This window comes from Triticum aestivum, chromosome 4B (assembly GCF_018294505.1).
Source record: "Triticum aestivum cultivar Chinese Spring chromosome 4B, IWGSC CS RefSeq v2.1, whole genome shotgun sequence".
Classification (NCBI taxonomy): domain Eukaryota; kingdom Viridiplantae; phylum Streptophyta; class Magnoliopsida; order Poales; family Poaceae; genus Triticum; species Triticum aestivum.
This window is the reverse complement of record NC_057804.1, coordinates 672,725,353-672,797,441: the sequence shown is the minus strand read 5'-3', so window position 1 is coordinate 672,797,441 and position 72,089 is coordinate 672,725,353. Positions and strand designations below refer to the sequence as shown.

Here is a 72,089-nt window from a genome sequence, read left to right as displayed (position 1 = left end):
ATCGTGCATTGACCTTTCTCACCTTGAGAGTTGGTGCAAACTTCGCCGCTGCATCCAAACCCCGTGATACGATATGCTCTATCACACATAAACCTCCTTATATCTTCCTCAAAACAGCCACCATAACTACCTATCATGGCATTTCCATAGCCATTCCGAGATATATTGCCATGCAACTTCCATCATCATCATCATGACATACATTACTTTTGTCATATTGCCATTGCATGATCATGTAGTTGACATCGTATTTGTGGCAAAGCCACCATGCATTATTTTTCATACATGTCACTCTTGATTCATTGCACTATCCCGGTACACCGCCGGAGGCATTCATATAGAGTCATATCTCGTTCTAAATTTTGAGTTGTAATCCTTATGTTGTAATCAATAGAAGTGTGATGATCATCATTGTTAGAGCATTGCCCAAAAAGAAAAAAAAGAGAAAGAAAAAAAAGCCAAAAAGGCCCAAAAAAAAGAAAAAAAGAGAAAAAAAGGGGGCAATGCTACTATCTCTTTTTCCACACTTGTGCTTCAAAGTAGCACCTTGTTCCTCATGTAGTGAGTCTCATATATTGTGCTTCAAAGTAGCACCTTGTTCTTCATGTAGTGAGTCTTATAAAGTTGTCCTTTTTATACTAGTGGGAACTTTTCATTATAGAACTTGGCTTGTATATTCCTACGATGGGCTTCCTCAAATGCCCTAGGTCTTCATGAGCAAGCGAGTTGGATGCACACCCACTAGTTTTCTTTTGTTGAGCATTCATAGCTCTAGTGCATCCGTTGCATGGCAATCCCTACTCCTCATATTGACATCAATTGATGGGCATCTCCATAGCCCATTGATTATCCTCGTCAATGTGAGACTTTCTCCTTTTTTGTCTTCTCCACATAATCCCCATCATTATAGTCTATTCCATCCATAGTGCTATATCCATGGCTCGCGCTCATGTATTGCGTGAAGGTTGAAAAAGTTTGAGATTATTTGAGTATGAAACAATTGCTTGGCTTGTCATCGGGGGTATAGAAGTTGAGAACATCTTTGTGTGACGAAAATGAAGCATAGCCTAACTATATGATTTTGTAGGGATGAACTTTCTTTTGCCATGCTATTTTGAAAAGACATGATTGCTTTGATTAGTATGCTTGAAGTATTATTATTTTTGTGTCAATATGAACTTTTGTCTTCAATCTTTCGGATCTGAATATTCATATCACAATTAAGAAGATTTATATTGAAATTATGTCAAAGTATCACTCCGCATCAAAAATTCTTTTTTATCATTTACCTACTCGAGAATGAGCAGGAATTAAGCTTGGGGATGCCTGATACGTCTCCAACGTATCTATAATTTTTGATTGATCCATGCTACTTTATCTACTGTTTTGGACTATATTGGGCTTTATTTTCCACTTTTATATTATTTTTGGGACTAACCTATTAACCGGAGGCCCAGCCCAGAATTGCTATTCTTTTTGCCTATTTCAGTATTTCGAAGAAACGGAGTCCAAACGGAATGAAACCTTCGGGAACGTGATTTTCTCACCGAACGTGATCCAGGAGACTTGGACCCTGCTCCAAGGAACAAAATATGCAGTCACGAGGGTGGAGGGCGCCCCCTACCTCGTGGGCCCCCTACTGCTCCACCGACGTACTCCTTCCTCCTATATATACCTACGTATCCCCAAACGATCAGAACAGGAGCCAAAAACCTAATTCCACCGCCGCAACCTTCTGTATCCACGAGATCCCATCTTGGGGCCTATTCCGGAGCTCCGCCGAAGGGGGCATCCACCATGGAGGGCTTCTACATCAACACCATAGCCCTCCGATGAAGTGTGAGTAGTTTACTTCAGACCTTCGGGTCCATAGCTAGTAGCTAGATGGCTTCTTCTCTCTTTTTGGATCTCAATACAATGTTTTCCCCCTCTCTCGTGGAGAACTATTCGATGTAATCTTCTTTTTGCGGTGTGTTTGTTGAGACCGATGCATTGTGGGTTTATGATCCAGTATTATCTATGGAAAATATTTGAATCTTCTCTGAATTCTTTTATGTATGATTGAGTTATCTTTGCAAGTCTCTTCGAATTATCCTTTTTGGTTTGGCCAACTATATTGGTAGTTCTTACAATGGGAGAAGTGCTTACCTTTGGGTTCAATCTTGCGGTGTCTTTTCCCAGTGACAGCAGGGGCAGCAAGGCATGTACTGTATTGTTGCCATCGAGGATAACAAGATGGTTTTTTTATCATATTGCATGAATTTATCCCTCTACATCATGTCATCTTGCTTAAGGCGTTACTCTGTTTTTAACTTAATACTCTAGATGCATGCTGAATAGCGCTCGATGAGTGGAGTAATAGTAGTAGATGCAGAATCGTTTCGATCTACTTGTCTCGGACGTGATGCCTATATACATGATCATTACCTAGATATGCTCATAACTATGCTCAATTCTGTCAATTGCTCAACAGTAATTTGTTCACCCACCGTAGAATATCTATGCTCTTGAGAGAAGCCACTAGTGAAACCTATGGCCTCGGGTCTATTCTCATCATATCAGTCTCTATCGCTTTATTTAATTGCTTTGTTTTTACTTTGCCTTTTACTTTTCACTTTGCATCTATATATCAAAAATACCAAAAATATTATTTATCATCTCTATCAGATCTCACTCTCGTAAGTGACCGTGAAGGGATTGACAACCCCTAATCGCGTTGGTTGAGAGTAGCTATCATTTTGTGTAGGTACGAGGGACTTGTGCGTGGTCTCCTACTGGATTGATACCTTGGTTCTCAAAAACTGAGGGAAATACTTACGCTACTTTGCTGCATCATCCACTCCTCTTTGGGGAAATCCAACGCAGTGCTCAAGAGGTAGCAGCCACCCATAGAAATCCGCAAAAGCGCGCACGACCTCGAACGCAAGAGGGCGCTCAAATAGCTTGTAGTAGCGATCCAGGATGGCATCGGACACCGGCTCGCCATCTTTTAGTAGTCCCAAGCGTAGGAGAAGAACACGCTTTGCCTTAGCCTCGGAATCAAGCCCACGATCCGCCTTGGCAATGCGCATGCTCCGGTGAGGAGTGAAGTTTGGCGGAACTGTGCAACGGCCGCGACGGGGACCGGGGGTGGGCAGAACGGGGGTAACCGCAGCTGAGATGGAAGCGAGAAAGTTTTGTAGCTGCGGTACTTGAACAGGAGAGTGCTGCATGGCCATGCATGGGGAGGGGTGACGTGGCTCACTCTGAGCCACGAGCGCGGGCAGGCTAGCATGCGGGGCGGGGTCCACCACACCAACCCGAGGCGCGGTAGGGAGGTGGAAGGATCCGAGGCAGGGAGCAGATCAGTCTCGCGATCCGCGCGGATCCGAGGCTCAACGTAATTGCTGGGTTCAATCCGTGGATACGTTACTAGTAGCATACAAAAAAAAACAACTCACGACAATTCAGAAAAAAATGATGCACAAGACCTTTTCTTTTCTTTTCTAGAACCGCCATCAAGGCATTTTATACATCTTGGCGAAACAAGTCTGATTTTACAACGTCAACCAGAAACTTAGAAATTTCTACTACCTAAAAGAAACATAAGGTTCCCTCTCCCCTCCTACGTCGCCACGCTTCGTCCAACTCTTCCCATCGCTCGCCCTTCGTCCGCCCAATAAAAGCCTAAAAGGAAACACGATCAATTATCTCTACTACCTAAAAGAAACGTAAGGTTCCCTCTCCCCTCTTACGTCGCCACGCTTCGTCCAACTCTTCCTATCGCTCGCCCTTCGTCTGCCCCTAATAAATCCTAAAAGGAAACATGATCAATTACTAAGAAAAAATCAGGGGCATGAAATAAGGACGTAATCTCCAGATGGGGATGCAATCCCCGGCGTTTCACTTCATACCATGTATGCTTTATACAAACCAGGGAGTCCCTCGGCGCTCCACCTCGCCCGGCTGCCATATCTCATGACGGTGCGTCACCCGACGAAAAGCGCAGGCCGCGTGGCTCGTCCTCGGTCGCCAACGCCACGCCCTCCAGCAGAACCCCCCGCCAACAGGACATGGGACCCTAGCCAGTTCCAGCGGAACCGCCGACTCATTCGCCTTGCGAGTCATGGCAAGGTACCTCTGGGCCGCCCATGGTGAGGGCGTGCTGCACATTGTTTGGAGAGCCCGTCAAGACGTAGAAGAAGAGGGCAAGGAAGAGGAAGGCAAACTGACCCGGTTCATCGACAAGCTATCTCTACTACCTAAAAGAAACGTAAGGTTCCCTCTCCCCTCTTACGTTGCCACGCTTCGTCCAACTCTTCCTATCGCTCGCCCTTCGTCCGCCCCTAATAAATCCTAAAAGGAAACACGATCAATTACTAAGAAAAAATCAGGGGCATGAAATAAGGACGTAATCTCCAGATGGGGATGCAATCCCCGGCGTTTCGCTTCATACCATGTATGCTTTATACAAACCAGGGAGTCCCTCGGCGCTCCACCTCGCCCGGCTGCCATATCTCATGACGGTGCGTCACCCGACGAAAAGCGCAGGCCGCGTGGCTCGTCCTCGGTCGCCAACGCCATGCCCTCCAGCAGAACCCCCCGCCAACAGGACATGGGACCCTAGCCAGTTCCAGCGGAACCGCCGACTCATTCGCCTTGCGAGTCATGGCAAGGTACCTCTGGGCCGCCCATGGTGAGGGCGTGCTGCACATTGTTTGGAGAGCCCGTCAAGACGTAGAAGAAGAGGGCAAGGAAGAGGAAGGCAAACTAACCCGGTTCATTGACAAGCTATCTCTACTACCTAAAAGAAACGTAAGGTTTCCTCTCCCCTCTTACGTCGCCACGCTTCGTCCAACTCTTCCTATCGCTCGCCCTTCGTCCGCCCCTAATAAATCCTAAAAGGAAACACGATCAATTACTAAGAAAAAATCAGGGGCATGAAATAAGGACGTAATCTCCAGATGGGGATGCAATCCCTGGCGTTTCGCTTCATACCATGTATGCTTTATACAAACCAGGGAGTCCCTCGGCGCTCCACCTCGCCCGGCTGCCATATCTCATGACGGTGCGTCACCCGACGAAAAGCGCAGGCCGCGTGGCTCGTCCTCGGTCGCCAACGCCACGCCCTCTAGCAGAACCCCCCGCCAACAGGACATGGGACCCTAGCCAGTTCCAGCGGAACCGCCGACTCATTCGCCTTGCGAGTCATGGCAAGGTACCTCTGGGCCGCCCATGGTGAGGGCGTGCTGCACATTGTTTGGAGAGCCCGTCAAGACGTAGAAGAAGAGGGCAAGGAAGAGGAAGGCAAACTGACCCGGTTCATCGACAAGCTATTGGAAAAAGATGCGGGACTAAAGAGGCAGGGCACGGACGTGCCTGGTGTGCGAGGGGATCGGGCTTCAACTGCATTTTTTCGGATACCAAGAACCCCTATGGGATACCAAGAACCCGAGGAGCTTACCGTAAGGCATCCCGAACACGCATTTTTTCGGATTGAGCTTCAACTGCATCTTATTGAGGTTGTCAAAAGTTTCCCGCAAATCTTCGATGAGCGTGTGGCAGATCCTGGTCTTCACAACTATATCATCCATATACGCTTCAAAGTTGCAGTGCAATTGGGAGTCAAAGCCAATCTGAACAGCCCTCTGAAAGGTGGACATGATATTCTTCAACCCAAAAGGCATGCAGGTATAACAATACGTACTGCAAGGGGTGATGAATGCGGTCTTCTCTTCATCTTCTACATCCATCTTAATCTGATGATACCCAGTATACGCATCCATGAATGATAACCGGTCACACTCGGCAGTCGAATCAACAATTTTATCAATATGAGGAAGGGGGAATGGATCTTTTGGACAAATATCAATGACATCGCCATAGTCAACACATAATATCTTTTCCCCATTAGCCTTAGGCACCACTATAGGGTTGGCAAGCCAAGTCGGATGCCATACTTCTCGGATAAAACCAACCTTTATCAACTTTGCAATTTACCCGGCGATGAACTCCTGCCGGTCATGTGCTTGTCATCGAACCTTTTGCTTGACGGGCTTGGCGCCCGATTTTTCCACAAGTTTGTGCTCAATCACCTCTCTGGGGACCCCGGGGAGATCAGACGGCTCCGACGCGAAGAGGCCGATATTCTCCCGGAGAAAGGCGATGAGCGCTCTTTCCTATTTGTCAGAGAGGCCAACACCGATGGAGACGGTGTGGCTGCCATCCTCCGAGATAGGCACTTGTTTGGTCTCAGCTGCCGGGGAGAGCTGGCTAGCTTTTACTTCTTTAGTTGTAGGTGGGGCGACCTCCCCATCGCGCTTGCTGCACAATTTGGAGTGCTTCTTGCGAGATAGGAGAAGCGACCCCCCCGACAACAGTCGGCATTCTTCTTTGTTCTCTCATATGGTGGACACACTCCCTCATTGATTTTTTGACCGTCGGTGATGGTCGTTACTCCTCCTTCCCCTAGTGCCAAACAAAGGTCTAGCACAAGGATAAGAAGGAAAAACGACCCCCACGACAACAGTCGAGTTTCTTCCTCTCTCATATATGGTGCAGACTTTCTCCCTCACTCATTTTTTGATTGTCATGTATGGAGCCTTGATAGACTTAAAGTCAACCTGAAATGTCGTTTAATTATCTTTCTAGAAAATCCAGGCCACTCGATATTTCCTACATATTCTAGCACAAGTCATGCCAAAATTTACGGAAAAATCCGGCATGACCTTTGCTAAAAAAGGACATATCGAGCACCTGAAATTTGCCGGAACGGAAATTAATCAACACTCCGGCAAAACATAGGCCACTCGGAGGACATATCCTATTTGCATTCAAACTTGATGGTCATTGCATTTCAATGGTTGAAAATATGAACAAAAATATTTCAAAATATCTTATAGGACTCATATTGACATGGAGATTTGGCAAGTCTCACCTCGAGGTTGGAAGGGGCCTATGACGGGGACGACGGCGGCGACGACACGAGCTCCTTTATTTCTGCAAAAATAAAATATAAACAAAAACATTATTATCATCATCCTAGGACTTAGTGAGACCCTATGTCTAAAACTTTCTCCTAAACTTATAAAACCTAGTTCTAACCCTAATAATTTGTACTGCCCATCTATCCATCGATTTGTCTAAACCTAGTTCCAACTCTAAAAATTGGTAAAACCTTGTTCTAACCCTAAAAAATGAAAAGACCTATACATTTACTAAAAATCCCCTAGTTCTAACCCTAACATCTATCCATCCATCCACAATATGCATGGTGCTTCAATTCATTGAGGAGTGGTAAAGGATGCGACAATATTTTTATGTGTCTGTTTTTTCAATCTCTCATAAAATTGATTGCACTTGGATACTACATGAAATGCAAATTCTATTTCCTCTTGCCAATTCTTGTGAATCGGCTTGAGGAAAGAGTAAGCAACTAATTTGGCTTGTGTTGACCATAAAAATTCAGCAATAAAACAATCTTTAGTTTCATGGTCCGGGCTATATATCAGATTACTCACTAGCATACATGTTAGCATGATGTGACTTATGAGGACTGTTAGCCTAAATAGTTGTTTAGTCCATTTACACACTATTTAAATTACACCATATATAGTATGTTGTTTCCATTCAATTAGTTGTTTATCCCATTTAAATTGGCCATTATTTTGCCCGTTTAAGTGGCTGTTTAGCTCAAACAATGGCTAAATAACAACTGACCGATTGTTTACCGTTTACAGTTTAATTAGGATAATATTTCTTATGAGATTCTCCAATATTACTTGGGCTTTCATTGACCAAAGTTTTTTGCAACAATTGAGTAATACTGAGAAACTCAAAGTGCTCTAGCTTTTCTTTTTATAACAAAAGCCAAATCAACAAGATCTTTACTTTCTCAATAAAAAAAACAAGATCTTTTCTAAAAATTGTCAAATTAAAATATATATCTCTCTTTTGATGTAATCAAGGAGGAACTCACCATGCTCTTGCTACCGAGCAGTTGACTGGATGAGTGGTAAACCGAGGAGAAGTTTACAACATGTAGACATGTGCAAGTAAGAGGAGAAATTTAGCTGCTCCAAAACCTCACCAAGAAATTAATAATTTGAAGCGAGACAAATGGATCAATCAAGCTAATAATTACAAGAATGTTGGGGTAATTAATTCATAGCATGCCTAAAGATTACAGTACAGGAGATTATATATAAGCGAGACCTACAATCCTCCGTCGGCCCGGGGACAGGGCATCTATGACTACTCCTAGTGTTTGGGAATTAATTAATTAAAAGCACGGATTATTATTGTCCTAGTGTTTGCCGCCGCAGAAGCATAACTGGCTGAAGCACGCCCTCGAGAAAAGCTCCGCAGAGGTTGGACTATACTATTAGTCTGAACTAGCTGCCTAAAATGCGAGGAAGATGGAGCAAATGGCAGGTGAACTAGCTGAAGCACGCCCAAATAGTACTTATATCACCTGTGACCTGCTGCCCATAAGTTTTAGAGTTGCTTTCTCCCAACAGCAAATCCGATGGATCTGCCCGTTGGGTAGTGATAGTTTTTTTTTTTGTTAAGAGTATATATATATGCTCACTCTTAGTCAAGTGATTGGCAGACTTCTCCAAACTCGATATATTGCAACAAATTTGGTCGCTCAGTCTTGTTCAACGTACTAACTTCCACCATATAAGAAGCAATGGTGCCTTCACAAATGAATCTCTCTGCCGTCCTCCTAGTCGTCCTCCTCCTCCTCCTACCCATCGTCATGGAAGCTGGTGGTATGTGTATGTGTGCACATGCATGAACTACTAATCTTCTCTTTGCTAAAAGTTGTTTGATGCGCCTTCGACATTTGTTGCATAAAAATTAATGTCCATGCCTGGATCTGAACCATGCATGCAGTTGCAGAGTCAGCGTTCGTTGGGAAAGATGTTTGCGGCGACGAACATAAGAGCGGCAATTATAAAGGGATATGCATTGGAATGATACATGACGCCAAATGCAATCGTGTATGCGCACACGAAAGCAGCGACAACTCTGGTGGCGAATGTGACCTTTTTCAATGCTGGTGCATAACCAGATGCACCTCTGAGTCTGAGGCTGTTGCTAGTGCTCCCATTCCCGCCTGAACAAGAACAAATGATCTGATCCTTCCCAGCCATCGCCTAATAATAATACAAGTATATAACATTGTATACTCGGTGTACCTACTCCTACCGGCTGTTTACTTATGTTGTGCGGTGGACTTGTGGGTCAAAATAAATTTGTATTTTCTTGGGCAAATATTGTTGATGATCAAAATTGGCATGTCACACCAGTGCAGAAATAATTTAACCTAATTTTTTAATATTTATGATACATAATTAATATCATTGGGTAGATTGTTGAATCTATTTTATTTTAATGATAAATTTATTTGGAGATAAAAATACTGCTAGTAATATTTTTCTACAAATCTAGTCAAACTAATGACAAATATTGAGACCTGCCTTTTGCTGGGTCATCATGATCGATTCTCTCGCTCCGTCCTTCATCTTCTTGGGAGGTCCGGAGGACACGGACGATCGTTTAGGCAAGCAATAAATGTATGACATCCAATCTCTTGTTTCAGTCAGAGTAAGGCTAATAGTATAGCCGGCTGCTAGCTGTATGAATCTTTACAACCTAGGAGTATCTCTCAGCCAATCCATATACTCTCTCGATAATAATATAGCCGGCTGCTAGCTGTATGAATCTTTACAACCTAGGAGTATCTCTCAGCCAATCCATATACTCTCTCGATAATAATATAGCCGGCTGCTAGCTGTATGAATCTTTACAACCTAGGAGTATCTCTCAGCCAATCCATATACTCTCTCGATAATAATATAGCCGGCTGCTAGCTGTATGAATCTTTACAACCTAGGAGTATCTCTCAGCCAATCCATATACTCTCTCGATATGTACTGTTTTACAAGGCGCGAGAGATGTCATACGATACGATACAATACAGGATGATGTATTAACTCAGCCTTACTAACCGGCGCACAGCATGTACCCACGTCGCGCATGCAGGGACGTATTAACTCTCTGTTGCCTACCTTGTTAAGCTACATGTATAAGTGTGTGTGAGTATTGTACATATATAGTCTCCAGAACAGGCTAGTATAGCGTGCGTGTGTGCCGTTTTCCCTTGCGCACACACGCCCCTCCACCTCTCAAACATGGCCACCCACGATCTTCATCGTGGCTCAAGTGCCCTCTGTTCCTCCTGTATATGTAACCCCTTAGATGAATGGATTGGTGTGTTCGATCTTCTTCCCTAAACATACCTGTTGCACGTATTTTTTTTCGATAATCAGGGGATTCCCCCCGGTTCCATTTCATATAGAAAGAAACCATCAGCATACAAGTTCGAACAGGTCCAAAGTAAAACCCAAACCAGGTTCAAGAAGAGAAACACCTATCCAGCTACTACTACTCCAAGTTATTACAACCCAGCTAAAAAGAGACTCAGGCCCGCTGATCAGGACAGCTCGAAAGGACTCATGACAAGCGAGAAGCACAGGGGCACATCTGCACACCAGCATGACTGCTCTAGCATGAAAGAGGTTGCCACCCGACGTTGACCACGTGAATGCTGTCAGCTTCCTCCGGGTGTTGCAGTTGGTATTCGAGGGTAGTCTTCCCTCATGAGCAGCCTGTCCCACCGCCTTCCTCCATAGCCCTTCCTCTCCATTTGAGTCTTCAAACCATTTGTGACAGATCAGCCCGGCTCCAGCATCAAGGGTTTCCTCAGTCGTCCCCAAACCAGGTCTTGAAACTCTTGCATTTTTCCTCCCTGGAGATCTTGAAACGGCTTGGTCCAGTCCCTGAGATAACGGTACACCAGCCCCAACACCTGTTTCAGAGAAATCCAAGAACGTCTATTAAAGACAATGGAATTTCTAAAGTTCCATAGCCCCCACAAGACTGCAGAGCTCACAACATTTAACTGCTTGTGTTTTTTAGCACACAACCAGAACTTAGCTACAGACTCAAAACCAGTAACCAAAATATCGAAAACAGTCTTCACCTCATTCCAAATAAGCCTAGCTACCAAACAGTCAAAAAACAAATGATGTACAGTTTCAATCTCCTTACAGAGGACACATTCTAGGGGCTTTGCAATGCCTCTTCCCCTAAGATTATCACAAGTCATAATCTTGTTTTGAGAGAGAAGCCAAAGAAAGCCTTGCACCCTAGGTGGTATTTTCACACTCCAGACAGCAGGCAAATAAATTGGTTGAACACCTCTAAAGTTAACAATAGCATAAAGAGATTTGGAAGAGTAAATCCCATTAGACTCATACTTCCAGATCAAGGAGTCTTTCTCCTGGCTAAACTTAGTCAGAGAGAGAATATCCACTAACTCAAACCATTGTGACATCAGTTCATCTGAGAAGGTCCTTCTAAAGGTGCATTTGAGCTCCTGGCCATCCCAGATTTCTGCAATGGTTTTGTTCCTCTCGTTCACTAGAACGTACAGATCCCAATATTGCGTGGCTAAAGGAGCATTCCCATACCAGGTATCTTCCCAAAATCTAACTAGACTGCCATCACCTATCTGCCATTTAAATCCCACCTTCACAGCTTGCAAAGTCCACATAAAGCTTTTCCAAAACTGGGAAGGATGTGGATCATGACAGCAAAGGATATTTGGGCTTTTGGTATTATATTTGTTATCAACAATCTTCCTCCACATGGACCCCTCTCCAGCTATGTACCTTTTAACCCAAGACCCGATGAGGCAAAGGTTCATATCCTGGAGATTTGGCACCCCCATGCCCCCAAACTCCTTCTTCATACAGATAGAAGGCCAGTTAGCTAGGTGGATTTTGTGGGCACCACCAGTGTCACTCCACAAGCAATTAGCCATATGAGAATTAATCAAATTCAATGCCCATTTAGGGAATTTTAAAAAGGAAAGTAAATAAACAGGAATACTAGCTAAGCAAGTTTTGATGAGGATAATCTTCCCTAGATATGAAAGCAACTTCCCCCTCCAACCTGCTATCCTAGCTAGAATTTTATCAATAAGGAATTGCAGGTCCTCTCTACTCAGCTTATCAAAATGAAGAGGTACACCCAAATATTTGATAGGGAAGGATCCTTCTACACATTGAAAGATATCAATGAATCCCTCCAAATCCCTAGAATCAACATTAATAGGAACCAGTGCACTTTTATGGTAATTGATTCTCATGCCTGAAACCTGCTCAAAACAAGTGAGAATCCATTTAAGATTTAAAGCTACCCTACTATCATTCTCTAGAAATAACAGGGTGTCATCAGCATACTGTAAACACATGATTCCACCAGGGACCAGCTCAGGGCAAAGCCCTCTAATTAACCCAGACTGGGAACCTTTAATCAACATTTTAGAAAAAAACCTCTACAACCAGATTGAAGAGCAAAGGGGCCACAGGATCCCCTTGTCTCAACCCCTTACCAGTCAGGAAGAAGTTACTTTCCTCCCCATTTAGTTTGACTCCAACAGAGCCACCCTGGGAAATACTTTTAATCCAACCTATCCACCTTTTCCAAATCCCCTCAAAGCTAACATCTCATAAAGGAATTCTAGATTAACTTTATCATAAGCCTTCTCATAATCTATTTTAAAAACTAAACCCTGTCTGCCAGAAGAGTGTACTGCATGCACCACCTCATGTGTAGACACTACACTCTCCAAAATATACCTCCCGCTCACAAAGGCAGACTGGAAATCAGAGATAAGCCTACCAATCACCCCAGCAAGCCTAATTGTGAGTACCTTAGTGAAGATCTTAAACACACAATTAAGCAGACTAATAGGCCTAAATTTATTCATAGTTCTGGCCTCATTTTCTTTAGGGATCAGAATAATCATCGCAAAGTTAAGTCTAAAAAGGTCTAGATTACCATCAAACCAAAAATCAAACATCCTAACAAGGTCACCCTTCACAATATCATAGAAGTTTTGAAAAAACATAAAAGGTAGCCCATCAGGGCCAGGCGCTCCATCTGAATAAGAGCCAAACACAACATTTTTAATCTCCTCCTGTGAGAACCTGGCTCCCAGCCTAGCATTTTCCTCAAAGGTCACTTTCTCCTCAACACTATAGAAATCATCCTGCAGATGAATGTCTGGTTTAGGCTCCCAACCAAACAGAGTTTTATAGTAATCTACAGCTATTTTCTTCATCCCCTCACTATCACTAACTGGGCCATCTTCCCCATCCAGAACATGAATCATTTTCTTCCTCCTCCTTTGATTAGCTACTGCCTGAAAATAAGCAGTATTCCTATCACCTTCTAGAATATCCCTATCTCTGGACCTTTGCCTAGCTTTAATCTCTTCAATTTCCCACACATGTTGTAACTCTTTCAGGATGTATCCCATCCTCTCTTTATCCTCATCGGACACCATACTAGTTTCAGCCCTGATATCCAGAGCATCATACTCCTCCATAAGCTCTTTCTTCTCCCTCCTCAGAGCAGCTTCTAGATTCCTACTCCACCCTTTGGCAAGTTTCCTAAAGATCCTAACTTTGTATTGCCAGATATCCACAGGATTAGTGCTATTACATCTACTAGCCCAAGCTTTACTCACTAACTCTCTAAAGTCAGGCCTAGTCAACCACCATTTCTCAAACTTGAAACTACAACTTTTATGAACCACATTGGAACCAGATTCCCACACTACTCGAGTATGATCACTGCCAACCCTAGGTAGCACTCTAGCATTAGCAAGGGGGTAAGCAACATCAAACTCAGTAGTGCAGAAAATTTTGTCTATCTTAGACATAATCAAATTTTCTTGGTTATTCCCCCAAGTATATGACCTACCTGACATGTTGATCTCCACCAGAGACCACATATCAATCCAAGAATTAAAATTATCAGCCCATCTAAAGTTAATATTGCCATTATTCTTATCCTCTATAGATCTAACCAGGTTAAAGTCACCCCCAATAATGGCAGGGCCAGACCAGTCTAAAAACAAATTATGTAATACAGAAAGAAAAGCAGGCTTGTCTTCCTCATAACAAGGACCATAGACTGTAGTAATTCTAGACTCTAAATCTTTATTCTTATCCTTAACTATCACACTAACAGAAAAAAGCTTAATGTCCCAACTAATAAGATCAAAGCAATCTAAATCTACTCCCACTAAAATGCCTCTAGCAGAACCATTAGAGGATAAAAGATTCCACTCAAAATTCCTACTACCTAGCAAATTCTTAAGATAATTCCTAGAAAAACTACTTTGCTTAGTTTCCTGAAAACCCACATAAGCAGGTTTTAAAGGACAAATCATATCCTCAATACACTTCTTTCTCCCAGGGGCCATAATGCCCCTAGCATTCCAGAAGATTTATCTCATTGGAATCTCTCTCTGGGGTGCTTGCCCCATCTACTCTTTACAGGAGTCCATCCTAACTCCTCATCTACGGTGGGATCAAAGTCTACATTGTTGCCATTCTCAAGATTTTCATAAACATCATTGGACCTACTAAAAGAATCACAAGACTGAGAAGACAAGTCCTCTCAAATTTTAACACCCACTTTACCAGACATATCAACTAACTCATCTAGAGGAAGAACACAGAAGGTTTTTTTTTTTGAAGCAATACCTCTCATAGTAGGGATCTCAAGGTTTTGCTTCATCTTTAGCAGCTGAGCTTTTTCAAGGTGTTGCACGTATTTTTCACTGCCAAACTGGAATTGCCGCTCTTTCATTTCACGAAGTAACCACCTCACGCATTCAGGGACGTATTAAATAATCTCGATAATGCGGCATCTATACGACACTTGTGACCTGCTGCCCATAATTTTTATAGTTGCTTCCTCCTACTAGCATTCTTGGCAGCAAACCCATGGATCCGCCTGTTGGGTAGTGATAGTTTTTTTGGTTATATATATATATATGCTCACTCTAGTCAAGTTATTGACATACTTCTCCAAACTCGATCGATTGCAACAAATTTGCTCGCCCAGTCTTCTTCAACGTACTACCACAATGGCGGAGGTAGAGGGTGGACAGGGTGGGCCACGGCCCACCCTGGGATTTTTTGAATAGCTTTATAGCATAGGAAAAAATGTAAAAAAATATTAAGAAAAAATATATTTTATATGAACAGTTTTGTTGTTGGCCCACCCTGACCCATTGGGCTAGATCCGCTACTGCTACCACCAGATAAGAAGCAATGGCGCCTTCACAAATAAATTGATGATTGTCATGGCAGCTCATGGTATGTACGTGTGCACATGCATGAACTACATACATGTTGCAAGCCGCGATATCTTGATTAATCTTTTGCTAAAAGTTGTTTGATCCGCCTTCCACATTTGTTGGGGTAATTAATTCATAGCATGCCTAAAAATTACAGTATAGGACCAAGGCCGCCATGACCCTGCGAGCCCACCGAATGGCCAGCGCCACCAGATCTTCCTCGAAGCCTAGCAGCTCCGCCGTCTCCGCCCAGCACCACACCGCCACGTTGTGCCGTCGCCCAAGACGAACAGTCGCGCCGCCGCTACGCAGATCGGGGAAGAAAGCGCCCCGGCACCATAGGTGACCCGTCTCACCTGATCTGGCGCGGGAGGGAAGAGGGGCTTCGCCCGGCGACCTCCTCTAGCGGCGACTGAGGGAAGGGGGGGGGTGGACGCGCCCAGCGGCGGGGGCTAGGGTTTCCACCCGAGCCGCCCTAGCGGGAGGGCGACGCGTGTCGGCGCCGCATCCTTGCATCGCCGCTCTTCTTCTCCCTCATCTCCCTACTACTCTCTCTTCTCTCTTAGTTTCTCTCAAGAACACTGATGAACACAAGGACACATACACACACACCAGGGGAACACACACACACATCTACCAAGACGGAGCACAAAGCTTTGCCCACGGGCTCTTCTCCTTGGTGAACATATTTGTTAGGCAATGGACCAGGTCAGCACAGGAGTCCTCGCAGGAGTGTCCCACGCTCCTGCCCACGATCGCCATGATCCCATGATCGCTCACGACGCCTGCTATATGTATCCCCCCATGTACCCTCTATATGGCAATGAAAATCAGATCACAACAGTTTTACATGGTATCAGATATCGATCCTTTCCTTCTCTCGCCATGACAATCCCCGGCGCCCCGCCGCCTCCTCCTCCCCTTCCTGCCTCCGGCAAGTTTCCTTCTTCCTCCTCCGCCATGACTACACCTCCAAACAATGATCCCATCTCCTCCACCCTGGTTCTTCCTTCCCCCATCGCGTTTAGCGACACCATTACCGACATCATGCCCTTCATCCCTATAGTTCTAGATCTCAACAGCCATAATTACTACCATTGACGTCATCTTTTTGAGATCCATCTTGGGCGATGCTCCCTCCTTCATCACATCTCCGATGATATCCCTCCTGCTCCTCGTGATCCCGCATGGATCAAAGACGACCTCGCCATTATTCAGTGGCTCTACACGCGCATCTCGACGGAGCTCTTCAACCTCATCGTCACGGATGGTGCCTCCGCACGCGACATCTGGCTCAAGCTCCGCCGGCTTTTTCAAGACAACCGTGACGCCTGCATCTCCGCCCTCAACACGGAGCTTCGCACGATCACGCAGGGCGATCACCCCGTGGGCGTCTTCTGTCAGAGGATCAAGGCGATTGGCGACGAGCTTCGCGAGCTCGGCGAGGTGGTCGCTGATCGCTCGCTGCTCCACGCTCTGATGGGTGGCCTCGATGATCGCTTTGCCCAGCAGGCGACTCTCATCCCCCTCCTTCGTCCTCTCCGACGCTCGCCAAGGCCCGCTCCATGCTCCAGATGGAGGAGCAAAACCAGGCGCGCAAGGCGGGGGCTCCGCGCCTCTTTCACGCCACTACGCGCCCTCCTGCAGCATCTCCTTCGACTCCGGTACCGCCTCCGGGGGCGTCTTCTCCGCAGACGCCACCGGGATGGCGTCCCAGTCCGAACTACAAGGGCAAGAACCCCATCTATCGTCCTCCACAGCATCGTGCATTGGGTTCATCGTCAGGCTCAAACCCGGCGCCTCCGGCTCCGTCAACCCCTGCTACTGCGGCTTCCCCGGTCTCCACCACCACTCCGGCGCCGTGGCGCCCTATGCATGATCCCTGGACCGGGCTCGTCCAAGCGTGGCCCATGCCGTGGTCTGCGCCATCTCCGATCGGTGCTCCTCCAGCTTACAGCGACAGTTGGGCCCCGGGCATGCGCCCTCAGCTTGGCGCCCCGGGCCTCCTTGGGGCACGGCCTCCTCTGCATGCCTATACGGCGTACGTCCCTCTCTACCAGGCAGCACCGCCACCCTCTGCTTCACTGCAGTACCACTACGGCGGTCCCTCTGCTTCACCATGGGATCAGGTGCCGCCCGCGGCCCCCTCTTCTTTCCCTTGGGATCAGGCGTCGCCGTCGGCCCCCTCTACTTCATCTTGGGGTCAGGCATCGCCGGCGGCTCCCTCTACTTCATCATGGGATCCGCGCCCGCCGGCGCTTCCCGCTGCGGTTTCCACCACTACACAGACGACTCCAACTTGGGACCAGGCTGCGTTCATTGCCGCCATGAACTCACTTACCACTCAGGACCCAGGTACGGAATGGATTTTTGATTCTGGCGCTTCCTCGCACATGTTTGCATCTAGCTCTTGATTGTCTTCGCTTCATCCTTCTATTTTTCCATCCATCACCGTAGGCAATGGCTCCTCTGTCCCCGTTTCATGCATCGGGTCCACTTCTCTTTCCCCTTCTCTATCTTTGCACGAAGTGCTTGTTGCTCCTGCCCTCATCAAGAACTTGATTTTTGTTCGACGTTTCACTATTGACAATCTTGTTTCTGTTGAGTTTGATCCCTTGGGTGTGTCTGTGAAGGATCTTCGCAGCAAGGAGGTGATCGCCCGGTTCAATAGTTCCGGCAACCTGTACACTGCTTCCGGCAGCACGTCTTCATCATCTGTCCACGCGCTGATTGCCTCGGTTTCTCTGTGGCATCGCCGGCTCGGTCACCCCAACAGCAACACCACCACCACCCTCCTCCGCGAGTTCTAGCTTCCGCATGTCCGTGATGCGCATGATTCTGCTCTGTGCCGGTCTTGCCAGATGGGCAAGCACGTTAGGCTACCTTTTAGCATGTCTACTACCTCCAGTTCCTTTCCTTTCGAGTTGTTGCACTGTGATCTATGGCAATCTCATGTGCCTAGTGTTTCTGGTTTTAAGTTTTACCTTGTAATCATGGACGACTACTCTCATTTTATGTGGACCTTTCCCCTTCGTGCCAAATCTGATATACATACCCTATTTGTCAACTTTCAAAAATACGTTTACACGCATTTCTCTCTCCCCATTCGCTTCCTCCAGTGTGATAATTGGCGTGAATTCAACAATGCCCGCAATCGCGAATTCTTCCTGCAACATGGTGTCCTTCTTCGTTTTTCTTGCCCATATACTTCTCCCCAAAACGGTAAGGCCGAAAGATCTCTGCGCAGTATCAATGACATTCTTCGCACTCTTCTCATCCGTGCTTCCATGCCACCTCGATACAGGGTCGAGTCTCTCCGTCATGCGACGTTTCTCCTCAACATCCGCCCTACCAAAACATGTCCGAAAACCTCTCCCTACGAATCTCTTTTTCTTCACCATCCTACCTACACTGATCTCAAAGTGTTTGGCTGTCTGTGTTTTTCAAATATGTCCGCCACGACCAACCATAAGCTAGAACTACGCTCGCTCCCTTGCGTCTTTCTTGGCTACTCCGACGACCACCGTGGCTACCGCTGCCTTCATCTTCCCACTAGCAGAGTGATTCTCTCACGGCATGTTATCTTCGATGAGTCGGTCTTTCCATTTGCTCATCACACCCCGCCCAACATATCCTCACCTATCTCCATCGCTTCGCACAGGAGCCCTCGCCACCCCGCGATCGACGTGCATGTTGTGCATGGCACTGTTCACGTCGATCAGGCGCTCGCCAGCGCTTCCCCCGCGCCTCTCCCACCTACCACCACTACTCTTACTCATCCACCAGAACCGCCCGCACCCGCCACTCCGCACGCACATGCAGATCCTACCCCCGTACGTGCGACGCCCCTCCACCAATCCGCTGCGACTCCATCACCTAACGTCGCTCGTCCTCTTCCATCCCGTGTAGTTCCTGTCCAAGTCCCTGCCAATGCTCACACTATGTGTACTCATGGCAAGGCCGGTTTTGGTCTCCCTACTCTCCATCTCAACTTAACAGCCTCCGTTTCCCCTTCTCCCATTTCTCCTCTTCCCACATCCTATAAACAAGCCCTCCTTGACCCTATCTGGTTTCGGGCTATGAAAGAAGAACATGACGCCCTCCTCCTCAACCACATGTGGTCGCTCATTCCTCGCCCTCCCGGTGCCAACGTCGTCTCAGGGAAATGGGTCTTTCGACACAAATTCAAATCCGACGGCTCTCTCTCTCGTTACAAGGATCGGTGGGTTTGTCGGGGTGACTCTCAACAACCTGGTATCGATTTTGACGAGACATTCTCTCCCGTCGTTAAGCCTAGTACAATCCGCGCGGTCTTAAGCATTGTTGTTTCTTCTGCGTGGCCCATCCATCAGCTTGATGTGAAAAACACCTTCCTTCACGGCTCTTTGAATGAGACAGTGTTTTGTCGTCAACCTCTCGGGTTTGCCGACCCGCCCTTTCTTGACCACGTTTGTCACTTGCAGAAATCGTTATACGGGCTCAAACAAGCTCCCCGGGCTTGGTTCACACGCTTTGCTGCGTTCATCCGCACCATTGGGTTCATCCTTTCGCAGTCTGATTCCTCTCTCTTCGTCTTCAAGTCTAATGACCACCTAGCCTATCTTCTTCTATACGTAGATGATATAGTTCTCACCGCCTCCTCCACGTCCTTTCTCGACCGCGTCATTTCCTCTCTACGTGCTGAATTCTGCATGACCGATCTCGGGCAGCTCCATTACTTTCTCGGTGTAGCTGTCTCCCGCTCGCCTTCAGGCCTCTTTTTGTCCCAGCGGCAATACGCTCTTTACATCCTTTCCAAGGCCGGCATGCTCGAGTGTTATCCCACGCGCACTCCCGCTGAAACCGGTTCCAAACTCTCCGCGTCCGGTGAATCATACCCTGATCCTACCCTTTAGCGCAGCCTCGCGGGAGCGCTACAATACATGACCCTCACCCGCCCTGAGATCGCATACTCCGTGCAACAAGCCTGCCTATTCATGCATGATCCTGTGTTCCTCACTTTAACCACGTCAAACGCATCCTCCGTTACCTCCAAGGCACCCTCGACCACGGTCTTCCTATTAACACCTCCTCTCCCACTTCTCTTACAGCCTACTCTGATGAAGACTGGGCAGGTTGCCCAGATACTCGACAATCTACTTCCGGATACTGTGTTTTTTGGGTGATAATTGATTTCTTGGTCATCAAAACGACAGCTAACAGTCTCCAGGTCCTCCGCGGAAGCCGAGTACCGCTTGGTAGCTCACGCAGTTGCCGAGACAGTCTGGCTTCGACAGCTGCTTGGTGAACTTCATTGACCCATCCAGAGGGCCACTGTCGTGTACTGTGACAATATTTCTGTTGTGTACATGTCCTGTAATCCGGTCCAGCATCATAGAACTAAACACATAGAGATTGACATACATTTTGTAAGAGAGGAAGTAGCTTTAGGTGAGGTGAGGGTGCTTCATGTTCCCACCAGCGCGCAGTTCGCTGATATCTTCACCAAGGGGCTTCCAACCGCAACCTTCACCGGCATCCGTTCCAGTCTCAATGTCGTCGAGCTCGCCGCTGACACTGCGGGGGGGATGTTAGGCGATGGACCAGGTCAGCACAGGAGTCCTCGCAGGAGCGTCCCACGCTCCTCCCACGATCGCCACGATCCCATGATCGCTCACGACGCCTGCTATATGTATCCCCCCATGTACCCTCTGTATGGCAATGAAAATCAGATCACAACAGTTGTACAATATTCGCTACATTTTGTTACTGCCCTCACTGCCTTTTCTCATTCATTTGTCAACTTAAATAGGCAGTACACAAGACTCACACACGCACTGCCAGGGCAACAACCTGCCCGACTGCTATGCCACTCACGCATACTCCACTAACCACTAACACATGACCCTCACTCCCACTCCTAGAACCACTCCAGGCACAATACTAGGCCAACATGCAAACACACGCCCCAAGCTAGCTAACAGCCTCACGTCCAGCTAACTAACTCATTAAGCTGACCCACTACACATGATCTCATCTTTATGTGAGTACACGGCCGCAGCCTAGAAGATGAACATGACTACATGCATGACTCAAAATCTAAATCTAACACTAATAACAAGATTAGTTCTAACAACGCGGGGGCTAACGTGTGCTTCCTCCTTTGGGAATTAATTAAAAGCACGGATTATTATTCTCCTAGTGTTTGCCGCCGAAGAAGCATAACTGGCTGAAGCACGCCCTCGAGAAAAGCTCCGCAGAGGTTGGACTATACTATTATTCTGAACTAAAATGCAAGGATCGTCATGAAGATCGAGCAAATTAACGGCAGGTGAACTAGGTGAAGCACGCCCAAATAGTACGTCACCAGTGACCTGCTACCCATAAGTTTTAGAGTTGCTTTCTCCCAACAGCAAATCCGATGGATCTGCCCGTTGTTAAGAGTATATATATATATATATATGCTCACTCTTAACAACAAATTTCCAAACTCGATCGATTGCAACAAATTTGCTCGCTCAGTCTTGTTCAACGTATGTGCTAACTTCCACCATATAAGATAAGAAGCAAATGAATCTCTCTGCCGTCCTCCTAGTCGTCGTCCTCCTCCTCCTACCCATCGTCATGGAAGCTGGTGGTATGCATCAACTACTACATACATGTTGCAAGCAGCCATGTCATTTGATTAATCTTCTCTTTGCTAAAAGTTGTTTGATGACATTTGTTGCATAAAAATTAATGTCCATGCCTGGATCTGAACCATGCAGAGTCTGCGTTCGTTGGGAAAGATGTTTGCGGCGACGAACATCTGAGCGGCAATTATAAAGGGGTATGCATTGGATTGATACATGACGCCAAATGCAATCGTGTATGCATAGACGAAAGCAGCGACAACTCTGGTGGCGAATGTGACATTTTTCAATGCTGGTGCATAACCAGATGCACCTTTGAGTCTGAGGCTGTTGCTAGTGCTCCCATCCCCACCTGAACAAGAACAATGATCCCATCCTTCCCAGCCATTGCCTAATAATAATACTCCCTCCGTTTCAAAATAACATTGTATACTCGGTGTACCTACCCCTACCGGCTGTTTACTTATGTTGTGCCGTGGACTTGTGGGTGAAAATAAATTTGTATTTTCTTGGGTAAATATTGTTGATGATCAAAATTGGCATGTCACACCAGTATTTTTTTAGTATTTATGATACATAATTAATATCATTGGGTAGATTGTTGAATCTATTTTATTTTAATGATAAATTTATTTGGAGATAAAAATACTGCTAATATTTTTCTACAAATCTAGTCAAACTAACGACAAATATTTAAGGACAGAAGGAGTACTCTATTATTCACATGCCTTTTGTTGGGTCATCATGATCGATTCTCTTGCTCCGTCCTTCGTCTTCTTGGGAGGTCCTGAGGCAAGTAATAAATCTATGACATCTAATCTCTTGTTTCAGTCAGAGTAAGGCTGATAATACGAAAGTGCCTTTCTGGGAGAAACATTGGCAAAAGTTCTAAGTGCTTGCAAAAATTCATCATGAAATCACATTCTTATAAGGCGTGGCAAAAAACAAATTCAATGCTTCAAAATGCTTTTGAAAGTAGCATTTTTAGAGTACCGATTTTGTTTTGTTTTTTTGCCACTACTTTTAGAAATGTGATTTCATGACGAATTTTTGCAAGCACTTAAAACTTTTGTCAATATTTCTCCCCAAAAAGTCTATTTAGTTTTGATTTTACTGTTCATCCGAGCTCATTTGAGCCGGGTGCAGAAACTCTGCGTCCGTATAGCCGGCTGCTAGCTGTATGAATCTTTACAACCTAGGAGACGATATACTCTCAGCCAATCCATATACTCTCTTGATACTTACTGTTTTACAAGGCGCGAGAGACGTCACACGATACGATACATGATGATGTATTAACTCAGTCTTACTAACCGGCGCACGGCATGTACGAAGTAGTACCCACCTCGCGCATGCAGGGACGAATTAACTCTCTGTTGCCTACTTTTTTTTGCATGATAATATGTGTCTCATTCATATCATAAAAAACAAAGTACAAGTCACGTAAAGACCGACATGACAAAACTGAAAAGATAGCAGCATATCTCTGAGCTTGACACCAACACCCGTCACCTGCCTCCGGCACCACCACAATAGCCACCGAAGAAAAGAATGACGAATCACCTTCTCACCCGAGCTCGACGTGGCTCCATCGCTGATATGCAGCTTTGTGGACCTCCAAGGTGGCTCACCAAAAGTGAAGCCCTTACCGTTGAACGAATCAGACCGGGGCAACACCCCGGACACACCATCAAACTCCAGATCTAGCACCCCACCACGACTAAAACACTGAAGGACGAAACCATATTTGCCATCCACGAACCACGAGCCCATCACATGCTACGTCTTCCAGATGTCGTCGATGCAGACCACAATCTGCATCCGCTCCTGGACTACCTCCCAAGCTCCGCGCCGACGCTGGAGCAAACGCCGTCGCAACGGTGGAGCCCGAGGACACAGGTCCACCACGAGGATGCCGCCGCCGCCACGCCATCATTGCTTGAACAGACTGGTTTCCAAATCCATCCCCAACCATAGGACCGATGGCCTCGTTAGGAAAGGATTCGAAGAATCTTTATTCAGCGTTGTCATCATCGCCGCCGAAGCAAAGACGATGAACAACCTAAAAACCTAGACTACGAGAGAGTAAAAACGATCCCCACGCGTGGATCCGGCGATCCCCCTCACCACTGACGACCGAGGTCGCCGGCGGAGGGGAGCCGCCGGAGAGCGGCGTTGGAAGACCGGCCTCCCCTGGCGGCGGCTAGGGTTCCAGCCGCCATGGACGAGAGCAAAACAGGGACGAGATCGATACTTACGTACGCCTCTGTTGCCTACCTTGTTAAGCTACATGTATAAGTGTGTGGGAGTATTTTACGTGGTCTCCAGAACAGGCTAGTATAGCGTGCGTATATGTAATCCCTCAGATAAATGGATCGGTATGTTCGATCTTCTTCCCTAAAACATACCTGTTGCGCCTATTTTTCACTGCCAAACTGGAATTGCCGCTCTTTCATTGCATGCAGGGACGTATTAAATGATCTCGATAATGCGGCATTTATACGACACTTGTGACCTGCTGCCCATAATTTTTAGGAATAAGTATATTTTTCGTCCCTTAATTCTCTCAAAAATATAGAAATGGTCCCTCAAATCTCAAACCAGCAAATCTTAGTCTCTCAATTTTCAAAACCGGTTAAGTTCAGTCCCTCGTGTCGCTTGGGTAGTTTTTGTGCTGACGTGGACATGGTTTTGAGTATAACCAGACACATTACAGGTTTGACTGCCACGTCGTGGAGCCACCGCTCGTGCAGGAACTCGCGGCAACGGGCGCCGGCCGGAGGGCTGCAGTACCTCCTCGATCAGCAGCTCGTCCCGGCAATAGCATTATGCCTGAGCGCCGCCGGCGACACAGAGGAGGCGTATGCCTGGAGCTCGAGAAGCATGTCCTTGAGCACCTCGACAGTGCGGAGAGCGAAGGCGGACTGCCGAAGTCGAGCCTAGACGTGGATTCGCCCGGTAGCAGCCGATAGTGTCATGCATGAGGTTGCCCATGGACACCCTGGTGACCCTCGAGTTCGCGACGGGTGGATCGCAACCCGCGTGTTGTATGTAGCTACTCCTCCCAGCGTGGCGTGGTGGTGCTGTCCTGCTCACCTGTTGGACAACGACTAGGCGGCGACACCGTACGGCCAATCGTGTGAGCGGTCAGGCCAGGAGGCCACGGGCAAAGCCACTCATCGGAGGCACTATGACGCCGGGCAGGGTGTTGGGCGTGGCCTCGGCATCATCAAAGGGCACATCGTAGACCTGCTGTGCGACCCTTGACGCCACGGTTCGAAAATATGGCGGGCGCGCAACAGGTGTTATGATAAAATGCCAACTAAAATCATGCCACGAAACCACCCAACCGACACGAGGGACTAAAGTTATCCGGTTTGAAAAGTTAAGGGACTAAGATTTGCTAGTTTCGGAGTTGGGGGGCCATTTCCATACTTTTGAAAGAATTGAGGGACGAAAAATATACTTTTCCCTAATTTTTATAGTTGCTTCCTGCTAGTACTAGCATTCTTGGCAGCAAACCCGATGGATCTGCCTGTTGGGTAGTGATAGTTCTTTTTTTGGTTAACAATATAAGCTCAATCTAGTCGAGTTATTGACATACTTCTCCAAACTCGATCGATTGCAACAAATCTGCTCGCTCAGTCTTCTTCAACGTACTACTATATAACATTGTATACTCTGTGTACTATACCTATACCTACCGGCTGCTTACTTATGTTGTGTCGTGGACTTGCGGGTCAAAATAAACTCTTGTACATATTTTCTTCCTTCTATAAAGCTAAGATATGCCTTTGGCGTACCCTCGATTTTTTTTTTGTATTTCCTTGTGCAAATATATATTATTGACGATCGAAATTGGCATGTCAGGAGGAAATGGAGCACCTCTCCAATGCAAATTGGATTTCTCCGTTGCTGCGTACCTCATGTCGAGCCATCAAAATTGGCATGTCACACCAGTGCAGAAAGGCGCAACAATCCTGGTTGGACAACCCCTTTAGTCATGGTTGGAGAACCCCTTCTACAAATCCGGGACTAAAGTCCCACCCCCTAGTCCCGCGTTAGGGAACCGGGACTGAAAGGGGATCCTAAATCTCGGTTGGTAATACCAACCGGGACTAAAAGGGGTCTCGAGCCCTTTCCCCTGTGCGGGCGCGTACCAACTGGTACTAAAGGTCTTTCTTTTCTTTTTCCTTCTCTTTTGTAGTTTCCATTTCTTTTTTATAGTTTCTTTACAATTCAATTCTTTTTCATATCAATTAGTTTATTGTATATGTATTCTATGCTACTAATGTACGTCTATACATATAAGTTTCCATTCGAGAATTATACATACACACACACACAAAAATGCATTAAACTATAAATATATATTTCAAAAGCTTGTACATGGAACTATACATAAGCTAACAAAAGCTTGCACCATGCATGTCCTTGGGATTACATTCAATCCAACTCTTCATCACGCCTGGGATCTAATTTTCCGTTATAGTAGTACTTTCCATTGCAATCTATGACCTGTTCAATAATAAATCCTGTCAATGCCTCTTGAATTGCTTTGATCTGTTCCGATCATAGGACCCGATTCTTCTTCCATTTAAGCTTCGAATGAAAGAAAAAAAATATATGAATATGTGATTAGTGTGTGTATGTATATCAAGGCAATGGTAACAAATTTGTGTATACGTATTTCGAGTATTTCTTCACTTGCTTCAGTGAGTAACTTTGACTCATAAGGTGCCTGCAAACGTACTATCCACATAAGTTGCTACCCGGTTCCTTGCCTCAGACACCACTTTACGAGAAAATGACTCATCAAACAATCAAGCATGGTAATAATGAATTGAACGAAATAAAGATGTGGGGACCTAGCTAATACTTACTTTGTGGTTGATTAACTGTAATGGCACCTCCAAATCATGTAGGTTTTTCGAAACGAACTTTAGTCAAGCACTGCCCAAGAAAATAAATAAATAGTGTTATTCCCATGATATGAAAATGGTGTAAGAGGTATAATGGGAGACCGAAATTACCTCTGAAGAACATCTAACATGTCTTGGTACTCCTCTCTCTTTTTTCGCAAGGAGTCCAAATAGTAACGTTGCTTCTGTCAGGATAGATGACCAGCACTGTCCAGTGAAAGCTGCATGTTTTACACGGGCATACCTCATTAACTACACTCAACATGGAGTAAGCAAACTAAAATGCGTACAAGACAGTAACACACACTTCAAGTTGTAATCATTATTCTCTCATTTATTATCCCGATGGAAAAATGTGGAATTTTGAGTTCTCCCTTGGGGTGTGCTCGATGGAACAACACGATTTAGTGCACTCTCTTGGGTACTTAGTGTCTAATGGAAGACAAATACTCTTGGGAGGACATTAGATTAGGCGGTTCTACCACAAGAAGGAGGGGCGGAGGGCATGGTGGAGGCGGGGGCTCCTCGAGCGGCGGATCAGAGCTCCCGGTGTCCGAGCAACAGCGCGGGGAGATTCGGGGGCGCAGGGGTGGCTGTGGGGCGGCGCGGGTGGGAGATGGGTAATGACTGGGCCGGGCTGCAGTCAAAATGTTTTTCTAACCCTAGGTCAAAAGTGCGGTCAAAACACGATCAAAGACATGCTGCCCAGATCTGCGTCGGAACTTCCGGCGGGAGCCGAGACTTCCGGCGCAGGAAAACTAAAAAACTTCCTACCTCACACTCACAACACCATGTGGGGCAAAATTACGATGGACACTAACATTTTCACAATTGACTAGATTTCAATCAAACAACACAAAGCAATATTCACATGTGAAAATTATAAAATAGATTTTGAAAGTGTCACACAATGATTTAACAAATCTTTTCTCCTAGCTAGGTCAAACAAAGTATGTGCAAGACATCAAGCCACGTTACAGGAATCAATGATATTTAGCTCACTCCTCGAAGCACAAAATCTTGACTCATCTAGGGGCTTTGTGAAGATATTGGCTGGTTGCTTTTTGGTGCTCACATGATGAATTGTGATATCTCCTTTGGCTTCATGATTTCTCCAAAAGTGATGCTTGATGTCTATGTGCTTTGTTCGAGAGTGGTTTACGGGGTTGTTTGCCAACTTAATGGCATTCTTGTTGTCACACAAAAGAGGAATCTTGGTTAGCTCACAACCAAAGTCTTTGAGAGTTTGCTTCATCCAAAGTAGTTGGGCACAGCATGCACCGGCCACCACATACTCGGCTTCTGCGGTGGACGAATCAAGAGTTTTGCTTCTTAGAGCTCCAAGACAACAAAGACCGGCCAATAAATTGGTAAGTCCTAGTAGTACTCTTTCGGTTTACTTTGCAACCGATATAATTCGAAACGGAATAGCCAAGTAACTCAAAAGTGGAGTCTTTAGGATACCACAAGACAAGAGTGTGCACTAAATATCAAAAAATTCTCTTAACGGCCATCAAATGACATTCTCTCGGATTACCTTGAAATCTCGCAAACATGCACACACTAAGCATAATATCAGGCCTAGATGCACAAAGGTAAATGAGGGATCCAATCATGGAGCAATATACCCTTTGATTGATGTCCTTTCCTCCTTGATCAAGGTCAAGATGTCCATTGGTTGGCATGGGTGTCTTGATGGGCTTGGCCTTGTCCATGTCAAACTTCTTCAACATGTCATTGGTGTACTTGGTTTGACTTATGAACGTGCCATCCTTGAGTTGCTTGATTTGAAATCAAAGGAAAAACTTCAACTCTCCCATCACGGACATCTTGAACCTATTTGTCATAATCCTACTAAATTCCTCACAAAAAACCACATCAGTACTACTAAATATTATGTCATCGACATATATTTGGCAAACCAAGATATCATTATTGACTTTGCGAGTAAATAAAGTAGCATCGCCTTTCCTATCTCAAACCCTTGTTTGAGTAGGAAATCCTGTAAGCAATCATACCAAGCTCTAGTGGCTTGTTTGAGCCCATAGAGCGCCTTGTCGAGCTTGTAGACGTGGTTGGGATACTTGGGATCTTCAAAGCCCGGCGTCCGCAGAGGAGATGTCCACCACGGGGATTTCTAGCGACGTGGCACCGCGGAATGTGGCGGCGTCGTCCGGTCGCTCCTACACGAACTCCGGCGGGAGTGCAGCCAGCGAGGACACCAGCGCCTGCATGCTCCGCACCACCCCCCAGTGGCGTAGCCAGCCCAATACACCAGGGTGGTCCATTAATAAAAATATTAACATAAGTTATTTATTTTTTAAAAAAATATTTATTTTACTACATTATATACAAGCTATGGGGAAATTCCAGGGTGGTCCATGGACCACCCTGGCCACCCCCTAGCTACGCCACTGCCACCCCCGCCATACCTCCACTCGACTCGACTTGAATGAATAGCAGCTTAAGATTTATTTGTGCATCTATAGCTAGTACTATGTCATAGTCAGACTCGGGTCATCTCCAGTAATCTCACCAGGAGACCATTGAGTATGACATATATGCTCCACCCACGAGGTAAGCTATTGACACTCAGGTACTACTAGTTATGACTTTGAGTGAAACTTACTCATACAAAAATTACACATAGTCCATTTGTTCAAGTTGTGAAGGGTGAATAGCATAAAACTACCACGCGAAAATGCCCTGCAGATTTCAATGGATGTTTTAGCAATTCCCACAAACTTTATTAATGCTTCATCGCCCAAGGCTACCATTAAGAAGGAAGGATGATCCTGTCCCCCCTAAAGGTTTTGTGAAACTTAATGTTGATACTTCTTTTGACCATGACATGCTTAGGGGGACGATGGGGGCGGTCTTGAGAGACGACAGAGGCTGGTTTATTGCTGGAGGGAATGGGAAGATCGATTACTGCGCATATGTGCTGATGGCGGAAGCCCTTGCTCTCAAGTTTGGTTTAACATTGGCGCAAAGGGCGGGGTGTAATCGCCTTATTATTAACTCAAATAACCTGGAGGTAGTTTATACTATGCAGGATGAAGGACAATCAACGGGTGCGGTAGCAGCAATCTTCCATGATTGTTTTCATTACGCTTGTGATTTTAGTAAACTAGATTCGAACATTGTAATAGAGAAGCAGATAAAGTAGCTCATGAGCTTGCTAAATTTGCTAGATTTTCTTTGATTTCTGCCTAGTTTCAGGAACCGGTAGATGAGATTGTAATGATCCCCATGAACGATGTACTTCTTATGTCTAATGAATAAAGTCTCGATTTTTTTTTAAAAAAACATAAAAGTACCACTTTTCGCTTTAGGATTCTAAAAAACTAGCAAAAACCTGTTTGTGACTGATAACTACCAAAATCGGTGTTGTCTGTTTCAAAAAACCCAAATCGCCATGTGATTTAGATTTGACCCGGTTTATGGCACGTCCGACCCACCCCTAAACTAACCATTTGTTTGACCATTAATTGATATGTGGGGCCCACATGTCAGCCAAGGAGCTATTCCAATAATCTCACCTGTTTTTTAAAGAGCCACCCACGCCACGCGAATAGAAGAGAAGAACAGATCGAGGGGGAAGAAGAGCTCCTCCGTCGCCCCCCGTTGTCGATCACCGGGGCTAACACCGGTCGCTACTCCGTCGCCCGCCGCCGTCGATCACCGGGGATCAACACCAGTCGCTCCTCCGCCCAACCTCCTTCTCTCCCTACGTCTCCATGCCCGCGCCCCAGTCTGTTCTGCACGACGACGCCTTCTCCTTGAAATTCCCCTCTTAACAAAATTTCCACAGACGCTTAGGAGGAGCGCCGCTCCCGCCTCGTCCACACACTTGGGACCCTACTATTCGCAGGACACGCCGGCTGCTCGTAGGAGCATGCCTGATATGATCCTAGGTATCTAGCACTGGATTTCACTCACAATCGACGGATTCAGTACAAGGGGGTAGCTAGGGTTCATCAGCAAGAAGGGGAATGGGAAGTAGAGCCGGGAGGTGGGAGGAGGAGCTCGCCCAACGGCGCCGGGTTCAGGTATCTGTTCTTCGATGCCTCTCCAGGAAGAAGAGTCGTCCATATATCTTCGGTTACTGGACTCGGTCATCTCCTGTTCTGTGGGTTGGGCTTTGTCCCCCACTTGGGCCGAGCAGGTCATCCTTGGGCTTCACCTGAAGTGTCTGATGTAATATTGTAGTTGTTCCCGTGACAATGCCGCCCTGGAACGCAGCGCTCCGAGATCCTGGGCGTGGCATCCCGAGCTCCTAGGCATGGCAGCCCGGCCACAGAGGGAGGGTCGACGACTGCTCCAGCAGCTCAGAGCCGCGGCTCGCCCGGAGCACGGTTGGGCACGGGGAGCGCCCAGAGAGAGCCCGTCGTCGGCCCTGCAAGACGGCTAGGCACGGGGCAGTGGCCGGAGGGAGCACTTGGGAGATCCTTCGCCCTTGCAGCGAGGTCACTGTTCGCGGATACGCAAGCTGCAGGACAACCTCCGCGGGACCCGATTACTTTTTAAAAATGATTCCAGGGACCTAATTACTTTTTAAATAGTTGTAAGGGTTATTCTTTAAATAAATCTGTGGAAGAGACACTGGCATGTGGGGCTCACATGTCAGTTAACGATCAAACAAACGGTCAAACAATCAGTTCTCTTGCATGCGGACCCTGACTGTCATAATCGCGATCAGTTGTTAAATCCTCAGCAATTTGGGTTTTTTGAAACAGTCGATGCCGATTCTGATAGTTATCAGTCTCAAACAATTTTTGGAACCCCAACACAAATTATGGTAGTTTTATGCTATTCGTTCAGTTGTGGATAAATATAACTTAAAGCTCTAGACGAAACTTTAACTTAATAGTCTGTGTTGAATCACTAGTTAGTATATTAAATAAGCACCACAAGACAAATATCTAAATGGTGGCTATTTGATATCTCGTGGTGGAGGATCCTTAAAATATTTATGCTTGGCCCAATAAATAAATATAGATAAGTCTCGAAGGCCCATGAATAAATGATAAGTGGAGGTGCAATCTTCAGTCCCATCCCGAGAGTGAAGTTGGTGTTAATTAGACCAACTTAAATAATAGAGTCTCCCGATCCACTAAGTTTTTCGACAAGGAGAATACATTAATATCGCGAAGACATCCGCTCCACTAAGTGATGGGTATGAGAAGAGAAAGAGAACACCATATGAGCTCACCTCGCCGGGTTGGGTTCGGGCATGGCCATGGCGGGGTCCTGGGCGAAAGGAGGAGCACGGTCTTTCAACGACGCGTTCGGGACACTTTGCAGCTTGATATTTCCGCAAGAGCTATACATCAGGTTTGTGTATGTTTTTTCCCTATTCGCGATCAGTTTATTTTACGTAGCATAACATTTAAAAAAAATTGACATACAATTCTTTCGTATGTTATCAACATTTTCTTGAAACCACGTTAACAATTTTTTTTACACCGCATCAACATTTTTCAAATGCGCGGTGAGCATTTTCTAAATTTCTTAGTAAATTGAGTGTCTAAAACATGGAGTATGTATTTAGAATATTTTCAAATAAAAACAAACAAACAAAAGTGAAAAAAAAAAACAATGAAAACGAAGGAATGAAGAAGCAGAGAAGGGGATGTTTCATCCTGACCGTCCATTATCATCTGTATCTGTCTGTATGTTGCATCTGGCCCTCACAGCGCGCCGCCTGCTCCTCCTCACCACCAAGCCCAAACCCAAGCCAAGCATCAGGGATAGGGTTCTGCCCGCCGCCGCCGCCGCCGCCGCCCACCGACGAGCATCCACGGCCGCCGGCCCCCCGATGGAGGCGCCGCCGGACTGGCCGTCCGCGCGGGTCCGGGAGGAGTTCATCGGCTTCTTCGAGTCCAAGGCGCACACGCCGTGGCCGTCGAGCCCCGTGGTGCCCGTGGACGACCCCACGCTCCTCTTCGCCAACGCCGGGATGAACCAGTTCAAGCCGGTGTTCCTGGGCACGGCCGCCCCGGACTCGCCGCTCGGCCGCCTGCGCCGCGCCTGCAACACCCAGAAGTGCATCCGCGCCGGCGGCAAGCACAACGACCTCGACGACGTCGGCAAGGACACCTACCACCACACCTTCTTCGAGATGCTCGGCAACTGGTCCTTCGGGGACTACTTCAAGGACGGGGCCATCGCATACGCATGGCAACTACTCACCCAGGTATGTTACCTATCAATCAATCAATCAATCAATCTTCTTCCCTGAACCCACAAGCAGAAATAAGAATGATGAAAGAGTGACATATAATTGCCCACTGATAGGAATTACTATTTCATATGTATGTATGTGTGTATGTGCAGGTCTACAAATTGCCCACTGATAGGATTTATGCAACATACTTTGGTGGCGATGAGAAGGCTGGTCTCGCCCCCGATACCGAGTCGAAAGACATATGGTTGAAGTACCTACCGAATGAAAGAGTTCTGCCTTTCGGTTGCAAGGTACTATTCTGCTTGTGCTCTGCTATTTCTGATGTTATGTTGTATTAGTTTCACTTTCTTCGGTTGTGTTGGGCCTATACTATTGTCTGAATGTCCCTATTAAAGAAGAGTATTACAACAATGCATTCTTTGAGCAGGATAACTTTTGGGAGATGGGCGACACAGGTCCTTGTGGCCCATGCACAGAGATTCATTTTGATCGTATTGGCAACCGTGACGCAGCTTCATTAGTCAACAATGATGACCCTACATGCATTGAGATATGGAATCTTGTGTTTATTCAGGTTAACATTCTATTCTTTTGAAACTCATTTCTTTCTAGATTGTTGAGTTTTAATCTCAATACACCACCAGTTACTCTGTTTTATTTGTGCATCCCTATTTGCTTTTTTATCTGTTCTACTATGCACTGACATTTGGCTATTTTATTAATACCCAGTTCAACAGGGAGTCAGACGGCACTTTGAGATCCTTGCCAGCAAAACACGTTGACACTGGAATGGGCTTCGAGCGTTTAACTTCTATCCTTCAGAACAAAATGAGCAATTACGACACAGATGTATTCATGCCATTATTCGATGCCATCCACAAGGTATTTTGTCCAGATGCACACTTGCAGCTTCTTTTGTCCTTATGAGTTGTGACTGCATTATGAAGCTGAAGTAATAAAATTGTTGCCCAAAGTAGATGATATTCATTATTAATTGGATATGCATTATGAATGCAGCTGGCAGGCGCTGGAATTCAACCATACTCTGGTAAAGTAGGATCCGATGATGTTGGCAAAGTTGATATGGCATATAGGGTTGTTGCAGATCACATAAGAACCCTTTCTTTTGCTATCGCCGATGGTTCTCGACCTGGTGAGCTCATACTGTTTTGGTTGGAGATACAGGATTTAAAACGATTGGCATCCATATAAGTATGGTTTAGTTGTGTAAACACTAAACAGATGGATAATAATAATAATAATAATAATACATCTAAATGCCTTGTTAAGTTGCTTGCTGCATTACATCCTACACAATAGGATGTTTAAGTAGCTCTATCTCATATATGTCCAAAAGTGAGCATAATAAGCTTGTGCGCTTGTGTTATTTTGGTTCCTCAAATATAAGTTAATTTGAAATTTATCATGCTCCCAAATTGTCTGTTGCATATGTAAGATAATTTTTATTCAAGATATGGATGTGGCACTGGAATAAAATGAAGTTTATGGGCATAATAAAGTCACCAATTGTTTGACATTTCCAATTTTGAAGAATTTGAATGAAAAAAGATAGATCACTGTGTCGCCCATCTTCAGCCAAAATGACTAGTCACTCTATGGAGGCTAGTTGTTTTGAACCTGACTGATTAGTTTAGGCATCCATGTGTCAAAATCACTAGTTTGGGGACCTGAGTTGCATTTCCTGTTTTAGGAAGAAATGTATTAATGCCCTTCCTGTAAATATGAAGTCATAGATGCTAAATTTGTGTGGGTTTAGTTCATTGCGAACCATTTTTTTTAAGATTTCAGATGGGCCCCTACTGAGGAATGTTGTTTAGCAGTATTTTTACAATGGTTCAGGGCTTTGTTTTGTGTTATACAATGATGTTTCTTTGTTCTAATAGGAATTTTGCTGTAGGAAATGAGGGAAGAGAGTATGTTCTAAGGCGTATACTTAGACGTGCTGTTCACTTTGGTCATCAAAAATTGATGGCAAAGCAAGGATTTTTTAGCTCGTAAGAACTGTAACCTGCATCTGTTGTATTCTGTACTTTTTCATTAATGGTATACTTTGCATAGCCTTTTGTTTACTCGGGATGCTAAACATGCAATGTAAGGCTTATGAGGATGACAACAAGAAAAGAAACTATGTCACACAGGATTCTAGCTAATTTAAACTATGTTCTTGAAGCTGGTATTTGATATGCCATTATTTTGTATCTTTCTTGTACAGCCTTGTAGATGTTTTTGTCCGAGTGATGGGTGATGTGTTTCCTGAGCTGAAGGACAATGAAAAGAAGATTAAAGATATAATTAAAGAAGAAGAGGCAAGCTTTGAGAACACTCTAGCGAAGGTAATATTGGTTGCCAGGAGTATTTGCATATCAGTGACATCAATTTGGCCCAAGTGATGCTTGTTGAAGTAATTTCATTGCAATCAATTCCGAGTGTTTGCACACTCTTAGGCAGTGTTTTATCCTTGTAAACATGTGTTAGTCTCAAAGTAATTTAGCTAGTTTGTTATCAGATAACCTAAATTGTTTTATCCTTGTAAACATGTGTTAGTCTCAAAGTAATTTAGCTAGTTTGTTATCAGATAACCTAAATTTCTGTTCTTGCCGGAGGCTCTGGGCCAGTTTATACCTTGTATATTCTGTACCGCTGTTTTGCTCGTGAGATACTGCTAAAGGCTTTATATATATATAATATGTTAACGTGTTGTGCTGAGTAACCAGGTAGTGTCTTGTTTTGAGGCAACACATTAAGGAACACATCCAGGGTGATAGTTTCAATCTTGGTTTACATAGCTTAGTTCAATCACAATAATTAGCATACATGATAAATTGTCTCATCTTTTCTATGAAATGACCATTAGTAATTCAATTTATTTGGTTTCCACATGGGCATGATTCTGTTTATCATGCTTATATTTTAAGGTTGGTTCCTACTAGGTGCCTTGCTATTGTGTTCCATATAGCAGCAGAGACTAATAAAGCTTACAGTTGAAGTTTAGCTGACCATTCTTTTCTTAGAACCATCATAATATGTATTGTCCGTTCTTGTGGCTGTTCAGGTGGTTAACTGATTGTGCTGTTGGTGTAATTTTCAGGGATATGAGAGATTTAAGAAAGCTGCAGATGCTGTCAAGGAGAATGGTGGGGCAGTACTTAGTGGCCAGGCAAGTGCTTTGGTTTTGAATTACCACCGTATTACTTGATTTATTTTGTTTTCACCAGAAGATGTTTGCACCTAAGCAGACTTTAGTTTGTTTGTTGTCTGAGCATGTGTTGTGTTATCTCATGTTGATGTCCATTGGCAAGTGAAAATAGTTAGGAGATGATATAAATTATGAAGTTAGAGACAAGGTATCCTGATTAATAAGATGCATACATTTCATATTAAAATAGTTGGAATAGGTTCTTATCCTTGTTAGATTGGTTGCATTATCATCCATTTTCATTAAGTGAAGATTAATCTGAATTTCTCTAGCCTTTTCTCCCTCTCCAGTAGGCCTCAGAGCTTGTTTTGAAGGCTTCTCACCTTGGACGCTTAGGTGTCAGGGCAGTGGGTGCTCACCTTAGGTCGCCTTACCGCCTTAAGAACAATGCCCAAGAATCTAACTATCATGTCATGAAAATTGTTTTGTTGTCAGGGGTGAAGTTCAGATAGTTCATGGGCAACACAAACTGACCGAACCCCTTAAAATGACATTAGGAACCAGAACTTGGATGTCTGTCGGATATGTCGGTAGTTATTCTCGGATGTTGTTTCAAATATTGCGTAAGCACTATCCGGTTAACTTGATCACATTCTCTATCGTGTCATTCTAATTTCTATTCATTCCTTCGTATTTGAGAAACATGTCAAAAACTAAGGAATTTGACTGTTTGGTAAACTTGATCAGTAATGTGGAATAATTCTTTTCCTTGTCCTTATTTTAAGAATTGAGTTGACTGCATAGAAATATGTCTCTTAGATCATACTTCGGTTATGTTTATCAGTGTTCTGTTACATCCTGCTGAAGTTTTCAAGTTTATATTGCTATCTTTCATGTATTGCAAGTTTGCAACAGTTATTTGTACTTTCAGGATGCATTTGTTCTGTGGGACACCTATGGCTATCCAATTGATTTGACTGAGGTTTGTTCTTCATGTTTTCATCAGTAAATCTTATCAAATTAATTTGACAGTGCTATATTTTCATGCTTACGCTGTTGTTAAAGCTTTTATTGTCTGTTTTTCTTGGTATCGTCGTTGTTTCCTGTCTCATAGGTCATGGCAGTTGACTTTGGGCTATCTGTTGACATGGAGGGTTTTAATGTTTCTATGGAAGAAGCAAGACAAAAGGCTAGGAATGCTCGCTACAAGGTTGTATTTATTTCTTCTTGAATATAACCTAATTCTTCACTTGTGGTCTTTTATGATATCCAAGTAATATTCCGGCTCTTTGTTGTTTAATGATGTTGTAATTAACTTAACTGAGCACCTCTTATATGCCACTGATACTCAATTGATTGGGCAACTTTTGTCTGTTATGGTTTATATATCATACTTATTTCTGATTTTGTTATATATGTTTTTCTTGCAGGCTGGCGGCAAATCTATTGTCCTGGATGCTAATGCTACATCGCAGCTGCGCAATCAGGGGCTTGCCAGCACAAATGATAGCCCGAAATTCCAACACGAGGTTAGATTATTTATTTATGGTTTGGCTATTAAGCACAGTTCCTTCCAATATTCAGTGCCTGTTTGGGATTTTGTAGAATTTCATTCTACTTTGGCCCAAAAATTTACAAAGCGATGCCCCCGCTTCGAATCACCTTCAAGTTCTGAATTACCTGGCTACTAGCTTTGATTGTTCTTGCACTGTTCATATTTTGCCTTGTGGTTAAACACTTGTATATTGATTATGGCTGATGTACCTAAACTTTTTTTGCAGGTACATAGCAGTGTGGTGAAAGCTATCTATACTGGCTCAGAGTTCATAGCCACTGCATCTGGTGATGAAGATTTTGGTCTTGTTTTGGAAAGCACAAGCTTCTATGCAGAACAGGGTGGTCAGGTACAACTTCACTTTCGACAGCATGTTGGTGTAGTTGAATGAAAACGTCAAGTGCAATCACCTCTCGAGTTGCAATCGTGCAATGAATTATCAGCTTACCTACTGAATAAGCATGACATCAGCTTGATAGTTACATTGCAAACAGACATTGCAATTTGCATTCAACAACCATGGATGTTTTCTTGTTTATTTGAAGTCACCATGCTTCCATGGTCGTTTCTTGTTCTATCTTGTGTGGGGTTTGGGGTTGTATATACATACGCAGCTCCCCTGCATGTTCAAGAGTTGCGCCATGCATTGTATGAATTCTTTTGACGTGCCATATGATTTCTGGAATAGATTTATGACACCGGGAGTATCGAGGGGGCATCTGGATCTTTCACTGTGAACAATGTCCAAGTGTTTGCTGGCTATGTCCTGCACATTGGTTCATTTCTGGAAGGGCCTGACTCCAAAACATTGTCTGTTGGCGATGAAGTGAAATGCAAAGTAACATTTTTTACTGATTATTCTTTATAGTGAATCAGTTAATCTGTGAAATTTGCTAAATTACACTGCGATGCTTCTATTACTCTTGGTAGGTTGATTACACACGGCGTACTCTGATTGCTCCAAACCACACATGTACCCATATGCTGAACTTTGCTCTAAGGGTAAGTTTTCAAGCCTCTCAGATTTTACGGGGAGTGCTTTTTTGTACTCATGAGGGTTTCGCTATTGTAAGTGTAGGAAGTACTTGGTGACCATATTGACCAGAAAGGTTCCATTGTTCTTCCAGAGAAGCTGAGATTTGATTTCTCCCATGGTATACTGTGATTCTTTCTATATTGCATCCACTTTTTGCTTTTCCTTGGCGTGTCAACTCAACTGTTAGCACATAACAGGGAAACCTGTTCAGCCTGAAGATTTGAGAAAAATTGAGGATATAGTGAAGAAGCAAATAGAGGATGAGCTGGAGGTATCTGCACAAGAAATAAAATTAGCTGACGCAAAGCGCATAAATGGTCTGCGAGCTGTGTTTGGTGAAGTGCGTTCTCTTACCCAGCTTGACATACCATGTTGTCATATCTCGTTTGCCTGCCCTGTTGTTTTGTGTAATTCGTTTTACATATGAACTTTCTAGATCTACCCTGATCCTGTAAGAGTTGTATCGATTGGCCGCAAAGTGGAAGATGTGCTTGCAAACCCTGAAAGCAAGGAGTGGTTATCCATATCAACTGAGCTGTGTGGGGGTATATTTACTACTATGTTCTAGTATGTAATTCTACATTTATGTGCATCTAAATTTATGTATATCAGGCACACACATTTCGAACACTAGAGATGCCGCAGCATTTGCCCTCATATCTGAAGAGGGTATCGCAAAAGGTGTTCGGAGGATAACGGCTGTTACTGCTGAGTGTGCCTCACAGGCTATGAAGTTGGCATCATCTATCGAGACTGATATAAATGAAGCATCTAAACTGGACGGAGCGACATTGGAAAAGGTACTAGGCTTTCCCCATTTGTGCTTGTGTCTCTTAGTGTGAGCTATATGGTTGTGATACTCTGATAAATTGGATATTATTGTGATTTTTGTTTGTTTTCTTAGAAATATGATGTCCTTAACCTTTATATGAATAGACGATGTCAGTTGTACTTTTTACCCATTTCATGTTGATCTGCTTTATATTTGATTGTATCTAAGAATGACATTTCTTCATCAGAAAATTGGGTCCATCAAGAATACACTGGACGCAGCTGCTATCCCAGCTGCAAGAAAAGCTGATCTAAAAGGCAATATCTCAAAGTTGGAGGTCTGTAATTGCTTCAGTTCATTTATCACATCTTGTCAAAGAGAGAATATTTAAGATATATTTGGTATTCTACTATTGGTAGTTAAAATGAAGAAAGCTGATTATAGCTGTTGCACATATCAGGATCAACTTAGGGAGGCGAAGAAGAAAATGGGCAAAGAAAATATCCAAAAGGCTGTCAAGACAGCCATAGATGCCGCAGAAGCTGCTGTTTCTGAAGGAAAACCCTTCTGTGTTATTCATGCCGATGTGGGTCTTGATACCACTGCTGTCCGGGAAGCAGTTGTGAAAGCCATGGACCGTTTCAAGGTCGGTACTCCAGTCCGTTTCTGTCTACTAGTGTTCCCATCATAATAAAAAAAAACTATAGATTCAGCATAATTTCCAACTTACTCCAACAATGAATGATTAAAACATTAAATTTGTTGTATTCCTTTTGTCAATCAAATCTTTGGATGTGGTGGTGCCACCAGGGTCTGCCGATAATGGTATTCAGCACAGACGAGGCATCAAACAAGGCTGTTATCTATGCGGGTGTACCTGCGGACGCACCCAATGGGTTCAAGGTGTTGGATTGGCTTACGCCTTCAATCGCACCACTCAAGGGGAAAGGAGGCGGCGGCAAGAATGGTCTTGCCCAGGGCCAGGTGAGGCATCATTCATTGTTTAGGCATCTGAACTTTGGTCAAAGTCTAGTAATTATATTGTTAGCCAGATAATTATCTGTGAATAATCGTGCAGGGAAGTGATGCTTCTCGGGTCAAGGAGGCCATGGAGCTTGCTACCCAGATAGCATCAATGAAGCTGAGCTGATTTGTTGAGTACTATATGTAAAGTGTCTGCTTCCTTGAGAAGCAGGGTGGAAGCGTCGTTCCCCATCCCTGGCAGCGACGACAGCAACCTGGTAGGTTGAGCGCCAGGAAATCTCAGGACCCTGCTGGAGTTGTGGACATATCGTCGCAATTGGCGGCCCTCACGCCTTGGTGTTTGTTGTTGTTGTTTAGGGTGATTCTGAGGCTGCTGTGTATATGTAACACGACCCGATGACATGTAACCTGGTGGCCTCTGTATATGCTTGCTTTCTCATTCTTAATAAAGATTGGCTATGATGAGATGGGAGGCATTCACTGGAAATTCACTGCCGATGGATGTTACTCATGCGGAGTCCCCTTATTGAACGCAGCTTGTGGTATAGAGGCAAATTTTATTAACCATGGAATCAAATTCTACAGTCGATATAAGAAGCTTGGTTTGACATGTTGAAATGAAACCATTTGGAAACAATTTCCCTCTAGATTGAAGGTTGCCAGTAATGTAAGCAAATTTGAATAGCATTGGAAATAAAATTTGGAATAGCTAACTGCCAAATGTCAGATAGTTTCCTTGTGCAAAATTTATTTAGTTTCCTTGAAAACCTGCCAATCAAATTCATTGGTGGTTAATTGCCATTGCATGTTTAGCGCCAACCGTGTTTAGCACGCACAAGATTATAATTATTTTGATAATTATTACCATGCAATTGTAATGCTCCTGTTATTGTTACTACTATCCGTAATTATTACCATTGCCCTGTAATTATGACTATCCGTAATTATAATTTGGGGACAAAAGCTCGTCTCCTTTGGTGATGATTTTTTTATCTATCTCATAGATGACATTCCTAATTTTATTTGAGAGGCCTATGCATCTAGAGATGCTAACTGCTGGTAGGAAACGGCCTGTAGTGAGATGGATTTCATCTTGGCAAATAAAACTTGGGAGATAACTGATCGTCCTTATGGGCGCAAACCTATAAGGTGCAAATGGATATTATTCCAGAAGAAGCTTATGCCTGATGGTACTATTGAAAAGTACAAGGCACGACTCATGGCCAAGGGTTATACCCAAAAGAAAGGTGGATACTTCTTTGATACTTACTCACCTATGGCTCGACTGACCACTATTCGAGTACTACTTTCACTAGCTGCCTCACATGGTCTTCTCGTTCATCAAATGGATATTAAGACTGCTTTCCTAAATGGAGAGTTGGGCGAGGAAATTTATATGAAACAACCAGATGGGTTTGTAGTAGATGGTCAGGAAGAAAAGGTGTGCAAGTTGCTGAAGTTTTTGTACGGACTTAAGCAAGCACCTAAGCAGTGGCATGAGAAATTTGAAAGAAATTTAAGAACCGCAGGCTTTGTTGTAAACGAAGCTGACAAATGTGTGTACTATCACCATGGTGGGGGTGAAGGGGTTATCCTTTGCTTGTATGTTGATGACATATTGATTTTCCGAACAAATCTGAATGTTATTAAGGAGGTCAAGAAATTCCCATCTTGTTGTTTTGGGATGAAGGATTTAAGAGCAGTAGATGTTATTCTGAACATCAAGCTATTGAGAGACGATTATGGTGGGATTACATTGCTTCAATCTCACTATATGGAAAATATCTTGAGTCGATTTGGCTATAGTGACTACATGCCCTCTCCAGCATCATACGATGCTAGTGTGCTGCTTTGAAAGAATCGAAGAATTGCTAGAGATCATTTAAAACATTCTCAGATTATTGGCTCATTTATGTTTTAGCCAGTGCTACGAGACCTGACATCTATTTTGTTGTTAGCAAACTAAACTGATTTGTTTCAAAACCAGGAGATGATCATTGGAAAGCTCTAGAGAGAGTTATGCGTTATTTGAAAGGCATTGTGAGTTATGGAATTCACTATGCTGGGCATCCAAAGGTGCTTGAAGGGTACAGTGACTCAAACTGGATCGCAGATGCCGATGAGATAAATGCCACGAGTGGATATGTATCCACGAAACGGCCCAGAATCGGTCAAAACTGCGAGTGTTGATGACCGACACGTAAGCGCATCCCGGGGTTCGTTAATCGTGGAAATCAGTCCGGGACCCCAAACAATGAGTAATAGTCCACGAAACGGGTCAGTATCGGCCAAAACTGTGAGTGTTGACGACGGACACGTAAACGCACCCCGTTGATCGTCAATCATGGAAGTCGCTCTGGGACCTCAAAACGGTGAGTAATAGTGCACGAAACAGACTAGAATCAACCAATATTGTTAGTGTTGATGACCGACATGTAAACGCACCCCGAGGTTCATCAATCGTGGAAATCACTTCGGGACCCCAAAAATGAGTAATAGTCCAAGAAACGGACCAGAATCGGCCCAAACTGCGAGTCTTGACGAAAACCATGGACTTCGAAAACATGAAATCACTTTGGGACCCCAAAACGGTGAGTACTAGTCCATGAAAAGCCCATAATTGGACAAATCTAGGATTATTGATGATCAATACATAAACGCACCCTGGGGTTCATCAATCATGGAAATCGCTCAGGGACCCCAAATCAGTGAGTAATAGTTCATGAAACGGGCCAAAATCGACCAATACTGCGATTGTTGATGACCTACACGTAAGCGCACCTTGGGGTTCAACAACCATGGAAATCGCTTTGGGACCCCAAAACGGCGAGTAATAGTCCACGAAATGGGTCAGAATCGACAAAACCGCGAGTGTTGATGACCGACACGTAAACGCACCCCGGGGTTCGTTAATCATGGAAATCACTCCGGGACCCCAAAACAGAGAGTAATAGTCCACGAAACGGCCCAGAATCGGCCAAAATTGTGCGTGTTGATAACCGACACGTAAACGCACCCCGGGGTTTGTTAATCGTGGATATCACTCCGGGACCCCAAAACAGTGAGTAATAGTCCATGAAATGGGCCATAATCGGCCAAAACTATGAGTGTTGATGACCGACACGTAAGCGCAACTTGGGGTTCAAAAACTATGAAAATCGCTTCGGGACCCCAAAACGGTAAGTAATAGTCCACGAAACGGGTCAGAATTGGCCAAAACTGTAAGTGTTGACGACGGACACGTAAACGCACACCGGGGATCGTCAATCGTGGTATGCTCTGGCACCCCAAAATGATGAGTAATAGTGCTCGAAACAGACCAGAATCGGCCAAAATTATGAGTGTTGATGACCGACACGTAAACGCAACCCGGGGTTCGTTAATCATGGAAATCACTTTGGGACCCCAAAACCGTGAGTAATAGTCCACGAAACGGGTTAGAATTGGTCAAAACTATGAGTGTTGATGAATGACACATAAGCGCACATTGGGGTTCAACAACTATGGAAATCGCTTCAGGACCGCAAAACGGTGAGTAATACTTTATGAAATGGGTCAGAATTGGCCAAAACTATGAGTGTTGACGACGGACATATAAACGCATCCTGAGGATCGTCAATCGTGGAAATCATTCTAGGACCCCAAAACAGCGAGTAATAGTGCACGAAACGGACCAGAATCGGCCAAAATTGTGAGTGTTGATGACCGACAGGTAACGCACCCCGGGTTCGTCAATCATGGAAATCGCCCAGGGACCCAAAATCAGTGAGTAATAGTCCATGAAACGGCCAAAATCGGCCAAAACTGCGATTGTTGAAGAACGACACATAAGCGCACCTTGGGGTTCAACAATCATGGAAATCGCTCTAGGACCCCAAAACAGGTCAGAATCGACAAAAACCACGAGTCTTAATGACTGACACGTAAACGCACCCTAGGTTCGTTAATCATGGAAATCACTCCGGAACCCCAAAACAGTGAGTAATAGTCCACGAAACAGGACAAAATCGGCCAAAACTGTTAGTGTTGATGGCCAACATTTAACGCACCCAGGGGTTCGTTAACCGTGGAAACCACTTCAGGACCCCAAAATAGTGAGTAATAGTCCATGAAACGAGCCAGAATCGGCCAAAACTGTGAGTGTTGATGACCGACACGTAAGCGCTCCTTGGGATTTAACAACTATGGAAATCACTTCGGGACCCCAAAACGGTGAGTAATAGTCCACGAAACGGGCTAGAATTGGCCAAAACTGTGTGTGATGAATGACACGTAAGGCAACTTGGGGTTCAACAAATATGGAAATCGCTTCGGGACCCCAAAACGGTAAGTAATAGTCCACGAAACGGGTCAGAATTGGCCAAAACAATGAGTGTTGACGACGGACACGTATCGCACCCCGGGGATCGCCAATCGTGGAAATCGCTCTGGCACCCCAAAACAATGAGTAATAGTGCTCGCAACGGACCAGAATCGGTCAAAATTGTGAGTGTTGATGACCGATACGTAAACACACCCCGAGGTTCGTTAATCGTGGAAATCACTCCGAGACCCCAAAACTGTGAGTAGTTGTCCATGAAACGGACCAGAATCGGCCAAAACTGTGAGTGTTGATGATCAACACGTAAGCCTACCTTGGGGTTCAACAACTATGGAAATCGCATCGGGATCCCAAAACGGTGAGTAATAGTCCACGAAACGGGTCAGAATTGGCCAAAACTATGAGTGTTGATGACGGACACGTAAACGCACCCCGGGGATCCTCAATCGTGGAAATCACTCTAGGACCCCAAAACGGTGAGTAATAGTGCACGAAAAGGACCAGAATCGGCCAAAATTGTTAGTGCTGATTGATAACCCACAAATATAGGGGATCGCAACATTTTCGAGGGTAGAGTATTCAACCCAAATTTATTGATTCGACACAAGGGGAGCCAAAGAATACTCTCAAGTATTAGCAGTTGAGTTGTCAATTCAACCACACCTGAAAGACTTTATATCCACAGCAAAATATTTAGTATCAAAATAGTATGGAAGTAACGGTAAAGGTGGCAAACTAACAGTAGCGGTTTTTAGTAATGGTAACAGTGGCAGCGGAAAAGTAACTAAGCAAAGATCAATATATGAAAAGCTCGTAGGCAATGGATCGGTGATGGATAATTATGTCGGATGCGATTCCTCATGCAACAGTTATAACATAGGGTGACACAAAACTAGCTCCAGTTCATCAATGTAATGTAGGCATGTATTCCGAATATAGTCATACGTGCTTATGGAAAAGAACTTGCATGACATCTTTTGTCCTACCCTCCCATGGCAGCGGGGTCCTATTGGAAACTAAGGGACATTAAGGCCTCCTTTTAATAGAGTATCGGACCAAAGCATTAACACTTGGTGAATACATGAACTCCTCAAACTACGGTCATCACCGGGAGTGGTCCCGATTATTGTCACTTCGGGGTTGCCGGATCATAACACATAGTAGGTGACTATTGACTTGCAAGATAGGATCAAGAACTCACATATATTTTCATGAAAACATAATAGGTTCATATCTAAAATCATGGCACTCGGGCCCTAGTGACAAGCATTAAGCATGGCAAAGTCATAGCAACATCAATCTTAGAACATAATGGATACTAGGGATCAAACCCTAACAAAAATAACTCAATTACATGGTAAATCTCATCCAACTCATCACCGTGCAGCAAGCCTATGATGGGATTACTCACACACGGCGGTGAGCATCATGAAATTGTGATGGAAGATGGTTGATGACGACGATGGTGACGGATTCCCCTCTCCGGAGCCCCGAACGAACTCCAGATCAGCCCTCCCGAGGAAGATTAGGGCTTGGCAACGGCTCCGTATCGTAAAACACGATGAACCCTTCTCTCTGATGTTTTCTCCCCGAAAGTGAATATATGGAGTTGGGGTTGAGGTCGGTGGAGTCCCAGGAGGCCCACGAGGCAGCGGGCACGCCCTGCACCCTCGTGGACAGGGTGTGGGCCCCCCTGATGCTGATTCTTTCGCCAATATTTTTTATTAATTCCAAAAAGTTGCTCTGTGGATTTTCAGGTCATTCCGAGAACTTTTATTTCTGCACAAAAATAATACCATGGCAGTTCTGCTGAAAACAACGTCACTCCGGGTTAGTTCCATTCAAATCATGCAAGTTATTATCCAAAACAAGGGCAAAAGTGTTTGGAAAAGTAGATTCGTTGGAGACGTATCAACTCCCCCAAGCTTAAACCTTTGCTTGTCCTCAAGCAATTCAGTTGACGAACTAAAAGTGATAAAGAAAAACTTTTACAAACTCTGTTTGATCTTGTTGTTGTAAATATGTAAAGCCAGCATTCAAGTTTTCAGCAAAGATTATGAACTAACCATATTCACAAAAACATTTAGTTCTCACATTTACTCATATCAATGGCATAATCAACTAGTGAGCAATAATAAAAAATCTCGGATGACAACACTTTCTCAAAACAATCATAATATGATATAATAAGATGGCATCTCGCTAGCCCTTCCTGAGACCGCAAAACATAAATGCATATCACCCCTGAAGATCAAGGACTGACTAGACATTGTAATTCATGGTAAAAGAGATCCAGTCACAGTCATACTCAATGTAAATTAATAGCAATGAATGCAAATGACAGCGGTGCTCTTCAACTGGTGCTTTTTAATAAGAGGATGATGACTCAACATAAAAGTAAATAGATATGCCCTTCATAGAGGGAAGCAGGTATTTGCAGAGGTGCCAAAGCTCGAGTTTTGAAATAGGGATAAATAATATTTTGAGCGGTATACTTTCATTGTCAACATAACAACTAAGAGATCTCGATATCTTCCATTCTACACACATTATAGGCGGTTCCAAACAGAATGGCAAAGTTTATACTCCTCACCACCAACAAGCATCAATCCATAGCTTGTCCAAAACAACGGGTGCCGTACAACTAACAGCAATCCTGGGGGAGTTTTGTTTGAAAATATTTTGATTTGATTTGAGCATGGGATTTGGCATCCCGGTTACCGGCCATTTTCTCGTGAATGATGAGCGGAGTCCACTCATCGTGAGAATCTCCCACCTAGCATGGAAGATATGGACAACCCTAGTTGATACATGAGCTATTCGAGCATACAAAACAAAATTTCATTTGAAGATGTAGAGTTTGGCACATACAAATTTACTTGGAATGGCAGGTAGATACCGCATATAGGAAGGTATGGTGCACTCATATGGCATAACTTTGAGGTTTATGGAAGTGGATGCACAAGCAGTATTGCCGCTTAGTACAAGTGAAGTCTAGAAAGAGACTGGGAAGCGGCCAACTAGAGAGCGACAACAGTCATGAACATGCATTAAGATTAATCAACAATGGGTGCAAGCATGAGTAGGATATAAATCACCATGAACATAAATATCGTGGAGGCTATGTTGATTTTGTTTCAACTATATGCGTGAACATGTGCCAAGTCAAGCCACTCGAATCATTCGAAGGAGGATACCACCCTATCATACCACATCGCAACCGTTTTAATAGCATATTGACCCGCAAGGTAAACCATTATAAACTCCTAGCTAATTAAGCATGGCATAAGCAACTATAATCTCTAATTGTATTGCAAACATGTTTCATCCATAATGGGCTGAATCAGGAACGGTGGACTAATCATATTTACAAAAACAAGATAGGTCAAGTTCATACCAGCTTCTCTCATCTCAATCAGTCCATCATATATCGTCATTATTGCCTTTCACTTGCACGAACGAACGATGTGGATAATAATAATAGTGCATGTGCATTGGACTAAGCTGGAATCTGCAAGCATTTAATACAAAGGAGAAGACAAGGTAATATGGGCTCTTGGTTAGATCAACAATAATGCATATGAGAGCCACTCAACATTTTCATCGTGGTCTTCTCCTCTCGACCCCCAAAGGAAAGAAAAGAAATAAAACTATTTACACGGGAAAGCTCCCAACAAGCAAAAGAAGAACGGGAAATCTTTTTGGGTTTTCTTTTAATTACTACTACAAGCATGGAAAGTAAACTAGCTAAAAGCTACAACTAATTTTTTTTTGTTTTTTCTCTCAAAGTTTTTCAAACACACAAGAAGAAAGCAAGAAAACAAAATAAACTAGCATGTATAGTACAATGAAAAAGTATGAGCACCGACAACTAGCATGAGTGTGTGAACATGAATGTAATGTCGGTGAGAAATACGTACTCCCCCAAGCTTAGGATTTTAGCCTAAGTTGGTATATGGCCACTGATCGAAGCTACTCTCTTCGGTGTACTGAGGAGGATCCTCCGGATCCCACTGATAAACAGACTGTCTATATGGATCAAGTGGTGGCTCAGGCTCAGGCTCTGGCGCTGGTGTCAGCCTCCAGTATGCATAAATGGTCTCGGGCAAGATGAGGTACGTGCCTGAAACTATGTTAAACAAAGAGGGTGCATGCAAGATAATAGTCTCACAGTGAGTTTTGTCAAGTATCAAATTATACTTAAGCATCTTCTTCTTACTTTTAACAATAAACTCATGTGCTACCATACTCTTATAATCTAGAAAAATAGTGGGCAGCAACTTTTCCTCTTTCTCATGATGCCTAATAGGTATCTCAAAATGTTCAGCAAGGCGTGAGGCAAAGATGCCTTCGAAGATGGGGCCCTTTGTACGGTTCAGACTTAACCGTTTAGCAACAATAACGCCTAAACTGAAGGTTGTATCATGGAACAAAGCATGGCACAAAATAACAAGATCAGGATCACTAAGATTTCCACTGTTCCCGCGACCAATTAAGCATCTACTAGCAAATATCACAAGGTAACGTAGAACAGGAAAATATATACTAGTAGTTCGTGCATTGGAAACTTTCCTCGTTTCCCCTACAACAATTCTATCAATAAACTCATCCACATCACTACGATGTGGTTCCTCGATGCTGCCCACAAAGGGTATCTTGCTGACCTGACAAAAATCACAGAGTGACATCTCCTTAACCTCATCATATAAGTGAAACTCCACTGAAGGTGGTGATTTCTTAGCATGGGAATAAAATTTTTGCACGAAAATATTAGTGAGTAGGAGATACTGTTCGCGCTGGTCGTGGAGGAAGTCGGTGAGGCCTGCATTCTCAGCCAAGTAATAATAGTCATCATGAATACCGGCGGCCCTCAAGAACGTATCACAAGGCCATTCGCGCGGCCGGACTTCCGCGGTGCGAGGAAGATTGTACTTGGGCTTTTTGTTCTCCTCATTTTGCTTATCCTTCGAGCTTTAGCTCGAAGAGCCCCTCAACAATCTCTTCATCATTTTTTCTGAAAAATTTCTGAAATTTTTAGTGACTCAAAATAAAAGTGCACCAAACTCAATAAGGTTAATAGCAACTACTCCAACAAGTGCCTAGAGGCTATATCATGCATTAAAACTACTTTGGACCATATAAATTTGGCATGCAAGCTCAAGAACATGGTCACCTTAGTAACAAAAAATTGCAATCAATAAAGCACTAGAACAAAAACTAATTGGACCATTGGAGGAGTCACATACCGAAGAACAATCCCCCAAAACAGTTTTGTGAATGGAGCTTCGAGCAAGGAGATCTAAAATGGCAACAAGATGAGCTAGAACACGGGTTTGAGCTACGGGAGGATTTTTTCTGGAGGAAGACGAAGTGAGTGGGTGCTGGAATAAGTGGAGGGGGTTCACGTGGGGCCCACGAGGCAGGGGGCGCCCCCCAGGGGGGAGGCGCACCTTGTGCCCTCGTGGCCAAATGGTGGGCCCCCTGGTGTGTTCTTAGTGCCAGAAATTCTTAAATATTCTACAAAAAATCATACTTCATTTTCAGGACATTTGGAGAACTTTTATTTCTGGGGTATTTTTTTATTGCAAGGATAACTCAGAAAACAGACAAAAAAAATACTATTTTTGCTTTATTTAATCTAAATAAGAGAAAGTAAAAGGAGGGTACAGAGAGTTGTGCTTTCTAACTTCATCCATCTCATGCTCATCAAAAGGAACCCACTAACAAGGTTGATCAAGTCTTGCTAACAAACTTCTTCCGAATAACATAAAACCGGAGAATTTTCGAATAACACTAGGTTACCTCAACGGGGATATGCATGTCCCCAAAAATAAGAATTTTGTATTTCTTTTTGACATTAGGAAGAGGAAATTCAAAACCTCCAATAGTAATCGTTGAAATTTTCCCAATAGAATTTATACTATGAACTTGAGGTTGTTTCCTCGGAAAGTGTACCGCATGCTCATTGCCATTAACATGAAAAAGTGACATTGCCTTTGTTGCAGTCAATAATAGCCCCTGCAGTATTCAAAAAGGGTCTACCAAGGATAATCGACATACTATCGTCCTCAGAATATCAATAATAACAAAGTCCGTTAAAATAGTAACATTTGCAACCACAACAGGCACATTCTCACAAATACCGACAGGTATAGTAGTTGATTTATCGGCCATTTGCAAAGAGATTTCAGTAGGTGCCAACTTATTCAAATCAAGTCTACAATATAAAGAGAGAGGCATAACACTAACACCGGCTCCAAGATCACAGAAAGCAGTTTTAACATAGTTTCTTGTAATGGAGCATGGTATAGTTGGTACTCCGGTATCTCCTAGTTTCTTTGGTATTCCACCTTTAAAAGTGTAATTAGCAAGCATGGTGGAAATTTCAGCTTCCGGTATCTTTTTTTATTTGCAACAATATCTTTCATATACTTAGCATAAGGATTTATTTTAAGCATATCAGTCAAACGCATACGCAAGAAGATAGGTCTAATCATTTCAGCAAAGCGCTCAAAATCATCATCATTCTTTTTCTTGGATGGCTTAGGAGGAAAAGGCATGGGTTTCTGAACCCATGGTTCTCTTTCTTTATCTGCTTTCTAGCAACAAAGTCTCTCTTATCATAGCGTTGATTCTTTGATTGTGGGTTATCAAGATCAACAACAGGTTCAATTTCTACATCATTGTTATTACTAGGTTGAGCATCAAAATGAACATCATCATTAACATTATCACTAGGTTCATGTGCATTATCAAATTCTGTTTCAGCATCAGAAATAGAAATGTCATTGGGAGTCTCAGGTGTGTCTATAACAGGTTCACTAGAAGCATGCAAAGTCCTATCATTTTTCTTTTTCTTCTTCTTAGAAGGACTAGGTGCATCAACATCAGTTCTATGAGAATCTTGCTCAACTCTCTTAGGATGGCCCTCACAAAGGTTCCTGAGTCATTCTACCACCTATAGTCATAACTCTAGCAACATTATCATTTTTCTTATTGTTTAATTCAGTGAGAAAATCATCTTGTGCTTTAAGCACTTGTTCTACTTGAGTGGTAACCATAGATGCATGTTTACTAATAAGCTTAAGGTCACCTTCAACTCTAGACATATAATCACTCAAGTGTTCAATCAGATAAGCATTATGTTTCAATTTTCTACCAACATAAGCATTGAAGTTTTATTGTTTAACAATAAAATTATCAAACTCATCCAAGCATTGGCTAGCAGACTTATAACGAGGGATATCACCTTAATCAAATCTATAGAGAGAATTTACCTTTACTACCTATGTCGGGTTATCAAGACCATGTATTTCTACAATAGGTGGTAAATTCTTAACATCTTCAGCTTTAGTACCTTTTTCTTTCATAGATTTCTTTGCCTCTTGCATATCTTCAGGACAGAGAAATAGAATACCCCTTTTCTTCAGAGTTGGCTTCAGAGTTGGTTCAGGAAGTGTCCAATCATTATCATTGCTCAATATATTATTCAATAGCAACTCAGCTTGCTCAGCAGTTCTTTCCCTGAAAACACAACCAGCACAACTATCCAGGTGGTCTCTGGAAGCATCGGTTAGTCCATTATAAAAGATATCAAGTATTTCATTTTTCTTGAGAGGATGACCATGCAAAGCATTAAGTAATTGGAGAAGCCTCCGCCAAGCTTGTGGGAGACTCTCTTCTTCAATTTTCACAAAATTATATATTTCCCTTAAGGCAGCTTGTTTCTTATGAACGGGGAAATATTTAGCAGAGAAGTAATAAATCATATCCTGGGGACTACGCACACAACCAGGAGCAAGAGAATTAAACCATATTTTAGCATCACCCTTTAATGAGAACGGAAACAACTTAAGGATATAGTAATAACGAATTTTTTCCTCATGAGTAAATAGGGTGGCTATATCATTCAATTTAGTAAGATATGCCACAACAATTTCAGATTCATAGCCATAAAAAGTATCAGATTCAACCAAAGTAATTAACTCAGGATCGACAGAGAAATCATAATCCTTATCAGAAATACAGATAGGTGAAGTAGCAAAAGCAGGGTCATATTTCATTCTAGCATTCAAAGGCTTTTCTTTCAGCTTAGCTAACAGTTTAAGATCATATCTATCTTTGCAAGCAGAAAAGGTCTCTAGCAGTTTCTTCATCCATAACATAACCCTCAGGTACATCAGGCAATTCATATCTAGGGGGAGAATCTTCATCATCACTTTCGTCCATATTATCAGTTTCAATAATTTCATTCTCTCTAACCCTAGCAAGTTGTTCATGAAGAAATTCACCTAATGGCACAATATTATCAAGCATAGAAGTAGTTTCATCATAAGTATCATGCATAGCAGAAGTGGCATCATCAATAACATGCGACATATCAAAATCAATAGCAAGTGCAGGTGTCGCAAGTTTACTCAATACAGAAGGTGAATCAAGTGCAGAGCTAGATGGCAGTTCCTTACCTCCCCTCGTAGTTGAGGGAAAAATCTTGGTTATTTCATCTTTCAAGTTCCAAATATTGATCAACAGATATAAATCCCAAGTGACTCAAAGAACAGAGCTATGCTCCCCGGCAATGGTGCCAGAAAATAGTCTTGATAACCCACAAGTATAGGGGATCGCAACCATTTTCGAGGGTAGAGTATTCAACACAAATTTATTGATTCGACACAAGGGGAGCCAAAGAATACTCTCAAGTATTAGCAGTTGAGTTGTCAATTCAATCACACCTGAAAGACTTAATATTTGTAGCAAAATATTTAGTAGCAAAGTAGTATGGAAGTAAATGTAACGGTGGAAAAGCAACAATATCGGTTTTGTAGTAACCGTAACAGTGGCAACGGAGAAGTAAAGCAAAGATCAATATGTGAAAAGCTCGTAGGCAATGGATCGGTGATGGATAATTATGTCGGATGCGATTCCTCATGCAACAGTTATAACATAGGGTGACATAGAACTAGCTCCAATTCATCAATGTAATGTAGGCATGTATTCTGAATATAGTCATACGTGCTTATGGAAAAGAACTTGCATGACATCTTTTGTCCTACCCTCCGGTGGCAACGGGATCCTTTTGGAAACTAAGGGATATTAAGGCCTCCTTTTAATAGAGTATCGGACCAAAGCATTAACACTTAGTGAATACATGAACTCCTCAAACTACGGTCATCACAAGGAGTGGTCCCGATTATTGTCACTTCGGGGTCACCGGATCATAACACATAGTAGGTGACTATTGATTTGCAAGATAGGATCAAGAACTCACATATATTCATGAAAACGTAACAGGTTCAGATCCGAAATCATGGCACTCGGGCCCTAGTGACAAGCATTAGGCATGGCAAAGTCATAACAACATCAATCTTAGAACATAATGGACACTAGGGATCAAACCCTAACAAAACTAACTCGATTACATGGTAAATCTCATCCAATGCATCACCGTCCAGCAATCCTACGACGGGATTACTCACGCACGGTAGTGAGCATCATGAAATTGGTGATCGAGGATGGTTGATGATGACGATGGCGACGGATTCCCCTCTCCGGAGCCCCGAACGGACTCCAAGTCAGCCCTCCCGAGGAAGATTAGGGCTTGGCGGCGGCTCTGTATCGTAAAACGTAATGAATCCTTCTCTCGGATTTTTTCTCCCCGAAAGTGAATATATGGAGTTGGGGTTGAGGTCGGCGGAGTCCCAGGGGGCCCACGAGGCAGGCGGGCGCGCCCTAGGGGGAGGGGGCGCCCTGCACCCTCATGGATAGGGTGTGTGCCCCCTGATGCTGATTCTTTCACCAATATTTCTTATTAATTCCAAAAAGTTGCTCCGTGGATTTTCAGGTCATTCCGTGAAATTTTATTTCAGCACAAAAATAACACCATGGCAGTTCTGCTGAAAACAGCGTCAGCCCGGGTTAGTTCCATTCAAATCATGCAAGTTAGAGTCCAAGACAAGGGAAAAAGTGTTTGGAAAAGTAAATACGTTGGAGACGTATCATTGATGACCAACACGTAAATGCACCCAGAGGTTCGTCAATCGTGGAAATCACTTCGGGACCCCAACACTGAGTAATAGTCCAGGAAACGGGCCAGAATCGGCCCAAACTGCGAGTCTTGACGACCAACACGTAAGCACACCTTGACAACCATGGAAATCACTTTGGGACCCCAAAACAGTGAGTAATAGTCCATGAGACAGGTCATAATCGACAAGAACCGCGAGTGTTGATGACCGACACGTAAACGCACCCCAAGGTTCGTTAATCGTGGAAATCACTTCGGGACCCCAAAACAGTGAGTAATAGTCCATGAAATGGGCCAGAATCAGCCAAAATTGTGAGTGTTGATGACCGACACGTAAGCGCAACTTGGGTTAGACAACTATGGAAGTCGCTTCGGGACCCCAAAACGGTAAGTAACAGTCCACGAAATAGGTCAGAAATGGCCAAAACCGTGAGTGTTGACGACGGACATGTAAACGCACCCTGGGGATTGTCAATCATGGAAATCGCTCTGGCACCCCAAAACATTGAGTAATAATGCTCGAAACGTCCTTGGGTCGGTCAAAACTGTGAGTGTTGATGACCGACACGTAAATGCACCCCGGGGTTCGTTAATCATGGAACTCACTCCGGGACCCCAAACAGTGAGTAATAGTCCACGAAACGGGCTAGAATCGGCCAAAACTGTGAGTGTTGATGACCGACACGTAAGCGCACGTTGGGGTTCAGCAACTACGGAAATCGCTTTCGGACCCCAAAATGGTAAGTAATAGTCCATGAAACGGGTCAGAATTGGCCAACACTAATAGTGTTGATGACGGACACGTAAATGCACCCCGGGGATCATCAATCGTGGAAATCGCTCTGGCACCCCAAAACGATGAGTAATAATGCTTGAAATGGACCAGAATTGGCCAAAATTGTGAGTGTTGATGACTGACATGTAAACGCATCCCGGGGTTCGTTAATCATGGAAATCACTCCGGCATCCCAAAACAGTGAGTAATAGTCCACGAAACGGGACATAATCGGCTAAAACTGTGAGTGTTGATGACCGACACGTAAGCGCACCTTGAGGTTCAACAACTATGGAAATCGCTTCGGGACCCAAAATGGTAATTAATACTCCATGAAACAGGACAGAATTGGCCAAAACTGTGAGTATTGATGACGGACACGTAAACGCAGCCCGGGGATCGTTAATCATGGAAATTGCTTTGGGACCCCAAAACGGTGAGTATAGTGCAGGAAATGGACCAGAATCGGCCAAAATTGTTAGTATTGACGACCAACACGTAATTACACCCTGGGTTCGACAACTATGGAAATCACTTTGGGACCCCAAAACGCTAAGTAATAGTCCACGAGACGGGTCAGAATCGACAAAAACCACGAGTGTTGATGATCGACACATAAACGCACTCGGGGGTTTGTTAATCGTGGAAATCGCTCCGGGACCCCAAAAGAGTGAGTAATAGTCCATGAAACAGCCCAGAATCGACCAAAATTGTGAGTGTTGATGGCCGACACGTAAACGCACCCCGGGATTCGTTAATCATGGAAATTCCGGGACCCAAAACATTTAGTAATAGTCCATGAAACAGGCCAGAATCGGCCAAATGTGAGTCTTGATGACCGACATGTAAGCGCAACTTGGGGTTCAACAACGATGGAAATTGCTTCAGGTCCCCAAAACGGAAGTAATAGTCCATGAAGCGGGCCAGAATTGGCCAAAACTGTGAGTGTTGACGACGGACACGTTAACGCACCCGGGGATCGTCAATCGTGGAAATCGCTCTGGCACCCCAAAATGATGAGTAATATTGCTCGAAATGGACCGGAATCGGCAAAAATTGTGAGTGTTGATAACCGACACGTAAACGCACCCCGGGGTTTGTTAATCGTGGAAATCACTCCGGGACCCCAAAATAGTGAGTAGTAGTCCATGAAACGGGCCAGAATCGGCCAAAACTATGAGTGTTGATGACCGACACGTAAGCGCACCTTGGGGTTCAACAACTATGGAAATCGCTTCAGGACCCCAAAACAGTGAGCAATAATCCATGAAACGGGTCTGAATTGGCCAAAACTGTGAGTGTTGACGACGGACCTGTAAACGCACCCTGGGGATCGTCAATCATGGAAATCACTTCGGGACCCCAAAATTGAGTAATAGTCCAAGAAACGGGCCAGAATCGGCTCAAACTGCGAGTCTTGACGACCAACACATAAGCACATCTTGGGGTTCGACAACCATGGAAATCACTTTGGGATGCCAAAACGGTGAGTAATAGTCCATGAAAGAGACTAGAATCGGCCAAACCTAGGATCATTGATGAGCGATACATAAACGCACCCCGAGGTTCATCAGTCATGGAAATCGCTCTGGGACCCCAAATCAGTTACTCATAGTCCATGAAACGGGCCAGAATCAGGGAAAACTGGGATTGTTGATGACTGACACGTAAGCACACCTTTGGGGTTCAACAAACATGGAAATCGCTTTGGGACCACAAAACGGTGAGTAATAGTCCATGAAATGGGTCAGAATCGACAAAAACTACGAGTGTTGATGACCGACATGTAAACGCACCCCAGGGTTCGTTAATCATGGAAGTCACTCCGGGACCCCAAAACAATGAGTAATAGTCCCCAAACTAGCCCTGAATCGGCCAAAACCGTGAGTGTTAATGACCGACATGTAAACGCAACCCGGGGTTCGTTAATCGTGGATATCACTCCGGGACCCCTAAACAGTGAGTAATAGTACACGAAACAGGCCAGAATCGGCCATAACTGTGAGTGTTGATGACTGACATGTAACCGCAACTTGGGGTTCAACAACTATGGAAATCACTTTGGGACCCCAAATGGTATAGTCCATGAAACGAGTCAGAATTGGCCAAAACTGTGTGTGTTGACGACAGACACATAACGCACCCCGGGGATCATCCTTATGGGTGCATGGCACGACTCACCCCGGGTCAGACTTGGCCAAAACTATTGAGAATTACAAGGCACGGCTCATGGCCAAGGGTTATACCTAAAAAGGTGAAGACTTCTTTGTTCCTTACTCACCTATGGCTCGACTGACCACTATTTGAGTACTACTTTCACTAGGTGCCTCACATGGTCTTCTCATTCATCAAATGGATATTATGACTGCTTTCCTAAATGGAGAGTTGGACGAGGAAATTTATATGGAACAACCAGATAGGTTTGTAGTAGATGGTCAGGAAGAAAAGGTGTGCAAGCTGCTGAAGTCTTTCTACGGACTTAAGCAAGCACCTAAGTAGTGGCATGAGAAATTTGAAAGAAATTTAAGAACCACATGCTTTGTTGTAAAAGAAGCTAACAAATGTGTGTACTATCACCATGGTGGGGGTGAAGGGGTTCCTTTGCTTGTATGTTGATGACATATTGATTTTCCGAACAAATCTGAATGTTATTAAGGAGGTCAAGGAATTCCTATCTTGTTGTTTTGGGATGAAGGATTTAAGAGTAGTAGATGTTATTCTGAACATCAAGCTATTGAGAGACGATGATGGTGGGATTACATTGCTTCAATCTCACTATATGGAAAAGATCTTGAGTCGATTTGGCTATAGTGACTACATGCCCTCTCCAGCAACATACGATGCTAGCGTGCTGCTTCGAAAGGTAGTCGATTTGGCAATGGAAAAGTAGTGGCATACGATGCTAGCGTTATGCTAGCGTGCAGCATAGTGGAATCGAAGAATTGCTAGAGATCAATTAAAATATTCTTATATTATTGGCTCATTTATGTATTTAGCCAGTGCTACCAGACCTGACATCTGTTTTGTTGTTAGCAAACTAAGCTGATTTGTTTCAAAACCGGGAGATGATCATTGGAAAGCTCTAGAGAGAGTTATGCGTTATTTGAAAGGCATTGTGAGTTATGGAATTCACTATGATGGGAATCCAAAGGTGCTTGAAGGGTACAGTGACTCAAATTGGATCTCAGATGCTGATGAGATAAATGCCACGAGCGGATATGTGTCCACGAAACGGGCCAGATTCGGTCAAAACTGCGAGTGTTGATGACCGACACGTAAGCGCACCTTGGGGTTCAAAAGCTATGGAAATCGCTTCGGGACCCCAAAACGGTGAGTAATAGTGCACGAAACAGACCATAATTGGTCACAATTGTGAGTGTTGATAACCGACACGTAAACGCACCCGGGGTTCGTCAATCGTGGAAATCACTTCGGGACCCCATAACTGAGTAATAGTCCAAGAAACGGGCCAGAATCGGCCCAAACTGCGAGTCTTGACAACTAACATGTAAGCACACCTTGGGGTTCGACAACCATGGAAATCACTTTGGGACCACAAATCGGTGAGTAATAGTCCATGAAAGAACCCAGAATCGGACAAACCTAGGATTATTGATGAATGATACATAAACGCACCCCGGGGTTCGTCATTCATGGAAATCGCTCAGGGACCCCAAATCAGTGAGGAATAGTCCATGAAACGGGCCAGAATCGGCCAAAACTACGATTGTTGAGGACCGACACGTAAGCGCATCTTAGGGTTCAACAACCATGGAAATTGCTTTGGGACCCCAAAACGGTGAGTAGTAGTCCAGAAACGGGTTAGAATCGACAAAAACCGTGAGTGTTGATGACCGGCACGTAAACGCAACCCGGGGTTCGTTAATCGTGGAAATCATTGGGACCCCCAAAATAGTGAGTAATAGTCCATGAAACGGGCCAGAATCGGCCAAAACTGTGAGTTTTGATGACTGACATGTAAATGCACCCGGGGTTCGTTAATCATGAAAATCACTCCGGGACCCCAAAACAGTGAGTAATAGTCCATTAAACGGGCCAGAATCAGCCACTATGAGTGTTGATGACCGACATGTAAACGCACCCTGTGGTTCGTCAATCGTCGAAATAGCCTTGGGACCCCAAAACGGTGAGTAATAGTCCAAGAAAGAGCCTAGAATTGAAGAAAACTAGGATTGCTGGTGAATGACACGTAAACGCACCCTGGGGTACGTCAATCATGGAAATCACTCCGGGACCCCAAAACAATGAGGAATAGTTAATGAAACGGGGCAAATCGGCCAAAACGATGAGTAATAATGCTCGGAACGGACTAGAATCGGCCAAAATTGCGAGTGTTGATGACCGACACGCAAACGCACCACGGGGTTCGTTAATCGTGGAAATCACTCCGGGACCTCAAACAGTGAGTAATAGTCCACGAAACGGGTCAGAATCGGCCAAAACTGTGAGTGTTGACGACGGACACGTAAATGCACCCCAGTGATCGTCAATCATGGAAATCGTTCTGGGACCCCAAAACAGTGAGTAATAGTGAACGAAACGGACCAGAATCGGCCAATATTGTTAGTGTTGATGACCGACACGTAAACGCACCCTGAGGTTCGTCAATCATGGAAAACACTTTGAGACCCCAAAACTGAGTAATAGTCCAAGAAACGGGCCAGAATCCGCCCAAACTGCGAGTCTTGAATTCCAGTGTGTGTTAGAATCGATAAAAACCGCGAGTGTTGATGACCGACACATAAACGCACTCGGGGGTTCGTTAATCATGGAAATCGCTCCGGGACCCCAAAAGAGTGAGTAATAGTCCATGAAACAGCCCAGAATCGACCAAAATTGTGAGTGTTGATGGCCGACACGTAAACGCACCCCGGGATTCGTTAATCGTGGATATCACTCCAGGGTCCCAAAACATTTAGTAATAGTCCACGAAACGGGCCAGAATCAGCCAAAACAATGAGTGTTGATGACCGACACTTAAGCGCAACTTGGGGTTCAAAAACTATGGAAATCGCTTCGGGACCCCTAAACGGTAATTAATAGTCCATGAAACGGGTCAGAATTGGCCAAAACTGTAAGTGCTGACGGCGGACACGTAAACGCACCCCGAGGTTCATCAATCGTGGAAATCGCTTCGAGACCCCAAAACTGAGTAATAGTCCAAGAAACGGTCCAGAATCGGCCTAAACTGCGAGTCTTGACGACCAACAAGTAAGCACACCTTGACAACCATGGAAATCACTTTGGGACCCCAAAACTGTGAGTAATAGTCCACGAGACGGGTCGAAATCGACAAGAACCGCGAGTGTTGATGACCGACACGTAAACGCACCCCGGGGTTCGTTATTCGTGGAAATCACTCCGAGACCCCAAAACAGTGAGTAATAGTCCAAGAAATGGGCCACTATCGGCCAAAACTATGAGTGTTGATGACCGACACATAAGCACAACTCGGAGTTCGACAACTATGGAAATCGCTTCGAGACCCGAAAACGGTAAGTAATAGTCCATGAAATGGGTCAGAATTAGCCAAAACTGTGAGTGTTGACAACGAACACGTAAACGCACCCCGGGGATCGTCAATCGTGGAAATCGCTCTGGCACCCCAAGGCGATGAGTAATAGTACTCGAAACGGACTAGTATCGGCCAAAATTGTGAGTGTTGATGACCGACACGTAAATGTACCCCGGGGTGAGTTAATCGTGGACATCACTCCGGGACCCCAAAATAGTGAGTAGTAGTCCACGAAACGGGCAAGAATAGGCCAAAACTGTGAGTGTTGATGATCGACATGTAAGCGCACCTTGGGTTCAACAACTATGGAAATCTCTTCGGGACCCAAAACGGTGAGTAATAGTCCACGAAACTGGTCAGAATTGGCCAAAACTGTGAGTGTTGACGACGGGCACGTAAACTCAGCCCAGGGATCGTCAATCGTGGAAATATCGCTCTAGCACCCCAAAATTGAGAGTGTTGATGACCGACACATAAACACACCCCGAGGTTTGTTAATCGTGGAAATCACTCCGGGGCCCCAAAACAGTGAGTAATAGTCCACGAAACGTGCCAGAATCAGCCAAAACTGTGAGTGTTGATGACCGACATGTAAGTGGATCTTGGGGTTCGACAACCATCGAAATCACGTTGGGACCCCAAAACGGTGAGTAATAGTCCATGAAAGAGCCTAGAATCGGACAAACCTAGGATTATTTATGAACGATACATAAACGCACCCCGTGGTTCATCAATCATGGAAATCTCTCAGGGACCCCAAATAAGTTAGTAATAGTCCATGAAACGGGCCAGAATCAGCCAAAACTGGGTTTGTTGATGACTGACACGTAAGCGTACCTTTGGGGTTCAACAAACACGGAAATCGCTGTGGGACCCCAAAATGGTGAGTAATAGTCCACGAAACGGGCCAGAATCGACAAAAACCACGATTGTTGATGACCAACATGTAAACGCAGCCCGAGGTTCGTTAATCATGGAAATCACTCCGGGACCCCAAAACCGCGAGTAATAGTCCTCGAAACGGCCCTGAATCGGCCAAAACTGTGAGTATTAATGACCGACACGTAAACGCACCCTAGGGTTCGTTAATCATGGATATCACTCCGGGACCCCAAAACAGTGAGTAATAGTCCATGAAACAGGAAAGAATCGGTCTAAACCGTGAGTGTTGATGACCGACACATAAGCACATCTTGGAGTCAAAAACTATGGAAATCGCTTCGGGACCCAAAACGGTGAGTAATAGTCAACAAAATGGGTCAGAATTGGCCAAAACTATGAGTGTTGACGACGGACACGTAAACGCACCCCGGGGATTGTCAATCATGGAAATCACTCTGGGACCCCAAAACGGTGAGTAATAGTGCACTAAACGGACCAGAATCGGCCAAAATTGTGAGTGTTGATGACCGACACGTAAACGCAATCCGGGGTTCATCAATCGTGGAAATCACTTCGGGACCCCAAAACTTAGTAATAGTCCAAGAAATGGGCCAGAATCGGCCCAAACTGTGAGTCTTGACGACCAACACGTAAGCACACCTTGGGGTTCGACAACCATGGAAATCACTCTGGGACCCCAAAATAGTGAGTAATAGTCCATGAAAGAGCCCAGAATAGGACAAACCTAGGATTTTTGATGAACTACATAAACGCACCCCAGGGATCATCAATCGTCGCTTAGGGACCCCAAATCAGTGAGTAATAGTCCATGAAACGGCCCAGAATCGGCCAAAACTATGATTGTTGATGATCGACACGTACGCACACCTTGGGGTTCAACAAACATGCAAATCGCTTTGGGACCCCAAAACGATGAGTAATTGTCCACGAAATGGGTTAGACTCGACAAAAACCGTGAGTGTTGATGACCGGCACGTAAACGCACCCCGGGGTTCGTTAATCGTGGAAATCACTCCGGGACCCCCAAAACTGTGAGTAATAGTCCACGAAACGGGCCAGAATCGGCCAAAACTATGAGTGTCGATGACCGACATGTAAGCGCACCTTGGGGTTCTATAAATATGGAAATCGTTTTGGGACCCCAAAATGCTGAGTAATAGTGCGCTAAACGAATTGGCCAAAACTGTGAGTGTTGACGACAGACACGTAATGCACCCCAGGGATCGTCCTTATGGGTGCAAACCTACAGGGTGCAAATGGATATTATTCAAGAAGAAGCTTAGACCTGATGGTACTATCGAGAAGTACAAGGCACGGCTCATGGCCAAGGGTTATACCCAAAAAAAAGGTGAAGACTACTTTGATACTTACTCACCTATGGCTGGACTGACCACTATTCGAGTACTACTTTCACTAGATGCCTCACATGGTCTTCTCGTTCATCAAATGGGTATTAAGACTGCTTTCCTAAATGGAGAGTTGGACGAGGAAATTTATATGGAACAACCAGACGGGTTTGTAGTAAATGGCCATGAAGAAAAGGTGTGCAAGTTGCTGAAGTCTTTGTACGGACTTAAGCAAGCACGTAAGTAGTGGCATGAGAAATTTGAAAGAAATTTAAGAACCGCAGGCTTTGTTGTAAACGAAGCTGACAAATGTGTGTACTATCACCATGGTGGGGGTGAAGGGGTTATCCTTTGCTTGTATGTTGATGACATATTGATTTTCCGAAAAAATCTGAATGTTATTAAGGAGGTCAAGGAATTCCTATCTTGTTGTTTTGGGATGAAGTTTTTAAGAGCAGTAGATGTTATTCTGAACATCAAGCTATTGAGAGACAATGATGGTGGGATTACATTGCTTCAATCTCACTATATGGAAAAGATCTTGAGTCGATTTGGCTATAGTGACTACATGCCCTCTCCAGCACCATACGATGCTAGCATGCTGCTTCGAAAGAATCGAAGAATTGCTAGAGATCAATTAAAATATTCTTAGATTATTGGCTCATTTTTGTATTTAGCCAGTGCTACTAGACCTCACATCTCTTTTGTTGTTAGCAAACTAAACTGATTTGTTCCAAAACCGGGAGATGATCATTGGAAAGCTCTAGAGAGAGTTATGCGTTATTTGAAAGGCATGGTGAGTTATGGAATTCACTATGCTGGGCATCCAAAGGTGCTTGACTGGTACAATGACTCAAATTGGATCTCAGATGCTGATGAGATAAATGCCACGAGCGGATATGTGTCCATGAAACGGGCCAGAATCGGTCAAACTGCGAGTGTTGATGACCGACACGTAAGAGCACCTTGGGGTTCAACAACTATGGAAATCGCTCCGGGACCCCAAAACGGTGAGTAATAGTGCACGAAACAGGCCAGAATTGGTCACAATTGTGAGTGTTGATAACCGACACGTAAACGCACCCCAGGGTTCATCAATCGTGGAAATCACTTTGGGAACCCATAACTGAGTAATAGTCCAAGAAACGGGCCAGAATCGGCCCAAACTGCGAGTCTTGACAACTAGCACATCTTGGGGTTCGACAACCATGGAAATCACTTTGGGACCACAAATCTGTGAGTAATAGTCCATGAAAGAACCCAGAATCAGACAAACCTACGATTATTGATGAATGATACATAAATGCACCCCGGGCTTCGTCAATCATGGAAATCGCTCAGGGACCCCAAATCAGTGAGTAATAGTCCATGAAATGGGCCAAAATCGGCCAAAACTATGATTGTTTATGACTAACACGTAAGCGCATCTTAGGGTTCAACAACCATGGAAATCGATTTGGGACCCCAAAACGGTGAGTAATAGTCCGTGAAACGGGTTAGAATCGACAAAAACCATGAGTGTTGATGACCGACATGTAAATGCATCCCGGGGTTCGTTAATCATGGAAATCACTACGGGACCCCAAAACATTGAGTAATAGTCCACGAAACGGACCAGAATCAGCCAAAACTATGAGTTTGGATGACCGACATGTAAATGCACCCCGGGGTTCGTTAATCATGAAAATCACTCCGGGACCCCAAAAAGTGAGTAATAGTCCATGAAACGGGCCAGAATCGGCCACTGTGAGTATTGATGACCGACATGTAAACACACCCTGTGGTTCGTCAATCGTTGAAATAGCTTTGTGACCCCAGAACGGAGAGTAATAGTCCAAGAAAGAGCCCATAATCGAACAAAACTAGGATTGCTAGTGAACAACACGTAAACGCACCCTCGTGTACGTCAATCATGGAAATCGCTCCGGGACCCCAAAACAATGAGTAATAGTCCATGAAATGGGGCAAATCGGCCAATACGATGAGTAATAGTGCTCGAAACGGACCAGAATCGACCAAAATTACGAGTGTTGATGACCGACACGTAAACACACCCCGGGATTCGTTAATCGTGGAAATCACTCTAGGACCCCAAAACAGTGAATAATAGTCCACGAAACGGGCCAGAATCAGCCAAAACTGTGAGTGTTGATGACCGACACGTAAGCGCACATTGGGGTTCAACAACTATGGAAATCGCTTCGGGACGCCAAAACGATGAGTAATAGTCCACGAAACGGGTCAGAATTGGCCAAAACTATGAGTGTTCACGACGGACACGTAAACGCACCCCGGGGATCGTCAATCATTGAAATCGTCCTGGCACCCCAAAATGGTGAGTAATAGTGCACGAAATGGACCAGAATCGGCCAATATTGTCAGTGTTGATGACTGACACGTAAACGCACCCCGAGGTTCGTCAATCGTGGAAATCAATTCGGGACCCCAAAACTGAGTAATAGTCCAAGAAACGGGCCAGAATTTGACCAAACTACGAGTCTTGACGACGTACAACACACCTTGGGGTTCGACAACCATGGAAATCACTTTGGGACCCCAAAACGGTGAGTACTAGTCCATGAAAGAGCCAAGAATTGGACAAACATAGGATTATTGATGATCAATACATAAACACAAACTGGGGTTCATCAATCATGGAAATCGCTCAGGGACCCCAAATCATTGAGTAATAGTCCAGGAAACGGGCCAAAATCGGCCAAAACTACTATTGTTGATGACCGACACGTAAGCGCACCTTGGGGTTCAACAACCATGGAAATCGCTTTGGGACCCCAAAACGGTGAGTAATAGTCCACGAAACGGGTCGGAATCGACAAAATTACAAGTGTTGATGACCGATACGTAAACGCACCCTGGATTTTTGTTAATCGTGGAAATCACTCCGGGACCCCAAAACAGAGAGTAATAGTCCATGAAACGGCCCAGAATCGGCCAGAACTGTGAGTGTTGATAACCGTCACGTAAACGCACCCCGGGTTTTGTTAATCGTGGATATCACTCCGGGATCGCAAAACAGTAAGTAATAGTCCACGAAACGGGCCAGAATCAGCCAAAACTATGAGTGTTGATGACCAACACTTAAGCGCAACTTGGGGTTCAAAAGCTATGGAAATCGCTTCGGGACCCCTAAACGATAATTAATAGTCCACGAAACGGGTCAGAATTGGCCAAAACTGTAAGTGCTGACGATGGACACGTAAAAGCACACCGGGGATTGTCAATCGTGGAACGCTCTAGCACCCCAAAACAATGACTAATAGTGCTCGAAACGAACCAGAATCGGCCAAAATTGTGAGTGTTGATGACCAACACGTAAACGCAACCCGGGGTTCGTTAATCATGGAAATGACTCCGGGACCCAAAAACCGTGAGTAATAATCCATGAAACGGGCTATAATTGGCCAAAACTTTGAGTGTTGATGACCAACACATAAGCGCACATTGGGGTTCAACAACTATGGAAATTGCTTTGGGACCCCAAAACGGTGAGTAATACTCCACGAAACGGGTTAGAATTGGCCAAAACTGTGAGTGTTGACGACAGACATGTAAATGCACCCCGGGGATCATAAATCGTGGAAATCGCTCTAGGACCACAAAACTGAGTAATAGTGCATGAAATGGACCAGAATCGGCCAAAATTGTGAGTGTTGATGACCGATAGATAAACGCACCCCGGGGTTTGTCAATCGTGGAAATCACTTCGGGACCCCAAAAGAATGAGTAATAGTCCAAGAAACAGGCCATAATCAGCCCAAACTACGAGTCTTGATGACCAACACGCAAGCACACCTTGGGGTTCGACAACCTTGGAAATCACTTTGGGACCCCAAAACGGTGAGTAATAGTCCATTAAAGAGCCCAGAATCGAACAAAGCTAGGAATATTGATGAACGATACATAAACGCACCCCGAGGTTCATCAATCGTGGAAATCGCTCAGGGCGCCCAAATCAGTGAGTAATAGTCCATGAAACGGCCCAGAAACGGCCAAAACTGTGATTGTTGATGACCGACACGTAAGCACACCTTGGGGTTCAACAAACATGGAAATCGCTCTGGGACCCCAAAACGGTGAGTAATACTCCACGAAACGGGTCAGAATTGACAAGAACCGCGAGTGTTGATGACCGATACGTAAACGCACCCCAGGGTTCGTTAATCGTGGGAATCACTCCGGGACCCCAAAACAGCGAGTAATAGTCCACGAAACGGGCCAGAATTGGCCAAAAATGTGAGTGTTGATGACAAACACGTAAAATGCACCCTGGAACTCGTCAATCGTGCAAATCGCTCTGGGACCTCAAAACGGTGAGTAATAGTACACGAAACGGACCAGAATTGGCCGAAATTGTGAGTGTTAATGACCGACATGTAAACGCACCCCGGGGTTCATTAATTGTGGAAATCACTCCGGGACCCCAAAACAGTGAGTACTAGTCCATGAAACGGGCCAGAATCTGCCAAAACTGTGAGCGTTGATGATCGACACGTAAGCGCACCTTCGGGTTCAACAACTATGGAAAATGCTAGTAGTAGCGCGGGTTTTAACGCTATCAGTAGCGCGGGCGGCCGCACTACTAATAAGGTGCTACAGCTAACAGATAGTTGTAGCACTCTATGTACCTGTGCTACTAGTATTGACAGTATCAGTAGCGCTTTTCCGACATGCGCTACTAATAAGTAGCTATAGCAATTTTCTTTGCCCTCCTACTACTGTATCTTTCACCATTTTTTCCCTGCTTCCTATTGATCTAGAATAGTACCCCTTTCAATAAACTGCAATTTCACATATACTAGATAACAATATCATTAACCACAATACCATATAGTCATACAATAGTCGTACAATATCATTAAGCGTTATAGGTACTCATATATAGTCAACATGCATCCTCACACACATATATGGTTCATACAGTAGCATATATGATAAGCAGTACTAGGTAGTCATACAACATATAGCAGTCTACTAGGGGTAGTCATACATCCACGCACATACGTAGTTCTAGATGATATCGACAACGACCAACATCCTCAAGCCATGGTGGTGGGTGTTCCTGATAGTAATTAGGAAGGAGGGAGGAAGGAGGGAGGGAGGAGTGGGAGGAAGGAGGGAACATGTGGGAAGGATGGGGGAGGGAGGAGGAGGGAGGTAGGAGGAGCTACCTCGATGGCGGTGATTGGGGAGGGAGGGGGAGGGGGCGACGGCAACGGGATGGAGGAGAGAGAGGGGGTGATGGTGGCAGGAAGGGAGGGGGCGACGGCCGGCGACCAGATGGAGGAGGGAGGGGCGACAACGGCAGTAGCGCGCAGGCGGTAATGCGGCGGCAGCAGATGACAGGTTGCGGGGGAGAGTGAGTGGAGCAGATAGAGAGGAGAGTGAGGGAAGGCCTGGTGATAGGATGGCTTTAGCAGTAGCGCATTTCTGGGTAACGCGCTACTGCTAAACGCCCTAGCAGTAGCGCCTTTAGGAAAATGCGCTACTGCTAAGTGTAAGCATGCAAAAATACATTGGCCAACAATGATCTTTTTGTGCACAGCCTGAATTGTCAATATGAGTCCTCTCTGGTAGGAACCGGAGAAGACTCATATTGCGGCCACAAATTCTACACATAGAGTTCAATGAAGACCAAGTGGTTATCATAGTTTGTGAAGTAACATATTGAAGGTGGTAAACACCCTGTTCGCGGAGTGAGGTGGGACTAAACTTGTGGACTGAACTTATCAGGAGCGAGCATTCTCAAAATGCGCTACCACTAACATAAATAGCATTAGCGTGGTGTGTAAAACGGCGCTACTGCTATAACTAGCTTGAGGGCCAGGTCATGGCAATTATAGCAGTAGCGCTGTTTACAGATGACGCGCTACTGCTATTTTTCTTACAGCAGCGCGTTCCAGCTAAATGGCAGTAGCGCCGTATTGTAAAGAGCGCTGCTGGTAAGATTCTGTGTATAAGGTTTTTCCTAGTAGTGGCACCCCGGGGTTCGTCAATCGTGGAAATCACTTCGGGACCCCAAAGCTGAGTAATAGTCCAAGAAATGTGCCAGAATCGGTCCAAACTGCGAGTCTTGACGACCAACACGTAAGCACACATTGGGGTTCGACAACCATGGAAATCACTTTGGGACCCCAAAACGGAGAGTAATAGTCCATGAAAGAGCCTACAATCGGACAAACCTAGAATTATTGATGAACGATACATAAACGCACCCCGGGGTTCATCAATCATGGAAATCGCTCAGGAACCCTAAATTAGTGAGTAATAGTCCATGAAACGGGTCAGAATCCACCAAAACTGTGATTGTTGATGACCGACACATAAGCGCACCTTAGGGTTCAACAACCATGGAAATCGCTTTGGGACCCCAAAATGGTGAGTAATAGTCCATGAAACGGGTCAAAATCGACAAAAAATGCGAGTGTTGATGACCAACACATAAACACACTCGGGGTTCGTTAATCGTGGAAATCACTCCAGGACCCCAAAACAACGAGTAATAGGCCACGAAATGGCCCAGAATCGGCAAAAACTGTAAGTGTTGATGACCGACACGTAAACGCACCCCGAGGTTCATTAATCGTGGAAATCACTTCGGGACCCCAAAACAGTGAGATAGTCCACGAAACGACCCAGAATCAGCCAAAACTGTGAGTGTTGATGGCCGACACGTAAACACACCCCAGGGTTCGTTAATCGTGGATATCACTTCGGGACCCCAAAACAGTGAGTAATAGTCCACGAAACGGGCCAGATTCGGTCAAAATTGTGAGTGTTGATGACCGACGCGTAAGCATAACCTTGGGTTCGACAACTATGGAAATCGCTTCGCGGCCCCAAAACGGCAAGTAATAGTCCACAAAACGGGTCAGAATTGGCCAAAACAATGAGTGTTAGGGACGGACACGTAAACACGTCCTGGGATCGTCAATCGTGGAAATCGCTACGTCACCCAAAAACGATGAGTAATAGTGCTCGAAATGGACCAGAATCGGCCAAAATTGTGAGTGTTGATGACCGACACATAAACGCGCCCCGGGTTCGTTAATCGTGGAAATCACTCTGGGACCCCAAAACAGTGAATATTAGTCCACGAAACGGGCCAGAATCAGCCAAAACTGTGAGTGTTGATGACCGACACGTAAGCGCACCATGGGGTTCAGCAACTATGGAAATCGCTTCGGGACGCCAAAACGATGAGTAATAGTCCACGAAACGGGTAAGAATTGGCCAAAACTATGAGTGTTCACCACGGACACGTAAATGCACCCCGAGGATCGTCAATCATGGAAATCGCTCTCGCACCCCAAAACCGTGAGTAATAGTGCACGAAACGGACCAGAATCGGTCAAAATTGTTAGTGTTGACGACCAACACGTAATTACACCCTGTGTTCGACAACCATGGAAATCACTTTGGGACCCCAAAATGGTGATTAATAGTCCACGAAACGGGTCAGAATCGACAAAAACGGCGAGTGTTGATGACCGACACGTAAACGCACCCCGCGGTTCGTTAATCGTGGAAATCACTCCAGGACCCCAAAACAGTGAGTAATAGTCCACGAAACGGCACAGAATCAGCCAAAACTATGAGTGTTGATGACCGACACGTAAACACGCCCGGGGTTCGTTAATCGGGGAAATCACTCCAGGACCCCAAAACAGAGAGTAATAGGCCACGGAATGGCCGAGAATCGGCAAAAACTGTGATTGTTGATGACCGACAAGTAAACACACCTCGGTGTTCATTAATCATGGAAATCACTTCGGGGCCCCAAAACAGTGACTAATAGTCAACGAAACGGCCCAGAATAAGCCAAAACTGTGAGTGTTGATGGCCGACACGTAAACACACCCCGGGGTTCGTTAATCATGGATATCACTCCGGGACCCCAAAATAGTGAGTAATAGTCCACAAAACGGGCCAGAATCGGCAAAAAAGTATGAGTGTTGATGACCGATACGTAATCGCAATCTTGGGTTCGAGAACTATGGAAATCGTTTCGGGGCCCCAAAACGGCAAGTAATAGTCCACGAAACGGGTCTGAATTGGCCAAAACTATGAGTGTTGAGGACGGCCATGTAAACACACCATGGGGATCGTTAATCGTGTAAATCGCTATGGCACCCAAAAACAACGAGTAATAGTGCTCGAAATGGACCAGAATCAGCCAAGATTGTGAGTGTTGATGACCGACACATAAACACACCCCGGGGTTAGTTAATCGTGGAAATCACTGTGGGACCCCAAAACAGTGAGTAATAGTCCATGAAACGGGCCAGAATCAGCCAAAACTGTGAGTGTTGATGACCGACACGTAAGCGCACATTGGGGTTCAACAACTATGGAAATCGCTTCGGGACCCCAAAACGGTGAGTAATAGTCCACCAAACGGGTCAGAATTGGCAATACTGTGAGTGTTCACGACAGACACGCAAATGCACCCCGGGGATTGTCAATCATGGATATCGCTCTGGGACCCCAAAACGGTGAGTAATAGTGCACGAAACGGACCAGAATCGGCCAAAATTGTTAGTGCTGACGACCAACATGCAATTACAGCCTGGGTTCGACAACTATGGAAATCACTTTGGGACCCCAAAATGGTGAGTAATAGTCCACGCAAAGGGTCAGAATCGATAAAAAAGGCGAGTGTTGATGACCGACACGTAAACGTACCCCGAGGTTCGTTAATTGTGGAAATCACTCCGGGACCCCAAAACAG

At 44.6% G+C, this 72,089-nt stretch overlaps 1 protein-coding gene across 1 annotated transcript; it reads left to right on the top strand.

Moving 5' to 3' along the window:
• Positions 1–32,401: 32,401 nt before the first annotated feature.
• Positions 32,402–40,900, top strand: LOC123094083 (alanine--tRNA ligase). Its single transcript, XM_044516162.1, has 22 exons — positions 32,402–32,940; positions 33,081–33,221; positions 33,359–33,505; positions 33,661–33,813; positions 33,949–34,084; positions 34,850–34,946; positions 35,165–35,285; positions 36,041–36,109; positions 37,020–37,070; positions 37,203–37,298; positions 37,519–37,617; positions 37,870–37,992; positions 38,332–38,481; positions 38,574–38,645; positions 38,722–38,797; positions 38,877–39,019; positions 39,116–39,224; positions 39,292–39,479; positions 39,699–39,788; positions 39,912–40,097; positions 40,262–40,435; positions 40,530–40,900. Exons 1-22 carry the CDS (start codon positions 32,419–32,421, stop codon positions 40,599–40,601), a joined length of 3,015 nt encoding a protein of 1,004 aa, XP_044372097.1. The 5' UTR covers positions 32,402–32,418; the 3' UTR covers positions 40,602–40,900.
• Positions 40,901–72,089: the final 31,189 nt, after the last annotated feature.

Bases quoted from the DNA above. Each gene is read 5' to 3' on its own strand.
- LOC123094083 (XM_044516162.1), top strand. From the start codon at position 32,419: ATGTTGCATCTGGCCCTCACAGCGCGCCGCCTGCTCCTCCTCACCACC. The intron at 34,085-34,849 runs GTGAGCTCATAC...ATTTTGCTGTAG, and splicing joins CGCCGATGGTTCTCGACCTG to GAAATGAGGGAAGAGAGTAT. The intron at 38,482-38,573 runs GTAACATTTTTT...TACTCTTGGTAG, and splicing joins GCGATGAAGTGAAATGCAAA to GTTGATTACACACGGCGTAC.